The sequence below is a fragment of the Coturnix japonica genome, chromosome 2 (assembly GCF_054131305.1).
Source record: "Coturnix japonica strain WE chromosome 2, WE-NBRP24, whole genome shotgun sequence".
NCBI lineage: Eukaryota > Metazoa > Chordata > Aves > Galliformes > Phasianidae > Coturnix > Coturnix japonica.
The window spans coordinates 56,529,301-56,601,389 of NC_140664.1; the positions used below are offsets into that span (position 1 = coordinate 56,529,301).

Here is a 72,089-nt window from a genome sequence, read left to right on the forward strand (position 1 = left end):
ACACTAATATCAAGACTTACACCAGAAAAAAATGTGTTCTCTCTTAGGTATCAATCTTGAATCTTGCAAAAAATTCATTTTCTTACCAATACAAAGCTTGCCATCATTACAAGTAGCATTTTTTACCCAAAAAAGTGGTTTTCATTCTCAATGGAAATCGTTTTCTCTACAAATGGTCCCCTGTAGCAACATATGAAACACTCTTATTGGAATACCTCTTTCCCTCTTCAAAATAAGGACATTTCCAACAGAAATATCGATTTCTGACAAATCTTAGAAGAATGGCACACAAATATCAGTAACTATCCCAGAAATAAAAAGTTCTCTCCTAAGAATCATTCTTTATCCTTGCAAAAACATGGTTTTCTCACCAAAATTATGCTTTTTATCCCTTTAAAATAGCGCTGTTTCCCAGAAATACTGGTTTTCATCCCCAGAAGAAGACATTTTCTCTACAAAATGAAGCTTTGTAGCAAAATAGGACACATTGCTTCCAGAATACCTTTTCTCTTCTACAAATTGAGGACATTACTAACAGAAACACCTTTTCTCCTCTACAAAATAAGGACATTTCCAACAGATATATCCTTTTCTGACAGATTTTAGAAAAATTTCACAGGAATATCAATACTTATACCAGAAATAAAAAGGTCTCTCTTAGGTATCACTCTTTACCTTTGCAAAAATATGCTTTTCTTACACAAATAGAGTTTTTCATCTCTACAAACAGCATTTTCTAGACATAAAGGTGGTTTTCATCACCAAAAGAAATCGATTTCTCTTCAAAATTAGCGTTTGTAGCCAAATATGACACATTGTTTCCAGAATAACTCTTCCCATCTAAAAAAGAATGACATTTCCAACAGAAATATCCATTTCTGACAGATTTTAGAAGTAGGTCACATGAATATCAATACTTATCCCAGAAATGAAAAGTACACTCTTAGGTATCACTCTTCATCCTTGCAAAACTATGGTTTTCTTCCCAAACTAATGCTTTTCATCCCTACAAATAGCAATTTCTCCCTAAATTACTGGTTTTCATCCCCAAAAGAAGACACATTCTCTTTAAAATGATGCTTTGTAACAAATGATGACTCACTGATTCCAGAATATCTCTCTTCCCCTACAAAATAATGACATTAACATAAGAATTATCCATTTCAGACAAATTTCCGATGTATTTCACACTAATATCAAGACTTACACCAGAAAAAAATGTGTTCTGTCTTAGGTATCAATCTTGAATCTTGCAAAAAATTCATTTTCTTAGCAATACAAAGCTTGTCATCATTACAAGTAGCATTTTTTACCCAAAAAAGTGGTTTTCATTCTCAATGGAAATCGTTTTCTCTACAAATGGTCCCCTGTAGCAACATATGAAACACTCTTATTGGAATACCTCTTTCCCTCTTCAAAATAAGGCCATTTCCAACAGAAATATCGATTTCTGACAAATTTTAGAAGAATGGCACACAAATATCAGTAACTATTCCAGAAATAAAAAGTTCTCTCCTAAGAATCATTCTTTATCCTTGCAAAAACATGGTTTTCTCACCAAAATTATGCTTTTTATCCCTTTAAAATAGCGCTGTTTCCCAGAAATACTGGTTTTCATCCCCAGAAGAAGACATTTTCTCTACAAAATGAAGCTTTGTAGCAAAATAGGACACATTGCATCCAGAATACCTTTTCTCTTCTACCAATTGAGGACATTACTAACAGAAACACCTTTTCTCCTCTACAAAATAAGGACATTTCCAACAGATATATCCTTTTCTGACAGATTTTAGAAAATTTTTACAGGAATATCAATACTTATACCAGAAATAAAAAGGTCTCTCTTAGGTATCACTCTTTACCCTTGCAAAAATATGCTTTTCTTACCCAAATAATGTTTTTCATCTCTACAAACAGCATTTTCTAGACATAAAGGTGGTTTTCATCACCAAAAGAAATCGATTTCTCTTCAAAATTAGCGTTTGTAGCCAAATATGACACATTGTTTCCAGAATAACTCTTTTCATCTAAAAAAGAATGACATTTCCAACAGAAATATCCATTTCTGACAGATTTTAGAAGTAGGTCACATGAATATCAATACTTATCTTAGAAATGAAATGCGCGCCGTGGAGGCGTTAAGCCACCCCTAGACCCGCCCCCGGAGAAGGGACCTCATCCCGCGAAAGGGGAGGAACGAAAGGTACTGCCTGCCCCTACCCCTTTGGTTTCGCCTCCCGAGGAGGTGGAGGAGAAAGGGGAGGAACAAAAGGTACTGTCTGCCTTCACCCCGTCGGTTTCGTCTCCCGCGAAGGGGGAGGAGAAAGGGGAGGAACGGAAGGAATTGCCTGTCCCCACCCAGTCGGTCGTGGTTCCCCGGAGGAGGGGGGAGAAGTGGGAGGAGCGAGAGATATCGCGTAAGCCCACTGATTGGACTGACATTTGCGATACAATGCGAGAGGTGGGGCTCAAGGAGCGGGACTGGGCGGTGTTCCCAATTGTAGTCAAACAGGAGGGACCGGTTTGGGTACCTTTGGAAGCAAAAGCAGTTGCTCGGTTTATAGAGGCGATTGACAAAAAGGGATTGAGATCCCCGATGACAATGAGTGCCTTTGAGGCTCTCGTAGCCCCAGGTCCCCTACTCCCATATGATATTGAAAGCCTTATGAGAGTAGCCCTCGAACCAGTACAGTTTACTGTGTGGAAGGAGGAGTGGATAATACAACTCAAAGCTGTTTTAGCACAGGCTGCGCGCGATCCACAGCATTCAGCAAATGGGAAGGAGGGAGATCCAAAAACTGATTTAATGAGGCTTTCAGGTTCATCTGCGGATTTGGCTGGATCTGCAGAGAGGCAGCTTAGGGACCTCCGCCCAGGAGAGCTGCTTGCCACCACGGGGGCGGCTACCTCTGCTTTTATACACTTTATAAGAAAAGCAGAGCCTGTAGCCCCGTGGTCAGAGATTATGCAGGGTCCCTCAGAGTCATTCTCTGAGTTTGCCAATCGATTGATACGGGCAGTAGAAGGATCGGAACTGCCTAAGGAAGCGCTGACTTCTGTTCAACCGCGAAGTGACTCTTCAGAAAAAGGAAAAAGAACAGATAAAGAACTGCTGCTAGTACCAACGAGAAGGACATCTGTTGTATCACTTGCTGTGTGTCTTTGTGTAATTGCATTCATTACCGGGGGAGAGGGTACTCACTTAACATCACAACCAGAAAATATTTGGGTTACATGGTCTAATCGAACTGGGCAGAAAGATTTCTGCCTTAGCCTGCAGTCAGCCACATCACCGTTTAGAACATGCCTTATAGGTGTACCCAGGTGGGACCCAAAGGAGTTCAACGGATATGTGCATAAGAACAACTGCAAGAGAGATGCAGTGGACAAAGTTTTCTTTATGAAAGCATTTGAGTCTAAATTCACTGACTGGGCCAGAATGTCTGCATGTTTTATTAGATCCCTGAACACCTCCTTGCCCTGGGATCCACCAGAGTTGCAGCTTCTTGGATCCCAATCGGTTGGTAACGTAACATGGAATAAGAACTCTCAAAAGTGGGAACGCCCGGTTAGATGTTTGTATTTTTTGGGTTTTAGGACACCGGGTCAACTGTCCAATCGCAGGGTATGGGAAGGCCTACTCGGGAATGGGGCACCATTCTCGGGAACAACTGGGTCGGAACCCTTTACTTTACTTAACCCCATTCAATTTGACATATATAGCTTGTCAGGGGCATATTGTGGTTTCTCAGCTGAAAGGGTGGAGGGATTCTCCCATCCCTGCTCCGGGGATGGCTCCAAGAATGGATTTGCAGACCAATGCATAAAGCAGGGTGGGAGGTGGCTCTCTTACAATCAGAAGTATGTGGTACGTCATCCTAACGGGTCCACCTATAATCTCTCATGCTACTGGGGCCCTGAGCTCCGGGAGTAGCTTCAGCCCAGGCCCTAAGAGAAATTGAGAGATTGGCATGCTGGTCCGTGAAGCAAGCTAATGTCACCACAGCAGTCCTGTCGGAACTCCTGATGGACGTTAACAACATCAGACACGCTGTTCTTCAAAATAGAGCTGCAATTGACTTTCTGCTGCTTGCTCAAGGGCACGGGTGCAAGGACTTTGAAGGGATGTGTTGTTTCAATCTGAGCGACCACAGCGATTCGATACATAGGAAGTTGGAATGGATGCAAGAACACACGAAGAAGATCGCAATAGATGATGCATTCGGAAGCTGGTTGGAGGGACTGTTTGGTAATCTGGGCCCATGGCTTAAGCAGTTTCTCAAAGTATTAATCATAGGTATTTTATTCTTTTTAGCTTTAATGATTTGCTTACCTTGTTTGTTTCAGTGTGTCCAGGGTTGTTTACAGCGTATGATAGAAAGAATGTTTAACGAAAAAAATGGAGTACCAACGGGTATATGATAAACTTTGAGAAGAAGAAGGAACTGTATAAACCCAAGATGCCTTGGATATAATCATTAGAAAACTACTGATGTTATTAGATATTGCACTACCTACCTCTGTAGCTTGTCTACCTCACTTTTTAGATAACTTATTAAGTTTAAATTATAGAGACTAACATTTTTATATTAGGTTTAAGGATTAGCGTTCGGGATGTAACGGGGCATACTTTATCGAGCATGGAGAGGGGGAAATGATGTATTAGGCGGCACGAAATCAAGGGATGTAACGCGATAGGCCTCCCCGTGCTCGGTAATGTATATGTATGAGGCTGAAATTGGAGCCCTATATAAGGGTCTCACACGGTTCATTAAACGCCATTTTACAGCTCACCATATTGGTGTGATCAGCGTGTAACTTGGTCATGGGGCCGTCAGATGCACATTCTCAATGATGGACGTAGTTCTTTAGGTTACCTTACACAAGGCAACACTTCCCCTACAAAATAAGGATATTAACATAAGAATTATCCATTTCAGACAAATTTCCGATGTATTTCACACTAATATCAAGACTTACACAAGAAAAAAATGTGTTCTCTCTTAGGTATCACTCTTGAATCTTGCAAAAAATTCATTTTCTTACCAATACAAAGCTTGCCATCATTACAAGTAGCATTTTCTACCCAAAAAAGTGGTTTTCATCCCCAATAGAAATCGTTTTCTCTACAAATGGTCCCCTGTAGCAACATATGAAACACTCTTATTGGAATACCTCTTTCCCTCTTCAAAATAAGGCCATTTCCAACAGAAATATCGATTTCTGACAAATTTTAGAAGAATGGCACACAAATATCAGTACCTATCCCAGAAATAAAAAGTTCTCTCCTAAGAATCATTCTTTATCCTTGCAAAAACATGGTTTTCTCACCAAAATTTTGATTTTTATCCCTTTAAAATAGCGCTGTTTCCCAGAAATACTGGTTTTCATCCCCAGAAGAAGACATTTTCTCTACAAAATGAAGCTTTGTAGCAAAATAGGACACATTGCTTCCAGAATACCTTTTCTCTTCTACAAATTGAGGACATTACTAACAGAAACACCTTTTCTCCTCTACAAAATAAGGACATTTCCAACAGATACATCCTTTTCTGACAGATTTTAGAAAAATTTCACAGGAATATCAATACTTATACCAGAAATAAAAAGGTCTCTCTTAGGTATCACTCTTTACCCTTGCAAAAATATGGTTTTCTTCCCAAAATAATGTTTTTCATCTCTACAAACAGCATTTTCTAGACATAAGGGTGGTTTTCATCACCAAAAGAAATCGATTTCTCTTCAAAATTAGCGTTTGTAGCCAAATATGACACACTGTTTCCAGAATAACTCTTTTCATCTAAAAAGGAATGACATTTCCAACAGAAATATCCATTTCTGACAGATTTTAGAAGTAGGTCACATGAATATCAATACTTATCCCAGAAATGAAAAGTACACTCTTAGGTATCACTCTTCATCCTTGCAAAACTATGGTTTTCTTCCCAAACTAATGCTTTTCATCCCTACAAATAGCAATTTCTCCCTAAATTACTGGTTTTCATCCCCAAAAGAAGACACATTCTCTTTAAAATGATGCTTTGTAACAAATGATGACTCACTGATTCCAGAATATCTCTCTTCCCCTACAAAATAATGACATTAACATAAGAATTATCCATTTCAGACAAATTTCCGATGTATTTCACACTAATATCAAGACTTACACAAGAAAAAAATGTGTTCTCTCTTAGGTATCAATCTTGAATCTTGCAAAAAATTCATTTTCTTACCAATACAAAGCTTGCCATCATTACAAGTAGCATTTTCTACCCAAAAAAGTGGTTTTCATCCCCAATAGAAATCGTTTTCTCTACAAATGGTCCCCTGTAGCAACATATGAAACACTCTTATTGGAATACCTCTTTCCCTCTTCAAAATAAGGACATTTCCAACAGAAATATCGATTTCTGACAAATTTTAGAAGAATGGCACACAAATATCAGTACCTATCCCAGAAATAAAAAGTTCTCTCCTAAGAATCATTCTTTATCCTTGCAAAAACATGGTTTTCTCACCAAAATTATGCTTTTTATCCCTTTAAAATAGCGTTGTCTCCCAGAAATACTGGTTTTCATCCCCAGAAGAAGACATTTTCTCTACAAAATGAAGCTTTGTAGCAAAATAGGACACATTGCTTCCAGAATACCTTTTCTCTTCTACCAATTGAGGACATTACTAACAGAAACACCTTTTCTCCTCTACAAAATAAGGACATTTCCAACAGATATATCCTTTTCTGACAGATTTTAGAAAAATTTCACAGGAATATCAATACTTATACCAGAAATAAAAAGGTCTCTCTTAGGTATCACTCTTTACCCATGAAAAATACGGTTTTCTTACCCAAATAATGTTTTTCATCTCTACAAACAGCATTTTCTAGACATAAAGGTGGTTTTCATCACCAAAAGAAATCGATTTCTCTTCAAAATCGGCGTTTGTAGCCAAATATGACACACTGTTTCCCGAACACCTCTTTTCATCTAAAAAGGAATGACATTTCCAACAGAAATATCCATTTCTGACAGATTTTAGAAGTAGGTCACATGAATATCAATACTTATCCCAGAAATGAAAAGTACACTCTTAGGTATCACTCTTCATCCTTGCAAAACTATGGTTTTCTTCCCAAACTAATGCTTTTCATCCCTGCAAATAGCAATTTCTCCCTAAATTACTGGTTTTCATCCCCAAAAGAAGACACATTCTCTTTAAAATGATGCTTTGTAACAAATGATGACTCACTGATTCCAGAATATCTGTCTTCCCCTACAAAATAATGACATTAACATAAGAGTTATCCATTTCAGACAAATTTCCGATATATTTAACACTAATATCAAGACTTACACAGGAAAAAAATGTGTTCTGTCTTAGGTATCAATCTTGAATCTTGCAAAAAATTCATTTTCTTAGCAATACAAAGCTTGCCATCATTACAAGTAGCATTTTCTACCCAAAAAAGTGGTTTTCATCCCCAATAGAAATCGTTTTCTCTACAAATGGTCCCCTGTAGCAACATATGAAACACCCTTATTGGAATACCTCTTTCCCTCTTCAAAATAAGGACATTTCCAACAGAAATACCGATTTCTGACAAATTTTAGAAGAATGGCACACAAATATCAGTACCTATCCCAGAAATAAAAAGTTCTCTCCTAAGAATCATTCTTTATCCTTGCAAAAACATGGTTTTCTCACCAAAATTATGCTTTTTATCCCTTTGAAATAGCGTTGTTTCCCAGAAATACTGGTTTTCATCCCCAGAAGAAGACATTTTCTCTACAAAATGAAGCTTTGTAGCAAAATAGGACACATTGCTTCCAGAATACCTTTTCTCTTCTACAAACTGAGGACATTACTAACAGAAACACCTTTTCTCCTCTACAAAATAAGGACATTTCCAACAGATATATCCTTTTCTGACAGATTTTAGAAAAATTTCACAGGAATATCAATACTTATACCAGAAATAAAAAGGTCTCTCTTAGGTTTCACTCTTTACCCTTGCAAAAATACGGTTTTCTTACCCAAATAAAGTTTTTCATCTCTACAAACAGCATTTACTAGACATAAAGGTGGTTTTCATCACCAAAAGAAATCGATTTCTCTACAAAATATGCGTTTGTAGCCAAATATGACACATTGTTTCCAGAATAACTCTTTTCATCTAAAAAAGAATGACATTTCCAACAGAAATATCCATTTCTGACAGATTTTAGAAGTAGGTCACATGAACATCAATACTTATCCAGGAAATGAAAAGTACACTCTTAGGTATCACTCTTCACCCTTGCAAAACTATGGTTTTCTTCCCAAACTAATGCTTTTCATCCCTACAAATAGCAATTTCTCCCTAAATTACTGGTTTTCATCCCCAAAAGAAGACACATTCTCTTTAAAATGATGCTTTGTAACAAATGATGACTCACTGATTCCAGAATATCTCTCTTCCCCTACAAAATAATGACATTAACATAAGAATTGTTCATTTCAGACAAATTTCTAATGTATTTCACACTAATATCAAGACTTACACCAGAAAAAAATGTGTTCTCTCTTAGGTATCACTCTTGAATCTTGCAAAAAATTCATTTTCTTACCAATACAAAGCTTGTCATCATTACAAGTAGCATTTTCTACCCAATAAAGTGGTTTTCATCCCCAGTAGAAATTGTTTTCTCTATAAATGGTCCCATGTAGCAGCATATGAAACACTGTTATTGGAAGACCTCTTTCCCTCTTCAAAATAAGGACATTTCTAACAGAAATATCGATTTCTGACAAATTTTAGAAGAATGGCACACAAATATCAGTACCTATCCCAGAAATAAAAAGTTCTCTCCTAAGAATCATACTTTATCCTTGCAAAAACATGGTTTTCTCACCAAAATTATGCTTTTTATCCCTTTAAAATAGCGATGTTTCCCAGAAATACTGGTTTTCATCCCCAGAAGAAGACATTTTCTCTACAAAATGAAGCTTTGTAGCAAAATAGGACACATTGCTTCCAGAATACCTTTTCTCTTCTACCAATTGAGGACATTACTAACAGAAACACCTTTTCTCCTCTACAGAATAAGGACATTTCCAACAGATATATCCTTTTCTGAGAGATTTTAGAAAAATTTCACAGGAATATCAATACTTATACCAGAAATAAAAAGGTCTCTCTTAGGTATCACTCTTTACCCATGAAAAATACGGTTTTCTTACCCAAATAATGTTTTTCATCTCTACAAACAGCATTTTCTAGACATAAAAGTGGTTTTCATCACCAAAAGAAATTGATTTCTCTACAAAATTAGCGTTTGTAGCCAAATATGACACATTGTTTCCAGAATAACTCTTTTCATCTAAAAAAGAATGACATTTCCAACAGAAATATCCATTTCTGACAGATTTTAGAAGTAGGTCACATGAACATCAATACTTATCCAGGAAATGAAAAGTACACTCTTAGGTATCACTCTTCATCCTTGCAAAACTATGGTTTTCTTCCCAAACTAATGCTTTTCATCCCTACAAATAGCAATTTCTCCCTAAATTTCTGGTTTTCATCCTCAAAAGAAGACACATTCTCTTTAAAATTATGCTTTGTAACAAATTGTGACTCACTGATTCCAGAATATCTCTCTTCCCCTACAAAATAATGACATTAACATAAGAATTGTCCATTTCAGACAATTTTCCGATGTATTTCATACTAATATCAATACTTACACCAGAAAAATATGTGTTCTCTCTTCGGTATTGTATTGGCAGTAACGATGCTGGTACTAACAAGAATAGCAATTACAATGAAAATGGTAGAAATACAGAGGGTATAAGGAAAAGGGGACTCACCAGAGCTGAGGTGATCCTCCCTGGTGAGCGATCTCCAAGAGATGCTGCCTCAGTGAGGGTCAGCCCTTAAATGAGGTCTCAGAGGAGGTGGAGTCGAACTCCACCCCTCCAGGGAGCACAGCTACATAACTTTCACCTGTGCTCCCACAGCTGACCCCACACTTGCCTCAGCTGATCAATCAGTGGTTCACATTGTGATCTCCCATACACTCCACCCCTTCACAACGTGAACCAATTATTAGATGAGTTCCCCTTATTACAGAGACCCAATCACGACGCTGATACAATCTCCCGTCGCATTAGATGTTGATATTATTCAAATGATGATGATTGGATGGGTGTTTATGATCTTCCATGGGCCAGTGCTTGATAGATGTTACCGGAGACAAATCATCTTGAAGTGCAGGTCCGTCTGCGTTTCATCAGTCCAGAGTAATGGTCCTAGAGGCTTAGAATCAATCTTAAGGGGAGTAATATAGATGTTTCAAGGGTACCAGGAGGGGAAGATCCGCCCTCCACGGCAAGATACAGGCCGTATTCTTATCTTGGGTCAATACTTCTGCTTGTACTGGATTATGTCCCGGCCTCCGATACCATACCCTCTGGCCAGATATCTGTGGCTGTATAACTATATCTGGCACCAGAGGAGGCGTCTTGATCTGCCATAGGGACATAATAGGTGTTCCTTTAGCAATAAAGGCCGGAGTATTGACCACGATGTCAGTAGGCCATGTACCTATCACCGAGGGGGTGACTGAACCTCCCACCTCCAATAATCTCCCCCAAGGTGCAAGTAGGCCACACCATTTGGGTCCTACCTGCACCTTCCAAGGCCAATTTATCTTATGGATTCCTGGTTCTAAATTCTCAGGGGCAGGGAGCAGAAGATTATTTTCAGTACCAACCTGCGGTTTTACCTTATTATCGGTGCCTGTAATTTGGATCCTAAGAGGGGAGGCCCATATAGTTTGTAACATTTTCAGGGCACTGGGTCTGCCATCCCAAGGTCTTTCATTCAGGTCCCGCACGGTTTCATATAATCTTTTTGTCCACCCCTGCAGGGACTGAGAGTCTGTCTTCAGGGCAGCCTTAAGGATACCATTATAACGTTCAATAAGGCCTGCCCCTGTTGGGTTATATGGCAGGTGGAATCGCCATTCAATGTTGTTTTCTTCTGCCCAGCGCTGTATCATCGCTCCAGTGAAGTGAGTCCCTTGGTCACTCTCGATAACTTGAGGTGTCCCGTATGCAGACATCAGTTTAGTAAGTGCCTTAATTGTGTATGCTTGATTTGCCTTTGGTACAGGATAGGCTTGCAGCAGTCCACTTACAGTGTCAACGCAGGTCAGGGCATATCTCGCCCCCTCAGACCGAGGGAGGGGCCCAATGTAGTCGACCTGCCATCTCTGAAGAGGACTATATCCTCTAGCAATGTGGGATGTTGTTTCAGGCAACGGTCTCGGTCTCATCTTTGAGCAAGCATCGCAATCCTGACATGCTTGAACGATATCAGATAGTTGTACAGGCAGCCCCCATGCTTTAGCGGCCACCCACATTATCTTCTGTCCAGCATGCCGTAGCTTCTGATGTAACCAACGGGCAATATTTTCAGATTGTGAATTCTCAATCCATCGGATTTGGGCCAGTGTGTCAGCTTCATCATTTCCTGGTGACTGCAAGGGTTGATGACCAGAGACATGGTAGACACATACTGTCCTGTGTTTGACCGTATTCCAAATGTCTACCCACATGTCTTTACCCCAAATCGGTCGGGCGTGGATAGTCCATTCCTGGGTAGCCCATTGCGTAATCCACAGTGTGAGCCCCCGGTACACAGCCCAACTATCTGTACAGATGTTCAGGACGCCGTCACCAGGTTCTTTAGTTATAACCATCCACACGGCTCGCAATTCTGCCCATTGGCTGCTTTGACCATCCCCCTCATCAAACCAGATGGTCTCAGTAGAGGGGTGGTATGCTATTGCTCGCCACTTGCTCGGGTTGCCTCTGCTGGACCCATCCGTATACCAGGCATCTTCAGGAATAGGATATCTTCCTTCCTGAATGGGACTCTTCTCTGGTGGAGCAACCATCGGTTCTTTTGATGTATCACTGTGATACGTCACTGGGCCTAGGATCTTCTGTAGTTCTTCTTTAAGTGGAGATGAAGACAGACTGCTTCTCTGGCTTAGATAGGCGACCCATCGTGCCACCGTTTGTGCTTGGGCCACCCCCGTCTTAGGAAGGTGAGTCAAATCTCTCACCCACCCCTGGATTGGTAATGAAGTCTTAACTATGACCTCTGCTGTTTGCGTTATCGGCTCTACTGCTTGTAATGCCGAATAGGCAGCCAATAACTGTTTCTCAATCATGCTATATCGTTCTTCTGCTCTGTGCCAAACCTGAGACCAGAATCCAATGGGGGTTCGAACAGAACTCTGGCGTTGCCACAGGCCCCAGCCAAAACCATCTTGAGTAACATGAACATCTAGTTCAGCTGGGAGGGTCGGATCAAATATACCCAACGCCTGAGCTTGTTTAACTGTCAGTTTTGCCTGTTGGAAAGCATCCTGTTCTATCTTTCCCCAATTCCATGATTGACCCTTCTTTGTAAGCTTATATAATGGCCTTAATAGCTGAGCTAAATGAGGTATAATGGAGCGCCAATACCCCAATATACCCAAAAATTCTTGCAATTGTTTTGATGTTGTAGGGACTGGAAACGCTTGGACTTTATCTACTACTGCACTGGGTAGTACTTTGGTTTTCCCGGACCAAATTACTCCCAGGAATTTTACAGATAGCCCCGGACCTTGCACCTTCTGTGGGTTTATAGCCCACCCTCTTTTCTGCAGATAAGCTATCAACAAATCTGCTGCTTGTCTCACCGCCTCTAACGAATCGGATGTTAACAGGAGGTCATCAATATAATGATATAAATTGACATTATTTGGCTTTTCCCACTTAGCCAGATCACGTGCCACTAAATTATGACAAAAAGTGGGCGAATATACGTACCCTTGGGGTAGGACCTGGAAAGTCCATTGCCTCCCTTCCCATGTAAATGCAAACTGATCTTGCGATTCTTCACTGATTGGAATACTGAAGAATGCATTCGTCAAATCCAAGACACAGTGATATGTTTTGATTTCCCTGCTTAGTGTGTCCATTAGGGAGGCAATATTGGGTACAGCCGCATGAACAGGTGGTGTGACCTTATTTAATTCCCTATAGTCTACTGTCATCCTCCATGTTCCATCCGGTTTTCGCACTGGCCATATTGGGGAGTTATATGGGCTATGTGCAGGCCTTATAATACCCACTCTTTCTAATTCCTGCACCGTCCTTGTTATTTCATCCTGCCCACCCGGGAGTCTGTACTGTTTCACATTAGTAATCCGGCGTGGCTTCGGCAAATAAATAGGCTCATGTTTTGCATGGCCTCTCAATATTGTCTGGATTGCCCGGATACTAATGCATCTCTGCCGTAATCGGAACTCTCCCACTGTTGTATGGAGAGCCAGCCCCCACAGGATATCAATTCCTAATATATACTCTGGAATTGGGGCAATGGATACCTTGTACTCCCGTGGTGGAAGACGCCCGACCCCCAATTTTACCCAGGTTTGGGTGACCGGAATGGTTTGTCCCCCAAAACCTCCAAGCATCACTCTATTACCTTTAAATTTAGTTGGGTCATATTATAGATTGGGACATATTATAGATGTCTCTGCCCCGGTATCAACTAGGGCCATAACCTTCTGTATATTCTTTCGGGACCAGTATATCGTCAGTTCCACATAGGGCCTCCGGTCCCGTCTAGAGGCCCTAGGGGGACTGACATCCCTCGTCAAGCCATGAACTGAGCCAGATTCAAGTCTTTTACCTCCGATACCTCCGGTGTCGTAACCCGAGGCACCTGAGGTGGCTTCTTTTTCCTATTTGGAACTATAAAATCTTCTAAATTCCATGTTGTTGTTGGTCGCCGCTCTATAAATCTTATCCCTGGCCTTTTGGGTTTATTCTGAAATTTTTGTTCATCCTTCAGTTGCTTCCACAACTGAAGGAGAACCTGATTGGGCTGCCCATCAATTTTTGAAAACTGAACGCCTGCCCGGAGCAGATCATTAAACATTTGTTTCCGGGATACCCTAACAGGTCCTGCCCAAGAAGTTCGCGGGGCCGATCTTCTGGCTCGCGCTATTGGAAAAGCCTCGGCATCCTCAATCACCCTGATATTGCGCTTAGCTCGTAAACGCTCAGTTTCTCCGAGGTCTGCTACCAATTGGGCGGCTTGTTGGACTACTGCCTCTGCGGATACTACTGGATTAAGTATGGAAACCAAGGTTCCATAAATATGAGAGGGTGCTTGCTGTAAAATTAGGTCCCTCATTCCCGCAGAAAATTTAACCATATCAGGGCTATCGAATGTGTCTTCGTAGATAGCCTCTCTCATACCTAATTCGCGTATATAATTTTGAAGGTCTTCCATAGAAGACCACATCCCTGTGTTTACTGGCATGTCAGTTTTATTTGTCCACACCATGCGGCAAGCAGCCATTATCCATTCTACAATTGAATGGTTTTCTTCAGGGAACTGAGTCCCAGCATACAGTCTCTGCCGAAGGGCAGGATGTATTGTTATTGTGGCCAACTTAGATACTACGGGGCCACTAACCAGTACACTATCTGCCCCTGAATCCCATAACCGTAATAACCAAGCTGGAACACTTTCCCTTGGCCTTTGCCTAAATCGTTGCACTAGGTCCATGAGTTCAGTAGGCGTATATGGACGGGCTGTTACATGTAAAAAAGATTCGGCAGGGGGCCATTGATCAGGAGGCACCCCTCCTGGTCGATCTTGAATTTTCTTTGTTTTTTGAGTTATTACTGGACGGACTACAAGTGAGTCCATCTCAGGTGGTTTCTCTAGATCAGATTTAGTGATCTTATTTTGATTCATTTCTTCAGGATCCTGATCGTCATTAAATGAAATGTATCTGATTTGAGGGTTGGAGGAAGAAAATGACGGTTTTTTTCCCGTCAATAGATTGATCTCACCTTCCAATTTTTCAATACGGGCCTTTAACAATTCATTTTCATGTGCAATGTTGTTTGATTTTATCTCTGCCCGATTTAAGGCATTTAATAATGGCCAGGCTGCCATAGATGCAGCCATTCGCTTTTCTTTTGTAATTAAGATATCTTTTTGTAGTCCTAGAAAGTAATCAGTTAGACAATAGGCATCCATGTTATTTGGTACTCTTAAAGGGCCCCATTGTTCAATAATTGTTGCTAATTGGTAATGTGGGGACGGCTCAAAACCTGGAATTTGTCCAGGAAGGCATGTCCCTAAGGGGGTGGTCGTCTCCCCCTTGTACCAATTAAAGATTTTCCACACAAAGGACATTTTTTTTTTCCTTATATTTCTAGATGCCAAGTCAGTGGGTCCTGCCTGGCTCGCCAAATGTATTGGCAGTAACGATGCTGGTACTAACAAGAATAGCAATTACAATGAAAATGGTAGAAATACAGAAGGTATAAGGAAAAGGGAACTCACCAGAGCTGAGGCGATCCTCCCTGGTGAGCGATCTCCAAGAGATGCTGCCTCAGTGAGGGTCAGCCCTTAAATGAGGTCTCAGAGGAGGTGGAGTCGAACTCCACCCCCCCAGGGAGCACAGCTACATAACTTTCACCTGTGCTCCCACAGCTGACCCCACACTTGCCTCAGCTGATCAATCAGTGGTTCACATTGTGATCTCCCATACAGGTATCACTCGTGAATCTTGCAAAAAATTCATTTTCTTACCAATACAAAGCTTTTCATCATTACATGTAGCATTTTCTACCCAAAAAAGTGGTTTTCATCCCCAATAGAAATCGTTTTCTCAACAAATGGTCCCTTGTAGCAACATATGAAACACTGTTATTGGAATACCTCTTTCCCTCTTCAAAATAAGGACATTTCCAACAGAAATATCGATTTCTGACAAATTTTAGAAGAATGTCACACAAATATCAGTACCTATCCCAGAAATAAAAAGTTCTCTCCTAAGAATCATTCTTCATCCTTGCAAAAACATGGTTTTCTCACCAAAATTATGCTTTTTATCCCTTTAAAATAGCGTTGTCTCCCAGAAATACTGGTTTTCATCCCCAGAAGAAGACATTTTCTCTACAAAATGAAGCTTTGTAGCAAAATAGGACTCATTGCTTCCAGAATACCTTTTCTCTTCTACAAATTGAGGACATTACTAACAGAAACACCTTTTCTCCTCTACAAAATAAGGACATTTCCAACAGATATATCCTTTTCTGACAGATTTTAGAAAAATTTCACAGGAATATCAATACTTATACCAGAAATAAAAAGGTCTCTCATAGGTATCACTTTTTACCCATGCAAAAATATGCTTTTCTTACCCAAATAATGTTTTTCATCTCTACAAACAGCATTTTCTAAACATAAAGGTGGTTTTCATCAGCAAAAGAAATCGATTTCTCTACAAAATTAGCGTTTGTAGCCAAATATGACACATTGTTTCCAGAATAACTCTTTTCACCTAAAAATGAATGACATTTCCAACAGAAATATCCATTTCTGACAGATTTTAGAAGTAGGTCACATGAATATCAATACTTATCCCTGAAATGAAAAGTACACTCTTAGGTATCAGTCTTCATCCTTGCAAAACTATGGTTTTCTTCCCAAACTAATGCTTTTCATCCCTACAAATAGCAAATTCTCCCTAAATTTCTGGTTTTCATCCCCAAAAGAAGACACATTCTCTTTAAAATGATGCTTTGTAACAAATGATGACTCACTGATTCCAGAATATCTCTCTTCCCCTACAAAATAATGACATTAACATAAGAATTGTCCATTTCAGACAAATTTCCGATGTATTTCATACTAATATCAATACTTACACCAGAAAAAAATGTGTTCTCTCTTTGGTATCACTCTTGAATCTTGCAAAAAATTCATTTTCTTACCATTACAAAGCTTGTCATCATTACAAGTTGCATTTTCTACCCAAAACGTGGTTTTCATCCCCAATAGAAATCGTTTTCTCTACAAATGGTCCCGTGTAGCAACATATGAAACACTTATTGGAATACCTCTTTCCCTCTTCAAAATAAGGACATTTCCAACAGAAATATCGATTTCTGACAAATTTTAGAAGAATGGCACACAAATATCAGTACCTATCCCAGAAATAAAAAGTTCTCTCCTAAGAATCATTCTTTATCCTTGCAAAAACATGGTTTTCTCACCAAAATTATGCTTTTTATCCCTTTAAAATAGCGCTGTTTCCCAGAAATACTGGTTTTCATCCCCAGAAGAAGACATTTTCTCTACAAAATGAAGCTTTGTAGCAAAATAGGACACATTGCTTCCAGAATACCTTTTCTCTTCTACAAATTGAGGACATTACTAACAGAAACATCTTTTCTCCTCTACAAAATAAGGACATTTCCAACAGATATATCCTTTTCTGACAGATTTTAGAAAAATTTCACAGGAATATCAATACTTATACCAGAAATAAAAAGGTCTCTCTTAGGTATCACTCTTTACCCTTGCAAAAATATGCTTTTCTTACCCAAATAATATTTTTCATCTCTACAAACAGCATTTTCTAAACATAAAGGTGGTTTTCATCACCAAAAGAAATCGATTTCTCTTCAAAATTAGCGTTTGTAGCTAAATATGACACATTGTTTCCAGAATAACTCTTTTCATCTAATAAAGAATGACATTTCCAACAGAAATATCCATTTCTGACAGATTTTAGAAGTAGGTCACAAGAATATCAATACTTATCCCAGAACTGAAAAGTACACTCTTAGGTATCACTCTTCATCCTTGCAAAACTATGGTTTTCTTCCCAAACTAATGCTTTTCATCCCTACAAATAGCAATTTCTCCCTAAATTACTGGTTTTCATCCCCAAAAGAAGACACATTCTCTTTAAAATGATGCTTTGTAACAAATTATGACCCACTGATTCCAGAATATCTCTCTTCCCCTAGAAAATAATGACATTAACATAAGAATTATCCATTTCTGGCAAATTTCCGATGTATTTCACACTAATATCAATACTTACACCAGAAATAAATGTGTCCTAAATTAGGTATCACTCTTGAATCTTGCAAAAAATTCATTTTCTTACCAATACAAAGCTTGTCATCATTACAAGTAGCATTTTTTACCAGAAAAATAGGTTTTCATCCCCAATAGAAATCGTTTTCACTACAAATGTTCCCCTGTAGCAACATATGACACACTGTTATTGGAATACCTCTTTCCCTCTTCAAAATAAGGACATTTCCAACAGAAATATCGATTTCTGACAAATTTTAGAAGAATGTCACACAAATATCAGTACCTATCCCAGAAATAAAAAGTTCTCTCCTAAGAATCATTCTTCATCCTTGCAAAAACATGGTTTTCTCACCAAAATTATGCTTTTTATCCCTTTAAAATAGCGTTGTCTCCCAGAAATACTGGTTTTCATCCCCAGAAGAAGACATTTTCTCTACAAAATGAAGCTTTGTAGCAAAATAGGACTCATTGCTTCCAGAATACCTTTTCTCTTCTACAAATTGAGGACATTACTAACAGAAACACCTTTTCTCCTCTACAAAATAAGGACATTTCCAACAGATATATCCTTTTCTGACAGATTTTAGAAAAATTTCACAGGAATATCAATACTTATACCAGAAATAAAAAGGTCTCTCATAGGTATCACTTTTTACCCATGCAAAAATATGCTTTTCTTACCCAAATAATGTTTTTCATCTCTACAAACAGCATTTTCTAAACATAAAGGTGGTTTTCATCAGCAAAAGAAATCGATTTCTCTACAAAATTAGCGTTTGTAGCCAAATATGACACATTGTTTCCAGAATAACTCTTTTCACCTAAAAATGAATGACATTTCCAACAGAAATATCCATTTCTGACAGATTTTAGAAGTAGGTCACATGAATATCAATACTTATCCCTGAAATGAAAAGTACACTCTTAGGTATCAGTCTTCATCCTTGCAAAACTATGGTTTTCTTCCCAAACTAATGCTTTTCATCCCTACAAATAGCAAATTCTCCCTAAATTTCTGGTTTTCATCCCCAAAAGAAGACACATTCTCTTTAAAATGATGCTTTGTAACAAATGATGACTCACTGATTCCAGAATATCTCTCTTCCCCTACAAAATAATGACATTAACATAAGAATTGTCCATTTCAGACAAATTTCCGATGTATTTCATACTAATATCAATACTTACACCAGAAAAAAATGTGTTCTCTCTTTGGTATCACTCTTGAATCTTGCAAAAAATTCATTTTCTTACCATTACAAAGCTTGTCATCATTACAAGTTGCATTTTCTACCCAAAACGTGGTTTTCATCCCCAATAGAAATCGTTTTCTCTACAAATGGTCCCGTGTAGCAACATATGAAACACTTATTGGAATACCTCTTTCCCTCTTCAAAATAAGGACATTTCCAACAGAAATATCGATTTCTGACAAATTTTAGAAGAATGGCACACAAATATCAGTACCTATCCCAGAAATAAAAAGTTCTCTCCTAAGAATCATTCTTTATCCTTGCAAAAACATGGTTTTCTCACCAAAATTATGCTTTTTATCCCTTTAAAATAGCGCTGTTTCCCAGAAATACTGGTTTTCATCCCCAGAAGAAGACATTTTCTCTACAAAATGAAGCTTTGTAGCAAAATAGGACACATTGCTTCCAGAATACCTTTTCTCTTCTACAAATTGAGGACATTACTAACAGAAACATCTTTTCTCCTCTACAAAATAAGGACATTTCCAACAGATATATCCTTTTCTGACAGATTTTAGAAAAATTTCACAGGAATATCAATACTTATACCAGAAATAAAAAGGTCTCTCTTAGGTATCACTCTTTACCCTTGCAAAAATATGCTTTTCTTACCCAAATAATATTTTTCATCTCTACAAACAGCATTTTCTAAACATAAAGGTGGTTTTCATCACCAAAAGAAATCGATTTCTCTTCAAAATTAGCGTTTGTAGCTAAATATGACACATTGTTTCCAGAATAACTCTTTTCATCTAATAAAGAATGACATTTCCAACAGAAATATCCATTTCTGACAGATTTTAGAAGTAGGTCACAAGAATATCAATACTTATCCCAGAACTGAAAAGTACACTCTTAGGTATCACTCTTCATCCTTGCAAAACTATGGTTTTCTTCCCAAACTAATGCTTTTCATCCCTACAAATAGCAATTTCTCCCTAAATTACTGGTTTTCATCCCCAAAAGAAGACACATTCTCTTTAAAATGATGCTTTGTAACAAATTATGACCCACTGATTCCAGAATATCTCTCTTCCCCTAGAAAATAATGACATTAACATAAGAATTATCCATTTCTGGCAAATTTCCGATGTATTTCACACTAATATCAATACTTACACCAGAAATAAATGTGTCCTAAATTAGGTATCACTCTTGAATCTTGCAAAAAATTCATTTTCTTACCAATACAAAGCTTGTCATCATTACAAGTAGCATTTTTTACCAGAAAAATAGGTTTTCATCCCCAATAGAAATCGTTTTCACTACAAATGTTCCCCTGTAGCAACATATGACACACTGTTATTGGAATACCTCTTTCCCTCTTCAAAATAAGGACATTTCCAACAGAAATATCAATTTCTGACAAATCTTAGAAGAATGGCACACAAATATCAGTACCTATCCCAGAAATAAAAAGTTCTCTCCTAAGAATCATTCTTTATCCTTGCAAAAACATGGTTTTCTCACCAAAATTATGCTTTTTATCCCTTTAAAATAGCGTTGTTTCCCAGAAATACTGGTTTTCATCCCCAGAAGAAGACATTTTCTCTACAAAATGAAGCTTTGTAGCAAAATAGGACACATTGCTTCCAGAATACCTTTTCTCTTCTACCAATTGAGGACATTACTAACAGAAACACCTTTTCTCCTCTACAAAATAAGGACATTTCCAACAGATATATTCTTTTCTGACAGATTTTAGAAAAATTTCACAGGAATATCAATACTTATACCAGAAATAAAAAGGTCTCTCTTAGGTATCACTCTTTACCCTTGCAAAAATATGCTTTTCTTATCCAAATAATGTTTTTCATCTCTACAAACAGCATTTTCTAGACATAAAGGTGGTTTTCATCACCAAAAGAAATCGATTTCTCTTCAAAATCAGCGTTTGTAGCCAAATATGACACATTGTTTCCAGAATAACTCTTTTCATCTAAAAAAGAATGACATTTCCAACAGAAATATCCATTTCTGACAGATTTTAGAAGTAGGTCACATGAACATCAATACTTATCCCAGAAATGAAATGTACACTCTTAGGTATCACTCTTCATCCTTGCAAAACTATGGTTTTCTTCCCAAACTAATGCTTTTCATCCCTACAAATAGCAATTTCTCCCTAAATTACTGGTTTTCATCCCCAAAAGAAGACACATTCTCTTTAAAATGATGCTTTGTAACAAATGATGACTCACTGATTCCAAAATATCTATCTTGACCTACAAAATAATGACATTAACATAAGAATTATCCATTTCTGGCAAATTTCCAATGTATTTCACACTAATATCAAGACTTACACCAGAGAAAAATGTGTTCTCTCTTAGGTATCACTCTTGAATCTTGCAAAAAAATTCATTTTCTTACCAATACAAAGCTTTTCATCATTACAAGTAGCATTTTTTACCAGAAAAATAGGTTTTCATCCCCAATAGAAATCGTTTTCACTACAAATGTTCCCCTGTAGCAACATATGACACACTGTTATTGGAATACCTCTTTCCCTCTTCAAAATAAGGACATTTCCAACAGAAATATCAATTTCTGACAAATCTTAGAAGAATGGCACACAAATATCAGTACCTATCCCAGAAATAAAAAGTTCTCTCCTAAGAATCATTCTTTATCCTTGCAAAAACATGGTTTTCTCACCAAAATTATGCTTTTTATCCCTTTAAAATAGCGTTGTTTCCCAGAAATACTGGTTTTCATCCCCAGAAGAAGACATTTTCTCTACAAAATGAAGCTTTGTAGCAAAATAGGACACATTGCTTCCAGAATACCTTTTCTCTTCTACAAATTGAGGACATTACTAACAGAAACACCTTTTCTCCTCTACAAAATAAGGACATTTCCAACAGATATATCCTTTTCTGACAGATTTTAGAAAAATTTCACAGGAATATCAATACTTATACCAGAAATAAAAAGGTCTCTCTTAGGTATCACTCTTTACCCTTGCAAAAATATGCTTTTCTTACCCAAATAATGTTTTTCATCTCTACAAACAGCATTTTCTAGACATAAAGGTGGTTTTCATCAACAAAGAAATCGATTTCTCTTCAAAATCAGCGTTTGTAGCCAAATATGACACATTGTTTCCAGAATAACTCTTTTCATCTAAAAAAGAATGACATTTCCAACAGAAATATCCATTTCTGACAGATTTTAGAAGTAGGTCACATGAACATCAATACTTATCCCAGAAATGAAAAGTACACTCTTAGGTATCACTCTTCATCCTTGCAAAACTATGGTTTTCTTCCCAAACTAATGCTTTTCATCCCTACAAATAGCAATTTCTCCCTAAATTTCTGGTTTTCATCCCCAAAAGAAGACACATTCTCTTTAAAATGATGCTTTGTAACAAATGATGACTCACTGATTCCAGAATATCTCTCTTCCCCTAGAAAATAATGACATTAACATAAGAATTATCCATTTCTGGCAAATTTCCGATGTATTTCACACTAATATCAATACTTACACCAGAAATAAATGTGTCCTAAATTAGGTATCACTCTTGAATCTTGCAAAAAATTCATTTTCTTACCAATACAAAGCTTGTCATCATTACAAGTAGCATTTTTTACCAGAAAAATAGGTTTTCATCCCCAATAGAAATCGTTTTCTCTACAAATGGTCCCCTGCAGTAACATATGAAACACTCTTATTGGAATACCTTTTTCCCTCTTCAAAATAAGGACATTTCCAACAGAAATATCAATTTCTGACAAATCTTAGAAGAATGGCACACAAATATCAGTACCTATCCCAGAAATAAAAAGTTCTCTCCTAAGAATCATTCTTCATCCTTGCAAAAACATGGTTTTCTCACCGAAATTATGCTTTTTATCCCTTTAAAATAGCGTTGTTTCCCAGAAATACTGGTTTTCATCCCCAGAAGAAGACATTTTCTCTACAAAATGAAGCTTTGTAGCAAAATAGGACACATTGCTTCCAGAATACCTTTTCTCTTCTACAAATTGAGGACATTACTAACAGAAACACCTTTTCTCCTCTACAAAATAAGGACATTTCCAACAGATATATCCTTTTCTGACAGATTTTAGAAAAATTTCACAGGAATATCAATACTTATACCAGAAATAAAAAGGTCTCTCTTAGGTATCACTCTTTACCCTTGCAAAAATATGCTTTTCTTACCCAAATAATGTTTTTCATCTCTACAAACAGGATTTCCTAGATATAAAGGTGGTTTTCATCACCAAAAGAAATCGATTTCTCTTCAAAATTAGCGTTTGTAGCCAAATATGACACATTGTTTCCAGAATAACTCTTTTCATCTAAAAAAGAATGACATTTCCAACAGAAATATCCATTTCTGACAGATTTTAGAAGTAGGTCACATGAACATCAATACTTATCCCAGAAATGAAAAGTACACTCTTAGGTATGACTCTTCATCCTTGCAAAACTATGGTTTTCTTCCCAAACTAATGCTTTTCATCCCTACAAATAGCAATTTCTCCCTAAATTTCTGGTTTTCATCCCCAAAAGAAGACACATTCTCTTTAAAATGATGCTTTGTAACAAATGATGACTCACTGATTCCAGAATATCTCTCTTCCACTACAAAATAATGACATTAACATAAGAATTATCCATTTCTGGCAAATTTCCGATGTATTTCACACTAATATCAAGACTTACACCAGAAATAAATGTGTCCTAAATTAGGTATCACTCTTGAATCTTGCAAAAAATTAATTTTCTTACCAATACAAAGCTTGTCATCATTACAAGTAGCATTTTCTACCCAAAAAAGTGGTTTTCATCCCCAATAGAAATCGTTTTCTCTACAAATGGTCCCCTGCAGTAACATATGAAACACTCTTATTGGAATACCTTTTTCCCTCTTCAAAATAAGGACATTTCCAACAGAAATATCAATTTCTGACAAATCTTAGAAGAATGGCACACAAATATCAGTACCTATCCCAGAAATAAAAAGTTCTCTCCTAAGAATCATTCTTCATCCTTGCAAAAACATGGTTTTCTCACCGAAATTATGCTTTTTATCCCTTTAAAATAGCGTTGTTTCCCAGAAATACTGGTTTTCATCCCCAGAAGAAGACATTTTCTCTACAAAATGAAGCTTTGTAGCAAAACAGGACACATTGCTTCCAGAATACCTTTTCTCTTCTACAAATTGAGGACATTACTAACAGAAACACCTTTTCTCCTCTACAAAATAAGGACATTTCCAACAGATATATCCTTTTCTGACAGATTTTAAAAAAATTTCACAGGAATATCAATACTTATACCAGAAATAAAAAGGTCTCTCTTAGGTATCACTCTTTACCCTTGCAAAAATATGCTTTTCTTACCCAAATAATGTTTTTCATCTCTACAAACAGCATTTTCTAGACATAAAGGTTGTTTTCATCAACAAAAGAAATCGATTTCTCTTCAAAATCAGCGTTTGTAGCCAAATATGACACATTGTTTCCAGAATAACTCTTTTCATCTAAAAAAGAATGACTTTTCCAACAGAAATATCCATTTCTGACAGATTTTAGAAGTAGGTCACATGAACATCAATACTTATCCCAGAAATGAAATGTACACTCTTAGGTATCACTCTTCATCCTTGCAAAACTATGGTTTTCTTCCCAAACTAATGCTTTTCATCCCTACAAATAGCAATTTCTCCCTAAATTACTGGTTTTCATCCCCAAAAGAAGACACATTCTCTTTAAAATGATGCTTTGTAACAAATGATGACTCACTGATTCCAAAATATCTCTCTTGACCTACAAAATAATGACATTAACATAAGAATTATCCATTTCTGGCAAATTTCCAATGTATTTCACACTAATATCAAGACTTACACCAGAGAAAAATGTGTTCTCTCTTAGGTATCACTCTTGAATCTTGCAAAAAATTCATTTTCTTACCAATACAAAGCTTTTCATCATTACAAGTAGCATTTTTTACCAGAAAAATAGGTTTTCATCCCCAATAGAAATCGTTTTCACTACAAATGTTCCCCTGTAGCAACATATGACACACTGTTATTGGAATACCTCTTTCCCTCTTCAAAATAAGGACATTTCCAACAGAAATATCAATTTCTGACAAATCTTAGAAGAATGGCACACAAATATCAGTACCTATCCCAGAAATAAAAAGTTCTCTCCTAAGAATCATTCTTTATCCTTGCAAAAACATGGTTTTCTCACCAAAATTATGCTTTTTATCCCTTTAAAATAGCGTTGTTTCCCAGAAATACTGGTTTTCATCCCCAGAAGAAGACATTTTCTCTACAAAATGAAGCTTTGTAGCAAAATAGGACACATTGCTTCCAGAATACCTTTTCTCTTCTAACATTTGAGGACATTACTAACAGAAACACCTTTTCTCCTCTACAAAATAAGGACATTTCCAACAGATATATTCTTTTCTGACAGATTTTAGAAAAATTTCACAGGAATATCAATACTTATACCAGAAATAAAAAGGTCTCTCTTAGGTATCACTCTTTACCCTTGCAAAAATATGCTTTTCTTACCCAAATAATGTTTTTCATCTCTACAAACAGCATTTTCTAAACATAAAGGTGGTTTTCATCACCAAAAGAAATCGATTTCTCTTCAAAATTAGCGTTTGTAGCCAAATATGACACATTGTTTCCAGAATAACTCTTTTCATCTAAAAAAGAATGACATTTCCAACAGAAATATCCATTTCTGACAGATTTTAGAAGTAGGTCACATGAATATCAATACTTATCCCAGAAATGAAGAGTACACTCTTAGGTATCACTCTTCATCCTTGCAAAACTGTGGTTTTCTTCCCAAACTAATGCTTTTCATCCCTACAAATAGCAATTTCTCCCTAAATTACTGGTTTTCATCCCCAAAAGAAGACACATTCTCTTTAAAATGATGCTTTGTAACAAATTATGACTCACTGATTCCAGAATATCTCTCTTCCCCTACAAAATAATGACATTAACATAAGAATTATCCATTTCTGGCAAATTTCCGATGTATTTCACACTAATATCAAGAATTACACCAGAAAAAAATGTGTTCTCTCTTAGGTATCACTCTTGAATCTTGCAAAAAATTCATTTTCTTACCAATACAAAGCTTGTCATCATTACAAGTAGCATTTTCTACCCAAAAAAGTGGTTTTCATCCCCAATAGAAATCGTTTTCTCTACAAATGGTCCCATGTAGCAACATATGAAACACTGTTATTGGAATACCTCTTTCCCTCTTCAAAATAAGGACATTTCCAACAGAAATATCCTTTTCTGACAGATTTTAGAAAAATTTCACAGGAATATCAATACTTATACCAGAATTATAAGGTCTCTCTTAGGTATCACTCTTTACCCTTGCAAAAATATGGTTTCCTTACCCAAATAATTTTTTTCATCTCTACAAACAGCATTTTCTAAACATAAAGGTGGTTTTCATCACCAAAAGAAATCGATTTCTTTACAAAATTAGCGTTTGTAGCCAAATATGACACATTGTTTAAAGAATAACTCTTTTCATCTAAAAAAGAATGACATTCCCAACAGAAATATCCATTTCTGACAGATTTTAGAAGTAGGTCACATGAATATCAATACTTATCCCTGAAATGAAATGTACACTCTTAGGTATCTCTTTTCATCGTTGCAAAACTATGGTTTTCTTCCCAAACTAATGCTTTTCATCACTACAAATAGCAATTTCTCCCTAAATTGCTGGTTTTCATCCCCAAAAGAAGACACATTCTCTTTAAAATGATGCTTTGTAACAAATGATGACTCACTGATTCCAGAATATCTGTCTTCTCCTACAAAATAATGACATTAACATAAGAATTATCCATTTCTTGCAAATTTCCGATGTATTTCACACTAATATCAAGAATTACACCAGAAAAAAATGTGTTCTCTCTTAGGTATCACTCTTGAATCTTGCAAAAATCTCATTTTCTTACCAATACAAAGCTTTTCATCATTACAAGTAGCATTTTTTACCAGAAAAATTGGTTTTCATCCCCAATAGAAATCGTTTTCACTGCAAATGTTCCCCTGTAGCAACATATGACACACTGTTATTGGAATACCTCTTTCCCTCTTCAAAATAAGGACATTTCCAACAGAAATATCCATTTCTGACAGATTTTAGAAGTAGGTCACATGAATATCAATACTTATCCCTGAAATGAAAAGTACACTCTTAGGTATCACTCTTCATCCTTGCAAAACTGTGGTTTTCTTCCCAAACTAATGCTTTTCATCCCTACAAATAGCAATTTCTCCCTAAATTACTGGTTTTCATCCCCAAAAGAAGACACATTCTCTTTAAAATGATGCTTTGTAACAAATGATGACTCACTGATTCCAGAATATCTGTCTTCCCCTACAAAATAATGACTTTAGCATAAGAATTATCCATTTCAGACAAATTTCCGATGTATTTCACACTAATATCAAGACTTACACCAGAAAAAAACGTGTTCTCTCTTAGGTATCACTCTTGAATCTTGCAAAAAATTCATTTTCTTAGCAATACAAAGCTTGCCATCATTACAAGTAGCATTTTCTACCTAAAAAATTGGTTTTCATTCTCAATAGAAATCGTTTTCTCTACAAATGGTCCCCTGTAGCAACATATGAAACACTCTTACTGGAATACCTCTTTCCCTCTTCAAAATAAGACATTTCCAACAGAAATATCGATTTCTGACAAATTTTAGAAGAATGGCACACAAATATCAGTACCTATTCCAGAAATAAAAAGTTCTCTCCTAAGAATCATTGTTATCCTTGCAAAAACATGGTTTTCTCACCAAAATTATGCTTTTTATCCCTTTAAAATAGCGTTGTCTCCCAGAAATGCTGGTTTTCATCCCCAGAAGAAGACATTTTCTCTACAAAATGAAGCTTTGTAGCAAAATAGGACACATTGCTTCCAGAATACCTTTTCTCTTCTACCAATTGAGGACATTACTAACAGAAACACCTTTTCTCCTCTACAAAATAAGGACATTTCCAACAGATATATCCTTTTCTGACAGATTTTAGAAAAATTTCACAGGAATATCAATACTTATACCAGAAATAAAAAGGTCTCTCTTAGGTATCACTCTTTACCCTTGCAAAAATATGCTTTTCTTACCAAAATAATGTTTTTCATCTCTACAAACAGCATTTTCTAGACATAAAGGTGGTTTTCATCACCAAAAGAAATCGTTTTCTCTTCAAAATTAGCGTTTGTAGCCAAATATGACACATTGTTTCCAGAATAACTCTTTTCATCTAAAAAAGAATGACATTTCCAACAGATACATCCTTTTCTGACAGATTTTAGAAAAATTTCACATTAATATCAATACTTATACCAGAAATAAAAAGGTCTCTCTTAGCTATCACTCTTTACCCTTGCAACAATATGCTTTTCTTACCCAAATAATGTTTTTCATGTCTTTAAACAGCATTTTCTAGGCATAAAGGTGGTTTTCATCACCAAAAGAAATCGATTTCTCTTCAAAATTAGCGTTTGTAGCCAAATATGACACATTTTTTCCAGAATAACTCTTTTCATCCAAAAAAGAATGACATTTCCAACAGAAATATCCATTTCTGTCAGATTTTAGAAGTAGGTCACATGAATATCAATACTTATCCCAGAAATGAAATGTACACTGTTGTATTAGGCGTAGTACGACCCTCGGGATGTAACGTGATAGGCCTTCCCCTGCTGGGTCATGCATATGTATAAAAGATAAGGATGAAACTGGATACCTATATAAGGGACCCTCACATTCCAATAAACGCCATTTTACCGCTGACCATATTGGTGTAACAAGCAGCTGTGACTTGGTCGGGGCCGTCGATACACATTCACAAAGGGACTTGACTTTCCAGGTTACCAGATCGAGGTAACAATTGGTGCCCCGTGTGAGGCAAAGTCCTGGAGGTGAGTGTGCGACGGCTAAAACCGCGCTGACGGACGCGGTATCCACGGTTCGAGCCCGTGGAAGCACTCTCGGTGGGGTGCAAAGGGGAATGCAGCGCTGCGCCTATCCTACGGCCGATAGTTCGTAGAAGACCAGGAAGACTTCAGGTCTCTGGGTAAATGGATTCCGTCTTTAGAGTAGTATTGCAACTTTGTAAAACCTATTGTGGTAAGAATGCTCCTTCTAAGAAGGATATTGCCGCTGTTGCCTCTTGCTTGGAGTCGGCGCGGCTTTTACCCTCCCCTGGCGTTTTGCTCGATTCGGGGCGGTGGGACTCTTTCAGTGAGGCCCTGCTCCAGAGAGCCACCCACGAGCATAAAGCGGAAGAATTAAAAACCTGGGGTTTGGTCCTAGGTGCGCTTAAAGCGGCTAGGGAGGAGAAGCAAGTCCAGGCCATTGCGAAAGGGGTCTTTGGTCTGGATTCCGGGACGTCTGGGGTCTCGGGGGGTGCGGGGGATCTGCTTTCTTGCAGTGACTCCGGATCCAAGATGGCGTCGGCCACGCCGGCTGATTCCAAGATGGCCATGGCCGCGCTCGAAACAACTCCGGAAAAGAAGGCGGAAGCTGAGTCATCGAAGGAGGCGCCACCATCATATCCCCGCCTTTACCCCTCTTTGCAGAGCTTTCACTCACCCGAAGGGGGCGGTTCTTGTCCGGAGGGGGGAGGGTTTATGGAGGCGGCGCGCCGTGGAGGCGTGGGCTCGCCCTCATACCCGCCCCCCTCAGAGGAGGGATCGTGTTCCAAAAAGGGGGAGGAACGGAAGGCTTTGCCCAGCCCCACAGTATCGGGTTCGCCTCCATGGAGGGAGGAGTTGTGGGGGGAGCAAGAGTTATCACGCAGGCCCACTAATTGGGCTGACATCCAGGAATCAATGCGTGAGTCGGGACTCAAGGAGCGAGATCATGCAGTGTTCCCGATTGTCGTCAGACAGGAGGGACCGGTTTGGGTACCTTTGGAAGCAAAAGCAGTTACTCGGTTTGCAGAAGCGATTGAGAAAAAGGGGCTGAGATCTCCGATGACACTAAGTGCTTTTGAGGCACTCATTGCCCCAGGTCCCCTACTCCCGTATGACATTGAGAGTCTAATGAGAGTCGTTCTCGAGCCAGTTCAGTTTACTTTGTGGAGGGAGGAGTGGATGATACAACTTAAAGCTATTGTAGCTGAGGCTGGACGTGATGCTCAACACCCTGCTAGTGGGAGGGAGGGGGAACCGAGAACTGATATAATGAGGCTTTCGGGAGTAACTGCGGAAATGGCTGGGTCCCCAGAGAGACAGCTTAGGCTCCTGCGCCCAGGGGAATTGCTTTCCACTACAGGGGCGGCTGCTACTGCATTTAGAAACTTTATAAGAAAGGCAGAGCCTGCAGCCCCGTGGTCAGAGATTGCTCAGGGTCCCTCAGAGTCATTCTCTGATTTTGCTAATCGATTGATACGAGCAGTAGAAGGATCAGATCTACCTAAGGACGCGCAAGCTTCTGTTTTAAAGGATTGCCTGAAGCAGAAGGCTCACAAAAATGTTAGGGACATCATTCGAGCTGCCCCTGACGATCTTGAGACTCCGGGTGAAATTATTAAGTATGTTCTGGACAAACAACAGACAACACCGCTGTCTAATGAGGGTGTGCCTAACACTGAGATCGCTTTCTTGCTGGAGGAGGCTCTGGTCTCCCGATCTGCATCTGTGGCCATTCTTCATGTCCGCAGTCATTCGGAGGTTCCAGGGTTCTTTACAGCTGGAAATGCGGTGGCTGACCGGGTAGCAGGTGGACAGGTGCTTACACTTCAAAAGGCACGTGACTTACACTCCTCTCTGCACATTGGAGCACGAGCTTTGTCACGAGCATGTTCCATTCCTCTATCCGCAGCTCGAGAAGTGGTTCAAACATGCCCGCACTGTAATTCAGCACCTGCGTTGGGGGCGGGAGTTAACCCTCGGGGGCTCTCTCCTCTAGATATCTGGCAGACTGACTTCACTTTAGAACAACGTATGGCTCCAAAGCAATGGTTGGCGGTCACCGTGGACACATCATCGACGATCATCATTGCCACCCAACACACGCGTGCTAACTCTCCTGCTGCTCAGCAACATTGGGCCACTGCCATCGCGGTCCTGGGGGTGCCGCGACACATCAAAACAGACAATGGCTCGTGTTTCATCTCGCGGTCTACACAAGATTGGCTTGAACGGTGGGGAATATCTCACTCTACAGGCATCCCTGGGAATTCCCAGGGACAAGCAATTGTGGAGAGGGCCAACCGCCTCCTGAAGGATAAGATACGTGTCCTTGGGGAGGGGGAGGGTCACAGAGGTAGGATCCCAATAGCCCAACAGGCAGAAGTATTGGCCCGAGCACTTTATGCAATCAATCATTTTGAACGAGGAGAGAGTAAGCACACCCCAATACAGAAACACTGGCAACCAAGAATCATTGACGAGGGGCCACCAGTAAAGATAAGATGGGATGATGGTACCTGGGAATCAGGGTGGTCTGTTTTAGTTTGGGGCAGAGGTTATGCTGCAGTAAAGGACAGAGAATCGGGAAAAATTTTATGGGTTCCGTCGAGAAAAATAAAACCTGATACAGCGATCGCCCAAAAGGATGTTCTGGGAGAAACAGAAAACTAATCGAAAAACTGAGTACTTTCCTTCTAGGTACGGTTGGTGGGAGCCCGCCAGCTGCATCCGTGAAACGACCCCACAGGAAAAAGAAAAGGGACGAATGAAGAACAGCTGTCAGTACTCACGAGAAGGACATCTGTTACATTATTGACTGTGTGCCTTTGTGTGATTGTTATAAGGGGATGAGGTTCGTTTGTGGGGTTCTACAGCCAGATTTTTTTGCATTTATTTTAGCTCTAGGAGTAGTTGTAGTCTATGCTTTTAGAGAAATTGAGAGGCTGGTATGCTGGCATGCTGGTCTGTTAAGCTAATGCCACCACAGTGTTCCTATCATTTTAGTCTTTTAGTTTTAAGAATTTGTTTACCTTGTTTGTTTCAATGTATTCAGGGTTGTTTACAGCGCATGATAATGAGCTGCATAAGCCCAAGATGCCTTGAAAATACTAACTAAAGAACCACTAACATTATTATACACTGCACCACATACCTTTGCATGTTTACGTCACTTTTTAAATAACTCACCACAAAATTTATATATGAAAACTAACACTTTTATATGTTAGGGATAGTTTTAGCGGTCGCGTGTTACGGGTCTTGGTTTTATTGGGCATGGGGAAGGGGAGATGTTGTATTAGGCGAAGTACGACCCTCGGGATGTAACGTGATAGGCCTTCCCCTGCTGGGTCATGCAAATGTATAAAAGATAAGGATGAAACTGGATACATATATAAGGGACCCTCACATTCCAATAAATGCCATTTTACCGCTGACCATATTGGTGTAACAAGCAGCTGTGACTTGGTCGGGGCCGTCGATACACATTCACAAAGGGACTTGACTTTCCAGGTTACCAGATCGAGGTAACAGTACACTCTTAGGTATCACTCTTCATCCTTGCAAAACTATGGTTTTCTTCCCAAACTAATGCTTTTCATCCCTACAAATAGCAATTTCTCCCTAAATTACTGGTTTTCATCCCCAAAAGAAGACACATTCTCTTTAAAATGATGCTTTGTAACAAATTATGACCCACTGATTCCAGAATATCTCTCTTCCCCTACAAAATAAAGACATTAACATAAGAATTATCCATTTCTGGCAAATTTCCGATGTATTTCACACTAATATCAAGACTTACACCAGAGAAAAATGTGTTCTCTCTTAGGTATCACTCTTGAATCTTGCAAAAAATTCATTTTCTTACCAATACAAAGCTTTTCATCATTACAAGTAGCATTTTCTACCCAAAAAAGTGGTTTTCATCCCCAATAGAAATCGTTTTCTCTACAAATGGTCCCGTGTAGCAACATATGAAACACTGTTATTGGAATACCTCTTTCCCTCTTCAAAATAAGGACATTTCCAACAGAAATATCGATTTCTGACAAATTTTAGAAGAATGGCACACAAATATCAGTACCTATCCCAGAAATAAAAAGTTCTCTCCTAAGAATCATTCTTCATCCTTGCAAAAACATGGTTTTCTCACCGAAATTATGCTTTTTATCCCTTTAAAATAGCGTTGTTTCCCAGAAATACTGGTTTTCATCCCCAGAAGAAGACATTTTCTCTACAAAATGAAGCTTTGTAGCAAAATAGGACACATTGCTTCCAGAATACCTTTTCTCTTCTACAAATTGAGGACATTACTAACAGAAACACCTTTTCTCCTCTACAAAATAAGGACATTTCCAACAGATATATCCTTTTCTGACAGATTTTAGAAAAATTTCACAGGAATATCAATACTTATACCAGAAATAAAAAGGTCTCTCTTAGGTATCACTCTTTACCCTTGCAAAAATACGGTTTTCTTACCAAAATAATGTTTTTCATCTCTACAAACAGCATTTTCTAAACATAAAGGTGGTTTTCATCACCAAAAGAAATCGATTTCTCTTCAAAATTAGCGTTTGTAGCCAAATATGACACATTGTTTCCAGAATAACTCTTTTCATCTAAAAAAGAATGACATTTCCAACAGAAATATCCATTTCTGACAGATTTTTGAAGTAGGTCACATGAATATCAATACTTATCCCTGAAATGAAAAGTACACTCTTAGGTATCACTCTTCATCCTTGCAAAACTATGGTTTTCTTCCCAAACTAATGCTTTTCATCCCTACAAATAGCAATTTCTCCCTAAATTACTGGTTTTCATCCCCAAAAGAAGACACATTCTCTTTAAAATGATGCTTTGTAACAAATGATGACTCACTGATTCCAGAATATCTCTCTTCCCCTAGAAAATAATGACATTAACATAAGAATTATCCATTTCTGGTAAATTTCCGATGTATTTCACACTAATATCAAGACTTACACCAGAAAAAAATGTGTTCTCTCTTAGGTATCACTCTTGAATCTTGCAAAAAATTCATTTTGTTACCAATACAAAGCTTGTCATCATTACAAGTAGCATTTTCTACCCAATAAAGTGGTTTTCATCCCCATTAGAAATCGTTTTCTCCACAAATGGTCGCTTGTAGCAACATATGAAACACTCTTATTGGAATACCTCTTTCCCTCTTCAAAATAAGGACATTTCCAACAGAAATATCGATTTCTGACAAATTTTAGAAGAATGGCACACAAATATCAGTACCTATCCCAGAAATAAAAAGTTCTCTATTAAGAATAATTCTTTATCCTTGCAAAAACATGGTTTTCTCACCAAAATTATGCTTTTTATCCCTTTAAAATAGCGTTGTTTCCCAGAAATACTGGTTTTCATCCCCAGAAGAAGACATTTTCTCTACAAAATGAAGCTTTGTAGCAAAATAGGACACATTGCTTCCAGAATACCTTTTCTCTTCTACAAATTGAGGACATTACTAACAGAAACACCTTTTCTCCTCTACAAAATAAGGACATTTCCAACAGATATAACCTTTTCTGACAGAGTTTAGAAAAATTTCACAGGAATATCAATACTTATACCAGAAATAAAAAGGTCTCTCTTAGGTATCACTCTTTACCCTTGCAAAAATATGGTTTCCTTACCAAAATAATGTTTTTCATCTCTACAAACAGCATTTTCTAAACATAAAGGTGGTTTTCATCACCAAAAGAAATCGTTTTCTCTTCAAAATTAGCGTTTGTAGCCAAATATGACACATTGTTTCCAGAATAACTCTTTTCATCTAATAAAGAATGACATTTCCAACAGAAATATCCATTTCTGACAGATTTTAGAAGTAGGTCACAAGAATATCAATACTTATCCCAGAACTGAAAAGTACACTCTTAGGTATCACTCTTCATCCTTGCAAAACTATGGTTTTCTTCCCAAACTAATGCTTTTCATCCCTACAAATAGCAATTTTTCCCTAAATTACTGGTTTTCATCCCCAAAAGAAGACACATTCACTTTAAAATGATGCTTTGTAACAAATTATGACCCACTGATTCCAGAATATCTCTCTTCCCCTACAAAATAAAGACATTAACATAAGAATTATCCATTTCTGGCAAATTTCCGATGTATTTCACACTAATATCAAGACTTACACCAGAAAAAAATGTGTTCTCTCTTAGGTATCACTCTTGAATCTTGCAAAATATTCATTTTCTTACCAATACAAAGCTTGCCATCATTACAAGTAGCATTTTCTACCCAAAAAAGTGGTTTTCATCCCCAATAGAAATCGTTTTCTCTACAAATGGTCCCGTGTAGCAACATATGAAACACTCTTATTGGAATACCTCTTTCCCTCTTCAAAATAAGGCCATTTCCAACAGAAATATCAATTTCTGACAAATCTTAGAAGAATGGCACACAAATATCAGTACCTATCCCAGAAATAAAAAGTTCTCTCCTAAGAATCATTCTTTATCCTTGCAAAAACATGGTTTTCTCACCAAAATTATGCTTTTTATCCCTTTAAAATAGCGTTGTTTCCCAGAAATACTGGTTTTCATCCCCAGAAGAAGACATTTTCTCTACAAAATGAAGCTTTGTAGCAAAATAGGACACATTGCTTCCAGAATACCTTTTCTCTTCTACAAATTGAGGACATTACTAACAGAAACACCTTTTCTCCTCTACAAAATAAGGACATTTCCAACAGATATATCCTTTTCTGACAGATTTTAGAAAAATTTCACAGGAATATCAATACTTATACCAGAAATAAAAAGGTCTCTCTTAGGTATCACTCTTTACCCTTGCAAAAATATGCTTTTCTTACCCAAATAATGTTTTTCATCTCTACAAACAGCATTTTCTAGACATGAAGGTGGTTTTCATCACCAAAAGAAATCGATTTCTCTTCAAAATTAGCGTTTGTAGCCAAATATGTCACATTGTTTCCAGAATAACTCTTTTCATCTAAAAAAGAATGACATTTCCAACAGAAATATCCATTTCTGACACATTTTAGAAGTAGGTCACATGAATATCACTACTTATCCCAGAAATGAAAAGTACACTCTTAGGTATGACTCTTCATCCTTGCAAAACTATGGTTTTCTTCCCAAACTAATGCTTTTCATCCCTACAAATAGCAATTTCTCCCTAAATTACTGGTTTTCATCCCCAAAAGAAGACACATTCTCTTTAAAATGATGCTTTGTAACAAATGATGACTCACTGATTCCAGAATATCTCTCTTCCACTACAAAATAATGACATTAACATAAGAATTATCCATTTCTGGCAAATTTCCGATGTATTTCACACTAATATCAAGACTTACACCAGAAATAAATGTGTCCTAAATTAGGTATCACTCTTGAATCTTGCAAAAAATTCATTTTCTTACCAATACAAAGCTTGTCATCATTACAAGTAGCATTTTCTACCCAAAAAAGTGGTTTTCATCCCCAATAGAAATCGTTTTCTCTACAAATGGTCCCCTGCAGTAACATATGAAACACTCTTATTGGAATACCTTTTTCCCTCTTCAAAATAAGGACATTTCCAACAGAAGTATCAATTTCTGACAAATCTTAGAAGAATGGCACACAAATATCAGTACCTATCCCAGAAATAAAAAGTTCTCTCCTAAGAATCATTCTTCATCCTTGCAAAAACATGGTTTTCTCACCGAAATTATGCTTTTTATCCCTTTAAAATAGCGTTGTTTCCCAGAAATACTGGTTTTCATCCCCAGAAGAAGACATTTTCTCTACAAAATGAAGCTTTGTAGCAAAATAGGACACATTGCTTCCAGAATACCTTTTCTCTTCTACAAATTGAGGACATTACTAACAGAAACACCTTTTCTCCTCTACAAAATAAGGACATTTCCAACAGATATATCCTTTTCTGACAGATTTTAGAAAAATTTCACAGGAATATCAATACTTATACCAGAAATCAAAAGGTCTCTCTTAGGTATCACTCTTTACCCTTGCAAAAATATGCTTTTCTTACCCAAATAATGTTTTTCATCTCTACAAACAGCATTTTCTAGACATAAAGGTTGTTTTCATCAACAAAAGAAATCGATTTCTCTTCAAAATCAGCGTTTGTAGCCAAATATGACACATTGTTTCCAGAATAACTCTTTTCATCTAAAAAAGAATGACATTTCCAACAGAAATATCCATTTCTGACAGATTTTAGAAGTAGGTCACATGAACATCAATACTTATCCCAGAAATGAAAAGTACACTCTTAGGTATCACTCTTCATCCTTGCAAAACTATGGTTTTCTTCCCAAACTAATGCTTTTCATCCCTACAAATAGCAATTTCTCCCTAAATTACTGGTTTTCATCCCCAAAAGAAGACACATTCTCTTTAAAATGATGCTTTGTAACAAATTATGACTCACTGATTCCAAAATATCTCTCTTGACCTACAAAATAATGACATTAACATAAGAATTATCCATTTCTGGCAAATTTCCAATGTATTTCACACTAATATCAAGACTTACACCAGAGAAAAATGTGTTCTCTCTTAGGTATCACTCTTGAATCTTGCAAAAAAATTCATTTTCTTACCAATACAAAGCGTTTCATCATTACAAGTAGCATTTTTTACCAGAAAAATTGGTTTTCATCCCCAATAGAAATCGTTTTCACTACAAATGTTCCCCTGTAGCAACATATGAAACACTCTTATTGGAATACCTCTTTCCCTCTTCAAAATAAGGACATTTCCAACAGAAATATCAATTTCTGACAAATCTTAGAAGAATGGCACACAAATATCAGTACCTATCCCAGAAATAAAAAGTTCTCTCCTAAGAATCATTCTTCATCCTTGCAAAAACATGGTTTTCTCACCGAAATTATGCTTTTTATCCCTTTAAAATAGCGTTGTTTCCCAGAAATACTGGTTTTCATCCCCAGAAGAAGACATTTTCTCTACAAAATGAAGCTTTGTAGCAAAATAGGACACATTGCTTCCAGAATACCTTTTCTCATCTACAAATTGAGGACATTACTAACAGAAACACCTTTTCTCCTCTACAAAATAAGGACATTTCCAACAGATATATCCTTTTCTGACAGATTTTAGAAAAATTTCACAGGAATATCAATACTTATACCAGAAATAAAAAGGTCTCTCTTAGGTATCACTCTTTACCCTTGCAAAAATACGGTTTTCTTACCAAAATAATGTTTTTCATCTCTACAAACAACATTTTCTAAACATAAAGGTGGTTTTCATCACCAAAAGAAATCGATTTCTCTTCAAAATTAGCGTTTGTAGCCAAATATGACACATTGTTTCCAGAATAACTCTTTTCATCTAAAAAAGAATGACATTTCCAACAGAAATATCCATTTCTGACAGATTTTAGAAGTAGGTCACATGAATATCAATACTTATCCCTGAAATGAAAAGTACACTCTTAGGTATCACTCTTCATCCTTGCAAAACTATGGTTTTCTTCCCAAACTAATGCTTTTCATCCCTACAAATAGCAATTTCTCCCTAAATTACTGGTTTTCATCCCCAAAAGAAGACACATTCTCTTTAAAATGATGCTTTGTAACAAATGATGACTCACTGATTCCAGAATATCTCTCTTCCACTACAAAATAATGACATTAACATAAGAATTATCCATTTCTGGTTAATTTCCGATGTATTTCACAGTAATATAAAGAATTACACCAGAAAAAAATGTGTTCTCTCTTAGGTATCACTCTTGAATCTTGCAAAAAATTCATTTTCTTACCAATACAAAGCTTTTCATCATTACAAGTAGCATTTTCTACCCAAAAAAGTGGTTTTCATCCCCAATAGAAATCGTTTTCACTACAAATGTTCCCCTGTAGCAACATATGAAACACTCTTATTGGAATACCTCTTTCCCTCTTCAAAATAAGGACATTTCCAACAGAAATATCAATTTCTGACAAATCTTAGAAGAATGGCACACAAATATCAGTACCTATCCCAGAAATAAAAAGTTCTCTCCTAAGAATCATTCTTCATCCTTGTAAAAACATGGTTTTCTCACCGAAATTATGCTTTTTATCCCTTTAAAATAGCGTTGTTTCCCAGAAATACTGGTTTTCATCCCCAGAAGAAGACATTTTCTCTACAAAATGAAGCTTTGTAGCAAAATAGGACACATTGCATCCAGAATACCTTTTCTCATCTACAAATTGAGGACATTACTAACAGAAACACCTTTTCTCCTCTACAAAATAAGGACATTTCCAACAGATATATCCTTTTCTGACAGATTTTAGAAAAATTTCACAGGAATATCAATACTTATACCAGAAATAAAAAGGTCTCTCTTAGGTATCACTCTTTACCCTTGCAAAAATACGGTTTTCTTACCAAAATAATGTTTTTCATCTCTACAAACAGCATTTTCTAAACATAAAGGTGGTTTTCATCACCAAAAGAAATCGATTTCTCTTCAAAATTAGCGTTTGTAGCCAAATATGACACATTGTTTCCAGAATAACTCTTTTCATCTAAAAAAGAATGACATTTCCAACAGAAATATCCATTTCTGACAGATTTTAGAAGTAGGTCACATGAATATCAATACTTATCCCTGAAATGAAAAGTACACTCTTAGGTATCACTCTTCATCCTTGCAAAACTATGGTTTTCTTCCCAAACTAATGCTTTTCATCCCTACAAATAGCAATTTCTCCCTAAATTACTGGTTTTCATCCCCAAAAGAAGACACATTCTCTTTAAAATGATGCTTTGTAACAAATGATGACTCACTGATTCCAGAATATCTCTCTTCCACTACAAAATAATGACATTAACATAAGAATTATCCATTTCTGGTAAATTTCCGATGTATTTCACACTAATATAAAGAATTACACCAGAAATAAATGTGTCCTAAATTAGGTATCACTCTTGAATCTTGCAAAAAATTCATTTTCTTACCAATACAAAGCTTGTCATCATTACAAGTAGCATTTTCTACACAAAAAAGTGGTTTTCATCCCCAATAGAAATCGTTTTCTCTACAAATGGTCCCCTGCAGGAACATATGAAACACTCTTATTGGAATACCTTTTTCCCTCTTCAAAATAAGGACATTTCCAACAGAAATATCAATTTCTGACAAATTTTAGAAGAATGGCACACAAATATCAGTACCTATCCCAGAAATAAAAAGTTCTCTCCTAGGAATCATACTTCATCCTTGCAAAAACATGGTTTTCTCACCGAAATTATGCTTTTTATCCCTTTAAAATAGCGTTGTTTCCCAGAAATACTGGTTTTCATCCCCAGAAGAAGACATTTTCTCTACAAAATGAAGCTTTGTAGCAAAATAGGACACATTGCTTCCAGAATACCTTTTCTCATCTACAAATTGAGGACATTACTAACAGAAACACCTTTTCTCCTCTACAAAATAAGGACATTTCCAACAGATATATCCTTTTCTGACAGATTTTAGAAAAATTTCACAGGAATAACAATACTTATACCAGAAATAAAAAGGTCTCTCTTAGGTATCACTATTTACCCTTGCAAAAATACGGTTTTCTTACCAAAATAATGTTTTTCATCTCTACAAACAGCATTTTCTAAACATAAAGGTGGTTTTCATCACCAAAAGAAATCGATTTCTCTTCAAAATTAGCGTTTGTAGCCAAATATGACACATTGTTTCCAGAATAACTCTTTTCATCTAAAAAAGAATGACATTTCCAACAGAAATATCCATTTCTGACAGATTTTAGAAGTAGGTCACATGAATATCAATACTTATCCCTGAAATGAAAAGTACACTCTTAGGTATCACTCTTCATCCTTGCAAAACTATGGTTTTCTTCCCAAACTAATGCTTTTCATCCCTACAAATAGCAATTTCTCCCTAAATTTCTGGTTTTCATCCCCAAAAGAAGACACATTCTCTTTAAAATGATGCTTTGTAACAAATGATGACTCACTGATTCCAGAATATCTCTCTTCCACTACAAAATAATGACATTAACATAAGAATTATCCATTTCTGGTAAATTTCCGATGTATTTCACACTAATATAAAGAATTACACCAGAAATAAATGTGTCCTAAATTAGGTATCACTCTTGAATCTTGCAAAAAATTCATTTTCTTACCAATACAAAGCTTGTCATCATTACAAGTAGCATTTTCTACCCAAAAAAGTGGTTTTCATCCCCAATAGAAATCGTTTTCTCTACAAATGGTCCCGTGTAGCAACATATGAAACACTCTTATTGGAATACCTTTTTCCCTCTTCAAAATAAGGACATTTCCAACAGAAATATCAATTTCTGACAAATTTTAGAAGAATGGCACACAAATATCAGTACCTATCCCAGAAATAAAAAGTTCTCTCCTAGGAATCATACTTCATCCTTGCAAAAACATGGTTTTCTCACCGAAATTATGCTTTTTATCCCTTTAAAATAGCGTTGTTTCCCAGAAATACTGGTTTTCATCCCCAGAAGAAGACATTTTCTCTACAAAATGAAGCTTTGTAGCAAAATAGGACACATTGCTTCCAGAATACCTTTTCTCTTCTACAAATTGAGGACATTACTAACAGAAACACCTTTTCTCCTCTACAAAATAAGGACATTTCCAACAGATATATCCTTTTCTGACAGATTTTAGAAAAATTTCACAGGAATATCAATACTTATACCAGAAATAAAAAGGTCTCTCTTAGGTATCACTCTTTACCCTTGCAAAAATATGGTTTCCTTACCAAAATAATGTTTTTCATCTCTACAAACAGCATTTTCTAAACATAAAGGTGGTTTTCATCACCAAAAGAAATCGATTTCTCTACAAAATTAGCGTTTGTAGCCAAATATGACACATTGTTTAAAGAATAACTCTTTTCATCTAAAAAAGAATGACATTTCCAACAGAAATATCCATTTCTGACAGATTTTAGAAGTAGGTCACATGAATATCAATACTTATCCCTGAAATGAAATGTACACTCTTAGGTATCTCTTTTCATCCTTGCAAAACTATGGTTTTCTTCCCAAACTAATGCTTTTCATCACTACAAATAGCAATTTCTCCCTAAATTACTGGTTTTCATCCCCAAAAGAAGACACATTCTCTTTAAAATGATGCTTTGTAACAAATGATGACTCACTGATTCCAGAATATCTGTCTTCTCCTACAAAATAATGATATTAACATAAGAATTATCCATTTCTGGCAAATTTCCGATGTATTTCACACTAATATCAAGAATTACACCAGAAAAAAATGTGTTCTCTCTTAGGTATCACTCTTGAATCTTGCAAAAATCTCATTTTCTTACCAATACAAAGCTTTTCATCATTGCAAGTAGCATTTTTTACCAGAAAAATTGGTTTTCATCCCCAATAGAAATCGTTTTCGCTGCAAATGTTCCCCTGTAGCAACATATGACACACTGTTATTGGAATACCTCTTTCCCTCTTCAAAATAAGGACATTTCCAACAGAAATATCCATTTCTGACAGATTTTAGAAGTAGGTCACATGAATATCAATACTTATCCCTGAAATGAAAAGTACACTCTTAGGTATCACTCTTCATCCTTGCAAAACTGTGGTTTTCTTCCCAAACTAATGCTTTTCATCCCTACAAATAGCAATTTCTCCCTAAATTACTGGTTTTCATCCCCAAAAGAAGACACATTCTCTTTAAAATGATGCTTTGTAACAAATGATGACTCACTGATTCCAGAATCTCTCTTCCCCTACAAAATAATGACATTAACATAAGAATTATCCATTTCAGACAAATTTCCGATGTATTTCACACTAATATCAGGACTTACACAAGAAAATATTTTGTTCTGTCGTAGGTATCAATCTTGAATCTTGCAAAGAATTCATTTTCTTAGCAATACAAAGCTTGCCATCATTACAAGTAGCATTTTCTACCCAAAAAATTGGTTTTCATTCTCAATAGAAATCGTTTTCTCTACAAATGGTCCCCTGTAGCAACATATGAAACACTCTTACTGGAATACCTCTTTCCCTCTTCAAAATAAGGACATTTCCAACAGAAATATCGATTTCTGACAAATTTTAGAAGAATGGCACACAAATATCAGTACCTATCCCAGAAATAAAAAGTTCTCTCCTAAGAATCATTCTTCATCCTTGCAAAAACATGGTTTTCTCACCGAAATTATGCTTTTTATCCCTTTAAAATAGCGTTGTTTCCCAGAAATACTGGTTTTCATCCCCAGAAGAAGACATTTTCTCTACAAAATGAAGCTTTGTAGCAAAATAGGACACATTGCTTCCAGAATACCTTTTCTCTTCTACAAATTGAGGACATTACTAACAGAAACACCTTTTCTCCTCTACAAAATAAGGACATTTCCAACAGATATATCCTTTTCTGACAGATTTTAGAAAAATTTCACAGGAATATCAATACTTATACCAGAAATCAAAAGGTCTCTCTTAGGTAACACTCTTTACCCTTGCAAAAATATGCTTTTCTTACCCAAATAATGTTTTTCATCTCTACAAACAGCATTTTCTAGACATAAATGTGGTTTTCATCACCAAAAGAAATCGTTTTCTCTTCAAAATTAGCGTTTGTAGCCAAATATGACACATTGTTTCCAGAATAACTCTTTTCATCTAAAAAAGAATGACATTTCCAACAGATACATCCTTTTCTGACAGATTTTAGAAAAATTTCACATTAATATCAATACTTATACCAGAAATAAAAAGGTCTCTCTTAGCTATCACTCTTTACCCTTGCAACAATATGCTTTTCTTACCCAAATAATGTTTTTCATGTCTTTAAACAGCATTTTCTAGACATAAAGGTGGTTTTCATCACCAAAAGAAATTGATTTCTCTTCAAAATTAGCGTTTGTAGCCAAATATGACACATTTTTTCCAGAATAACTCTTTTCATCCAAAAAAGAATGACATTTCCAACAGAAATATCCATTTCTGTCAGATTTTAGAAGTAGGTCACATGAATATCAATACTTATCCCAGAAATGAAATGTACACTGTTGTATTAGGCGAAGTACGACCCTCGGGATGTAACGTGATAGGCCTTCCCCTGCTGGGTCATGCATATGTATAAAAGATAAGGATGAAACTGGATACCTATATAAGGGACCCTCACATTCCAATAAACGCCATTTTACCGCTGACCATATTGGTGTAACAAGCAGCTGTGACTTGGTCGGGGCCGTCGATACACATTCACAAAGGGACTTGACTTTCCAGGTTACCAGATCGAGGTAACAATTGGTGCCCCGTGTGAGGCAAAGTCCTGGAGGTGAGTGTGCGACGGCTAAAACCGCGCTGACGGACGCGGTATCCACGGTTCGAGCCCGTGGAAGCACTCTCGGTGGGGTGCAAAGGGGAATGCAGCGCTGCGCCTATCCTACGGCCGATAGTTCGTAGAAGACCAGGAAGACTTCAGGTCTCTGGGTAAATGGATTCCGTCTTTAGAGTAGTATTGCAACTTTGTAAAACCTATTGTGGTAAGAATGCTCCTTCTAAGAAGGATATTGCCGCTGTTGCCTCTTGCTTGGAGTCGGCGCGGCTTTTACCCTCCCCTGGCGTTTTGCTCGATTCGGGGCGGTGGGACTCTTTCAGTGAGGCCCTGCTCCAGAGAGCCACCCACGAGCATAAAGCGGAAGAATTAAAAACCTGGGGTTTGGTCCTAGGTGCGCTTAAAGCGGCTAGGGAGGAGAAGCAAGTCCAGGCCATCGCGAAAGGGGTCTTTGGTCTGGATTCCGGGACGTCTGGGGTCTCGGGGGGTGCGGGGGATCTGCTTTCTTGCAGTGACTCCGGATCCAAGATGGCGTCGGCCACGCCGGCTGATTCCAAGATGGCCATGGCCGCGCTCGAAACAACTCCGGAAAAGAAGGCGGAAGCTGAGTCATCGAAGGAGGCGCCACCATCATATCCCCGCCTTTACCCCTCTTTGCAGAGCTTTCACTCACCCGAAGGGGGCGGTTCTTGTCCGGAGGGGGGAGGGTTTATGGAGGCGGCGCGCCGTGGAGGCGTGGGCTCGCCCTCATACCCGCCCCCCTCAGAGGAGGGATCGTGTTCCAAAAAGGGGGAGGAACGGAAGGCTTTGCCCAGCCCCACAGTATCGGGTTCGCCTCCATGGAGGGAGGAGTTGTGGGGGGAGCAAGAGTTATCACGCAGGCCCACTAATTGGGCTGACATCCAGGAATCAATGCGTGAGTCGGGACTCAAGGAGCGAGATCATGCAGTGTTCCCGATTGTCGTCAGACAGGAGGGACCGGTTTGGGTACCTTTGGAAGCAAAAGCAGTTACTCGGTTTGCAGAAGCGATTGAGAAAAAGGGGCTGAGATCTCCGATGACACTAAGTGCTTTTGAGGCACTCATTGCCCCAGGTCCCCTACTCCCGTATGACATTGAGAGTCTAATGAGAGTCGTTCTCGAGCCAGTTCAGTTTACTTTGTGGAGGGAGGAGTGGATGATACAACTTAAAGCTATTGTAGCTGAGGCTGGACGTGATGCTCAACACCCTGCTAGTGGGAGGGAGGGGGAACCGAGAACTGATATAATGAGGCTTTCGGGAGTAACTGCGGAAATGGCTGGGTCCCCAGAGAGACAGCTTAGGCTCCTGCGCCCAGGGGAATTGCTTTCCACTACAGGGGCGGCTGCTACTGCCTTTAGAAACTTTATAAGAAAGGCAGAGCCTGCAGCCCCGTGGTCAGAGATTGCTCAGGGTCCCTCAGAGTCATTCTCTGATTTTGCTAATCGATTGATACGAGCAGTAGAAGGATCAGATCTACCTAAGGACGCGCAAGCTTCTGTTTTAAAGGATTGCCTGAAGCAGAAGGCTCACAAAAATGTTAGGGACATCATTCGAGCTGCCCCTGACGATCTTGAGACTCCGGGTGAAATTATTAAGTATGTTCTGGACAAACAACAGACAACACCGCTGTCTAATGAGGGTGTGCCTAACACTGAGATCGCTTTCTTGCTGGAGGAGGCTCTGGTCTCCCGATCTGCATCTGTGGCCATTCTTCATGTCCGCAGTCATTCGGAGGTTCCAGGGTTCTTTACAGCTGGAAATGCGGTGGCTGACCGGGTAGCAGGTGGACAGGTGCTTACACTTCAAAAGGCACGTGACTTACACTCCTCTCTGCACATTGGAGCACGAGCTTTGTCACGAGCATGTTCCATTCCTCTATCCGCAGCTCGAGAAGTGGTTCAAACATGCCCGCACTGTAATTCAGCACCTGCGTTGGGGGCGGGAGTTAACCCTCGGGGGCTCTCTCCTCTAGATATCTGGCAGACTGACTTCACTTTAGAACAACGTATGGCTCCAAAGCAATGGTTGGCGGTCACCGTGGACACATCATCGACGATCATCATTGCCACCCAACACACGCGTGCTAACTCTCCTGCTGCTCAGCAACATTGGGCCACTGCCATCGCGGTCCTGGGGGTGCCGCGACACATCAAAACAGACAATGGCTCGTGTTTCATCTCGCGGTCTACACAAGATTGGCTTGAACGGTGGGGAATATCTCACTCTACAGGCATCCCTGGGAATTCCCAGGGACAAGCAATTGTGGAGAGGGCCAACCGCCTCCTGAAGGATAAGATACGTGTCCTTGGGGAGGGGGAGGGTCACAGAGGTAGGATCCCAATAGCCCAACAGGCAGAAGTATTGGCCCGAGCACTTTATGCAATCAATCATTTTGAACGAGGAGAGAGTAAGCACACCCCAATACAGAAACACTGGCAACCAAGAATCATTGACGAGGGGCCACCAGTAAAGATAAGATGGGATGATGGTACCTGGGAATCAGGGTGGTCTGTTTTAGTTTGGGGCAGAGGTTATGCTGCAGTAAAGGACAGAGAATCGGGAAAAATTTTATGGGTTCCGTCGAGAAAAATAAAACCTGATACAGCGATCGCCCAAAAGGATGTTCTGGGAGAAACAGAAAACTAATCGAAAAACTGAGTACTTTCCTTCTAGGTACGGTTGGTGGGAGCCCGCCAGCTGCATCCGTGAAACGACCCCACAGGAAAAAGAAAAGGGACGAATGAAGAACAGCTGTCAGTACTCACGAGAAGGACATCTGTTACATTATTGACTGTGTGCCTTTGTGTGATTGTTATAAGGGGATGAGGTTCGTTTGTGGGGTTCTACAGCCAGATTTTTTTGCATTTATTTTAGCTCTAGGAGTAGTTGTAGTCTATGCTTTTAGAGAAATTGAGAGGCTGGTATGCTGGCATGCTGGTCTGTTAAGCTAATGCCACCACAGTGTTCCTATCATTTTAGTCTTTTAGTTTTAAGAATTTGTTTACCTTGTTTGTTTCAATGTATTCAGGGTTGTTTACAGCGCATGATAATGAGCTGCATAAGCCCAAGATGCCTTGAAAATACTAACTAAAGAACCACTAACATTATTATACACTGCACCACATACCTTTGCATGTTTACGTCACTTTTTAAATAACTCACCACAAAATTTATATATGAAAACTAACACTTTTATATGTTAGGGATAGTTTTAGCGGTCGCGTGTTACGGGTCTTGGTTTTATTGGGCATGGGGAAGGGGAGATGTTGTATTAGGCGAAGTACGACCCTCGGGATGTAACGTGATAGGCCTTCCCCTGCTGGGTCATGCATATGTATAAAAGATAAGGATGAAACTGGATACCTATATAAGGGACCCTCACATTCCAATAAATGCCATTTTACCGCTGACCATATTGGTGTAACAAGCAGCTGTGACTTGGTCGGGGCCGTCGATACACATTCACAAAGGGACTTGACTTTCCAGGTTACCAGATCGAGGTAACAGTACACTCTTAGGTATCACTCTTCATCCTTGCAAAACTATGGTTTTCTTCCCAAACTAATGCTTTTCATCCCTACAAATAGCAATTTCTCCCTAAATTACTGGTTTTCATCCCCAAAAGAAGACACATTCTCTTTAAAATGATGCTTTGTAACAAATTATGACCCACTGATTCCAGAATATCTCTCTTCCCCTACAAAATAAAGACATTAACATAAGAATTATCCATTTCTGGCAAATTTCCGATGTATTTCACACTAATATCAAGACTTACACCAGAAAAAAATGTGTTCTCTCTTAGGTATCACTCTTGAATCTTGCAAAAAATTCATTTTCTTACCAATACAAAGCTTTTCATCATTACAAGTAGCATTTTCTACCCAAAAAAGTGGTTTTCATCCCCAATAGAAATCGTTTTCTCTACAAATGGTCCCGTGTAGCAACATATGAAACACTCTTATTGGAATACCTCTTTCCCTCTTCAAAATAAGGACATTTCCAACAGAAATATCGATTTCTGACAAATTTTAGAAGAATGGCACACAAATATCAGTACCTATCCCAGAAATAAAAAGTTCTCTCCTAAGAATCATTCTTCATCCTTGCAAAAACATGGTTTTCTCACCGAAATTATGCTTTTTATCCCTTTAAAATAGCGTTGTTTCCCAGAAATACTGGTTTTCATCCCCAGAAGAAGACATTTTCTCTACAAAATGAAGCTTTGTAGCAAAATAGGACACATTGCTTCCAGAATACCTTTTCTCTTCTACAAATTGAGGACATTACTAACAGAAACACCTTTTCTCCTCTACAAAATAAGGACATTTCCAACAGATATATCCTTTTCTGACAGATTTTAGAAAAATTTCACAGGAATATCAATACTTATACCAGAAATCAAAAGGTCTCTCTTAGGTATCACTCTTTACCCTTGCTTAAATACGGTTTTCTTACCAAAATAATGTTTTTCATCTCTACAAACAGCATTTTCTAAACATAAAGGTGGTTTTCATCACCAAAAGAAATCGATTTCTCTTCAAAATTAGCGTTTGTAGCCAAATATGACACATTGTTTCCAGAATAACTCTTTTCATCTAAAAAAGAATGACATTTCCAACAGAAATATCCATTTCTGACAGATTTTAGAAGTAGGTCACATGAATATCAATACTTATCCCAGAAATGAAAAGTACACTCTTAGGTATCACTCTTCATCCTTGCAAAACTATGGTTTTCTTCCCAAACTAATGCTTTTCATCCCTACAAATAGCAATTTCTCCCTAAATTTCTGGTTTTCATCCCCAAAAGAAGACACATTCTCTTTAAAATGATGCTTTGTAACAAATGATGACTCACTGATTCCAGAATATCTCTCTTCCACTACAAAATAATGACATTAACATAAGAATTATCCATTTCTGGCAAATTTCCGATGTATTTCACACTAATATCAAGACTTACACCAGAAATAAATGTGTCCTAAATTAGGTATCACTCTTGAATCTTGCAAAAAATTAATTTTCTTACCAATACAAAGCTTGTCATCATTACAAGTAGCATTTTCTACCCAAAAAAGTGGTTTTCATCCCCAATAGAAATCGTTTTCTCTACAAATGGTCCCCTGCAGTAACATATGAAACACTCTTATTGGAATACCTCTTTCCCTCTTCAAAATAAGGACATTTCCAACAGAAATATCAATTTCTGACAAATCTTAGAAGAATGGCACACAAATATCAGTACCTATCCCAGAAATAAAAAGTTCTCCCCTAAGAATCATTCTTCATCCTTGCAAAAACATGGTTTTCTCACCGAAATTATGCTTTTTATCCCTTTAAAATAGCGTTGTTTCCCAGAAATACTGGTTTTCATCCCCAGAAGAAGACATTTTCTCTACAAAATGAAGCTTTGTAGCAAAATAGGACACATTGCTTCCAGAATACCTTTTCTCTTCTACCAATTGAGGACATTACTAACAGAAACACCTTTTCTCCTCTACAAAATAAGGACATTTCCAACAGATATATCCTTTTCTGACAGATTTTAGAAAAATTTCACAGGAATATCAATACTTATACCAGAAATAAAAAGGTCTCTCTTAGGTATCACTCTTTACCCTTGCAAAAATATGCTTTTCTTACCCAAATAATGTTTTTCATCTCTACAAACAGCATTTTCTAGACATAAAGGTTGTTTTCATCACCAAAAGAAATCGATTTCTCTTCAAAATCAGCGTTTGTAGCCAAATATGACACATTGTTTCCAGAATAACTCTTTTCATCTAAAAAAGAATGACATTTCCAACAGAAATATCCATTTCTGACAGATTTTAGAAGTAGGTCACATGAACATCAATACTTATCCCAGAAATGAAATGTACACTCTTAGGTATCACTCTTCATCCTTGCAAAACTATGGTTTTCTTCCAAAACTAATGCTTTTCATCCCTACAAATAGCAATTTCTCCCTAAATTACTGGTTTTCATCCCCAAAAGAAGACACATTCTCTTTAAAATGATGCTTTCTAACAAATTATGACTCACTGATTCCAAAATATCTCTCTTGACCTACAAAATAATGACATTAACATAAGAATTATCCATTTCTGGCAAATTTCCAATGTATTTCACACTAATATCAAGACTTACACCAGAGAAAAATGTGTTCTCTCTTAGGTATCACTCTTGAATCTTGCAAAAAATTCATTTTCTTACCAACACAAAGCTTTTCATCATTACAAGTAGCATTTTTTACCAGAAAAATTGGTTTTCATCCCCAATAGAAATCGTTTTCACTACAAATGTTCCCCTGTAGCAACATATGACACACTGTTATTGGAATACCTCTTTCCCTCTTCAAAATAAGGACATTTCCAACAGAAATATCGATTTCTGACAAATCTTAGAAGAATGGCACACAAATATCAGTACCTATCCCAGAAATAAAAAGTTCTCTCCTAAGAATCATTCTTCATCCTTGCAAAAACATGGTTTTCTCACCGAAATTATGCTTTTTATCCCTTTAAAATAGCGTTGTTTCCCAGAAATACTGGTTTTCATCCCCAGAAGAAGACATTTTCTCTACAAAATGAAGCTTTGTAGCAAAATAGGACACATTGCTTCCAGAATACCTTTTCTCTTCTACAAATTGAGGACATTACTAACAGAAACACCTTTTCTCCTCTACAAAATAAGGACATTTCCAACAGATATATCCTTTTCTGACAGATTTTAGAAAAATTTCACAGGAATATCAATACATATACCAGAAATAAAAAGGTCTCTCTTAGGTATCACTCTTTACCCTTGCAAAAATACGGTTTTCTTACCAAAATAATGTTTTTCATCTCTACAAACAGCATTTTCTAAACATAAAGGTGGTTTTCATCACCAAAAGAAATCGATTTCTCTTCAAAATTAGCGTTTGTAGCCAAATATGACACATTGTTTCCAGAATAACTCTTTTCATCTAAAAAAGAATGACATTTCCAACAGAAATATTCATTTCTGACAGATTTTAGAAGTAGGTCACATGAACATCAATACTTATCCCAGAACTGAAAAGTACACTCTTAGGTATCACTCTTCATCCTTGCAAAACTATGGTTTTCTTCCCAAACTAATGCTTTTCATCCCTACAAATAGCAATTTCTCCCTAAATTACTGGTTTTCATCCCCAAAAGAAGACACATTCTCTTTAAAATGATGCTTTGTAACAAATTATGACTCACTGATTCCAAAATATCTCTCTTGACCTACAAAATAATGACATTAACATAAGAATTATCCATTTCTGGCAAATTTCCGATGTATTTCACACTAATATCAAGACTTACACCAGAAAAAAATGTGTTCTCTCTTAGGTATCACTCTTGAATCTTGCAAAAAATTCATTTTCTTACCAATACAAAGCTTTTCATCATTACAAGTAGCATTTTTTACCAGAAAAATTGGTTTTCATCCCCAATAGAAATCGTTTTCACTACAAATGTTCCCCTGTAGCAACATATGACACACTGTTATTGGAATACCTCTTTCCCTCTTCAAAATAAGGACATTTCCAACAGAAATATCGATTTCTGACAAATCTTAGAAGAATGGCACACAAATATCAGTACCTATCCCAGAAATAAAAAGTTCTCTCCTAAGAATCATTCTTCATCCTTGCAAAAACATGGTTTTCTCACCGAAATTATGCTTTTTATCCCTTTAAAATAGCGTTGTTTCCCAGAAATACTGGTTTTCATCCCCAGAAGAAGACATTTTCTCTACAAAATGAAGCTTTGTAGCAAAATAGGACACATTGCTTCCAGAATACCTTTTCTCTTCTACAAATTGAGGACATTACTAACAGAAACACCTTTTCTCCTCTACAAAATAAGGACATTTCCAACAGATATATCCTTTTCTGACAGATTTTAGAAAAATTTCACAGGAATATCAATACATATACCAGAAATAAAAAGGTCTCTCTTAGGTATCACTCTTTACCCTTGCAAAAATACGGTTTTCTTACCAAAATAATGTTTTTCATCTCTACAAACAGCATTTTCTAAACATAAAGGTGGTTTTCATCACCAAAAGAAATCGATTTCTCTTCAAAATTAGCGTTTGTAGCCAAATATGACACATTGTTTCCAGAATAACTCTTTTCATCTAAAAAAGAATGACATTTCCAACAGAAATATTCATTTCTGACAGATTTTAGAAGTAGGTCACATGAACATCAATACTTATCCCAGAACTGAAAAGTACACTCTTAGGTATCACTCTTCATCCTTGCAAAACTATGGTTTTCTTCCCAAACTAATGCTTTTCATCCCTACAAATAGCAATTTCTCCCTAAATTACTGGTTTTCATCCCCAAAAGAAGACACATTCTCTTTAAAATGATGCTTTGTAACAAATTATGACTCACTGATTCCAAAATATCTCTCTTGACCTACAAAATAATGACATTAACATAAGAATTATCCATTTCTGGCAAATTTCCGATGTATTTCACACTAATATCAAGACTTACACCAGAAAAAAATGTGTTCTCTCTTAGGTATCACTCTTGAATCTTGCAAAAAATTCATTTTCTTACCAATACAAAGCTTTTCATCATTACAAGTAGCATTTTCTACCCAAAAAAGTGGTTTTCATCCCCAATAGAAATCGTTTTCTCTACAAATGGTCCCGTGTAGCAACATATGAAACAGTCTTATTGGAATACCTCTTTCCCTCTTCAAAATAAGGACATTTCCAACAGAAATATCGATTTCTGACAAATTTTAGAAGAATGGCACACAAATATCAGTACCTATCCCAGAAATAAAAAGTTCTCTCCTAAGAATCATTCTTCATCCTTGCAAAAACATGGTTTTCTCACCGAAATTATGCTTTTTATCCCTTTAAAATAGCGTTGTTTCCCAGAAATACTGGTTTTCATCCCCAGAAGAAGACATTTTCTCTACAAAATGAAGCTTTGTAGCAAAATAGGACACATTGCTTCCAGAATACCTTTTCTCTTCTACAAATTGAGGACATTACTAACAGAAACACCTTTTCTCCTCTACAAAATAAGGACATTTCCAACAGATATATCCTTTTCTGACAGATTTTAGAAAAATTTCACAGGAATATCAATACTTATACCAGAAATCAAAAGGTCTCTCTTAGGTATCACTCTTTACCCTTGCTTAAATACGGTTTTCTTACCAAAATAATGTTTTTCATCTCTACAAACAGCATTTTCTAAACATAAAGGTGGTTTTCATCACCAAAAGAAATCGATTTCTCTTCAAAATTAGCGTTTGTAGCCAAATATGACACATTGTTTCCAGAATAACTCTTTTCATCTAAAAAAGAATGACATTTCCAACAGAAATATCCATTTCTGACAGATTTTAGAAGTAGGTCACATGAATATCAATACTTATCCCAGAAATGAAAAGTACACTCTTAGGTATCACTCTTCATCCTTGCAAAACTATGGTTTTCTTCCCAAACTAATGCTTTTCATCCCTACAAATAGCAATTTCTCCCTAAATTTCTGGTTTTCATCCCCAAAAGAAGACACATTCTCTTTAAAATGATGCTTTGTAACAAATGATGACTCACTGATTCCAGAATATCTCTCTTCCACTACAAAATAATGACATTAACATAAGAATTATCCATTTCTGGCAAATTTCCGATGTATTTCACACTAATATCAAGACTTACACCAGAAATAAATGTGTCCTAAATTAGGTATCACTCTTGAATCTTGCAAAAAATTAATTTTCTTACCAATACAAAGCTTGTCATCATTACAAGTAGCATTTTCTACCCAAAAAAGTGGTTTTCATCCCCAATAGAAATCGTTTTCTCTACAAATGGTCCCCTGCAGTAACATATGAAACACTCTTATTGGAATACCTCTTTCCCTCTTCAAAATAAGGACATTTCCAACAGAAATATCAATTTCTGACAAATCTTAGAAGAATGGCACACAAATATCAGTACCTATCCCAGAAATAAAAAGTTCTCTCCTAAGAATCATTCTTCATCCTTGCAAAAACATGGTTTTCTCACCGAAATTATGCTTTTTATCCCTTTAAAATAGCGTTGTTTCCCAGAAATACTGGTTTTCATCCCCAGAAGAAGACATTTTCTCTACAAAATGAAGCTTTGTAGCAAAATAGGACACATTGCTTCCAGAATACCTTTTCTCTTCTACCAATTGAGGACATTACTAACAGAAACACCTTTTCTCCTCTACAAAATAAGGACATTTCCAACAGATATATCCTTTTCTGACAGATTTTAGAAAAATTTCACAGGAATATCAATACTTATACCAGAAATAAAAAGGTCTCTCTTAGGTATCACTCTTTACCCTTGCAAAAATATGCTTTTCTTACCCAAATAATGTTTTTCATCTCTACAAACAGCATTTTCTAGACATAAAGGTTGTTTTCATCACCAAAAGAAATCGATTTCTCTTCAAAATCAGCGTTTGTAGCCAAATATGACACATTGTTTCCAGAATAAATCTTTTCATCTAAAAAAGAATGACATTTCCAACAGAAATATCCATTTCTGACAGATTTTAGAAGTAGGTCACATGAACATCAATACTTATCCCAGAAATGAAATGTACACTCTTAGGTATCACTCTTCATCCTTGCAAAACTATGGTTTTCTTCCAAAACTAATGCTTTTCATCCCTACAAATAGCAATTTCTCCCTAAATTACTGGTTTTCATCCCCAAAAGAAGACACATTCTCTTTAAAATGATGCTTTCTAACAAATTATGACTCACTGATTCCAAAATATCTCTCTTGACCTACAAAATAATGACATTAACATAAGAATTATCCATTTCTGGCAAATTTCCAATGTATTTCACACTAATATCAAGACTTACACCAGAGAAAAATGTGTTCTCTCTTAGGTATCACTCTTGAATCTTGCAAAAAATTCATTTTCTTACCAACACAAAGCTTTTCATCATTACAAGTAGCATTTTTTACCAGAAAAATTGGTTTTCATCCCCAATAGAAATCGTTTTCACTACAAATGTTCCCCTGTAGCAACATATGACACACTGTTATTGGAATACCTCTTTCCCTCTTCAAAATAAGGACATTTCCAACAGAAATATCGATTTCTGACAAATCTTAGAAGAATGGCACACAAATATCAGTACCTATCCCAGAAATAAAAAGTTCTCTCCTAAGAATCATTCTTCATCCTTGCAAAACCATGGTTTTCTCACCGAAATTATGCTTTTTATCCCTTTAAAATAGCGTTGTTTCCCAGAAATACTGGTTTTCATCCCCAGAAGAAGACATTTTCTCTACAAAATGAAGCTTTGTAGCAAAATAGGACACATTGCTTCCAGAATACCTTTTCTCTTCTACAAATTGAGGACATTACTAACAGAAACACCTTTTCTCCTCTACAAAATAAGGACATTTCCAACAGATATATCCTTTTCTGACAGATTTTAGAAAAATTTCACAGGAATATCAATACATATACCAGAAATAAAAAGGTCTCTCTTAGGTATCACTCTTTACCCTTGCAAAAATACGGTTTTCTTACCAAAATAATGTTTTTCATCTCTACAAACAGCATTTTCTAAACATAAAGGTGGTTTTCATCACCAAAAGAAATCGATTTCTCTTCAAAATTAGCGTTTGTAGCCAAATATGACACATTGTTTCCAGAATAACTCTTTTCATCTAAAAAAGAATGACATTTCCAACAGAAATATTCATTTCTGACAGATTTTAGAAGTAGGTCACATGAACATCAATACTTATCCCAGAACTGAAAAGTACACTCTTAGGTATCACTCTTCATCCTTGCAAAACTATGGTTTTCTTCCCAAACTAATGCTTTTCATCCCTACAAATAGCAATTTCTCCCTAAATTACTGGTTTTCATCCCCAAAAGAAGACACATTCTCTTTAAAATGATGCTTTGTAACAAATTATGACTCACTGATTCCAAAATATCTCTCTTGACCTACAAAATAATGACATTAACATAAGAATTATCCATTTCTGGCAAATTTCCGATGTATTTCACACTAATATCAAGACTTACACCAGAGAAAAATGTGTTCTCTCTTAGGTATCACTCTTGAATCTTGCAAAAAAAATTCATTTTCTTACCAATACAAAGCTTTTCATCATTACAAGTAGCATTTTTTACCAGAAAAATTGTTTTTCATCCCCAATAGAAATCGTTTTCACTACAAATGTTCCCCTGTAGCAACATATGACACACTGTTAATGGAATACCTCTTTCCCTCTTCAAAATAAGGACATTTCCAACAGAAATATCAATTTCTGACAAATCTTAGAAGAATGGCACACAAATATCAGTACCTATCCCAGAAATAAAAAGTTCTCTCCTAAGAATCATTCTTTATCCTTGCAAAAACATGGTTTTCTCACCAAAATTATGCTTTTTATCCCTTTAAAATAGCGTTGTTTCCCAGAAATACTGGTTTTCATCCCCAGAAGAAGACATTTTCTCTACAAAATGAAGCTTTGTAGCAAAATAGGACACATTGCTTCCAGAATACCTTTTCTCTTCTACCAATTGAGGACATTACTAACAGAAACACCTTTTCTCCTCTACAAAATAAGGACATTTCCAACAGATATATCCTTTTCTGACAGATTTTAGAAAAATTTCACAGGAATATCAATACTTATACCAGAAATAAAAAGGTCTCTCTTAGGTATCACTATTTACCCTTGCAAAAATACGGCTTTCTTACCCAAATAATGTTTTTCATCTCTACAAACAGCATTTTCTAAACATAAAGGTGGTTTTCATCACCAAAAGAAATCGATTTCTCTTCAAAATTAGCGTTTGTAGCCAAATATGACACATTGTTTCCAGAATAACTCTTTTCATCTAAAAAAGAATGACATTTCCAACAGAAATATCCATTTCTGACAGATTTTAGAAGTAGGTCACATGAATATCAATACTTATCCCAGAAATGAAGAGTACACTCTTAGGTATCACTCTTCATCCTTGCAAAACTGTGGTTTTCTTCCCAAACTAATGCTTTTCATCCCTACAAATAGCAATTTCTCCCTAAATTACTGGTTTTCATCCCCAAAAGAAGACACATTCTCTTTAAAATGATGCTTTGTAACAAATTATGACTCACTGATTCCAGAATATCTCTCTTCCCCTACAAAATAATGACATTAACATAAGAATTATCCATTTCTGGCAAATTTCCGATGTATTTCACACTAATATCAAGAATTACACCAGAAAAAAATGTGTTCTCTCTTAGGTATCACTCTTGAATCTTGCAAAAAATTCATTTTCTTACCAATACAAAGCTTGTCATCATTACAAGTAGCATTTTCTACCCAAAAAAGTGGTTTTCATCCCCAATAGAAATCGTTTTCTCTACAAATGGTCCCATGTAGCAACATATGAAACACTGTTATTGGAATACCTCTTTCCCTCTTCAAAATAAGGACATTTCCAACAGAAATATCCTTTTCTGACAGAGTTTAGAAAAATTTCACAGGAATATCAATACTTATACCAGAAATAAAAAGGTCTCTCTTAGGTATCACTCTTTACCCTTGCAAAAATATGGTTTCCTTACCCAAATAATGTTTTTCATCTCTACAAACAGCATTTTCTAAACATAAAGGTGGTTTTCATCACCAAAAGAAATCGATTTCTTTACAAAATTAGCGTTTGTAGCCAAATATGACACATTGTTTAAAGAATAACTCTTTTCATCTAAAAAAGAATGACATTCCCAACAGAAATATCCATTTCTGACAGATTTTAGAAGTACGTCACATGAATATCAATACTTATCCCTGAAATGAAATGTACACTCTTAGGTATCTCTTTTCATCGTTGCAAAACTATGGTTTTCTTCCCAAACTAATGCTTTTCATCACTACAAATAGCAATTTCTCCCTAAATTGCTGGTTTTCATCCCCAAAAGAAGACACATTCTCTTTAAAATGATGCTTTGTAACAAATGATGACTCACTGATTCCAGAATATCTGTCTTCTCCTACAAAATAATGACATTAACATAAGAATTATCCATTTCAGACAAATTTCCGATGTATTTCACACTAATATCAAGAATTACACCAGAAAAAAATGTGTTCTCTCTTAGGTATCACTCTTGAATCTTGCAAAAATCTCATTTTCTTACCAATACAAAGCTTTTCATCATTACAAGTAGCATTTTTTACCAGAAAAATTGGTTTTCATCCCCAATAGAAATCGTTTTCACTGCAAATGTTCCCCTGTAGCAACATATGACACACTGTTATTGGAATACCTCTTTCCCTCTTCAAAATAAGGACATTTCCAACAGAAATATCCATTTCTGACAGATTTTAGAAGTAGGTCACATGAATATCAATACTTATCCCTGAAATGAAAAGTACACTCTTAGGTATCACTCTTCATCCTTGCAAAACTGTGGTTTTCTTCCCAAACTAATGCTTTTCATCCCTACAAATAGCAATTTCTCCCTAAATTACTGGTTTTCATCCCCAAAAGAAGACATTTTCTCTTTAAAATGATGCTTTGTAACAAATGATGACTCACTGATTCCAGAATCTCTCTTCCCCTACAAAATAATGACATTAACATAAGAATTATCCATTTCAGACAAATTTCCGATGTATTTCACACTAATATCAGGACTTACACAAGAAAATATTTTGTTCTGTAGTAGGTATCAATCTTGAATCTTGCAAAAAATTCATTTTCTTAGCAATACAAAGCTTGCCATCATTACAAGTAGTATTTTCTACCTAAAAAATTGGTTTTCATTCTCAATAGAAATCGTTTTCTCTACAAATGGTCCCCTGTAGCAACATATGAAACACTCTTACTGGAATACCTCTTTCCCTCTTCAAAATAAGGACATTTCCAACAGAAATATCGATTTCTGACAAATTTTAGAAGAATGGCACACAAATATCAGTACCTATTCCAGAAATAAAAAGTTCTCTCCTAAGAATCATTGTTATCCTTGCAAAAACATGGTTTTCTCACCAAAATTATGCTTTTTATCCCTTTAAAATAGCGTTGTCTCCCAGAAATGCTGGTTTTCATCCCCAGAAGAAGACATTTTCTCTACAAATTTAAGCTTTTTAGCAAAATAGGACACATTGCTTCCAGAATACCTTTTCTCTTCTACCAACTGAGGACATTACTAACAGAAACACCTTTTCTCCTCTACAAAATAAGGACATTTCCAACAGATATATCCTTTTCTGACAGATTTTAGAAAAATTTCACAGGAATATCAATACTTATACCAGAAATAAAAAGGTCTCTCTTAGGTATCACTCTTTACCCTTGCAAAAATATGCTTTTCTTACCAAAATAAAGTTTTTCATCTCTACAAACAGCATTTTCTAGACATAAAGGTGGTTTTCATCACCAAAAGAAATCGTTTTCTCTTCAAAATTAGCGTTTGTAGCCAAATATGACACATTGTTTCCAGAATAACTCTTTTCATCTAAAAAAGAATGACATTTCCAACAGATACATCCTTTTCTGACAGATTTTAGAAAAATTTCACATTAATATCAATACTTATACCAGAAATAAAAAGGTCTCTCTTAGCTATCACTCTTTACCCTTGCAACAATATGCTTTTCTTACCCAAATAATGTTTTTCATGTCTTTAAACAGCATTTTCTAGGCATAAAGGTGGTTTTCATCACCAAAAGAAATCGATTTCTCTTCAAAATTAGCGTTTGTAGCCAAATATGACACATTTTTTCCAGAATAACTCTTTTCATCCAAAAAAGAATGACATTTCCAACAGAAATATCCATTTCTGTCAGATTTTAGAAGTAGGTCACATGAATATCAATACTTATCCCAGAAATGAAATGTACACTGTTGTATTAGGCGAAGTACGACCCTCGGGATGTAACGTGATAGGCCTTCCCCTGCTGGGTCATGCACATGTATAAAAGATAAGGATGAAACTGGATACCTATATAAGGGACCCTCACATTCCAATAAACGCCATTTTACCGCTGACCATATTGGTGTAACAAGCAGCTGTGACTTGGTCGGGGCCGTCGATACACATTCACAAAGGGACTTGACTTTCCAGGTTACCAGATCGAGGTAACAATTGGTGCCCCGTGTGAGGCAAAGTCCTGGAGGTGAGTGTGCGACGGCTAAAACCGCGCTGACGGACGCGGTATCCACGGTTCGAGCCCGTGGAAGCACTCTCGGTGGGGTGCAAAGGGGAATGCAGCGCTGCGCCTATCCTACGGCCGATAGTTCGTAGAAGACCAGGAAGACTTCAGGTCTCTGGGTAAATGGATTCCGTCTTTAGAGTAGTATTGCAACTTTGTAAAACCTATTGTGGTAAGAATGCTCCTTCTAAGAAGGATATTGCCGCTGTTGCCTCTTGCTTGGAGTCGGCGTGGCTTTTACCCTCCCCTGGCGTTTTGCTCGATTCGGGGCGGTGGGACTCTTTCAGTGAGGCCCTGCTCCAGAGAGCCACCCACGAGCATAAAGCGGAAGAATTAAAAACCTGGGGTTTGGTCCTAGGTGCGCTTAAAGCGGCTAGGGAGGAGAAGCAAGTCCAGGCCATCGCGAAAGGGGTCTTTGGTCTGGATTCCGGGACGTCCGGGGTCTCGGGGGGTGCGGGGGATCTGCTTTCTTGCAGTGACTCCGGATCCAAGATGGCGTCGGCCACGCCGGCTGATTCCAAGATGGCCATGGCCGCGCTCGAAACAACTCCGGAAAAGAAGGCGGAAGCTGAGTCATCGAAGGAGGCGCCACCATCATATCCCCGCCTTTACCCCTCTTTGCAGAGCTTTCACTCACCCGAAGGGGGCGGTTCTTGTCCGGAGGGGGGAGGGTTTATGGAGGCGGCGCGCCGTGGAGGCGTGGGCTCGCCCTCATACCCGCCCCCCTCAGAGGAGGGATCGTGTTCCAAAAAGGGGGAGGAACGGAAGGCTTTGCCCAGCCCCACAGTATCGGGTTCGCCTCCATGGAGGGAGGAGTTGTGGGGGGAGCAAGAGTTATCACGCAGGCCCACTAATTGGGCTGACATCCAGGAATCAATGCGTGAGTCGGGACTCAAGGAGCGAGATCATGCAGTGTTCCCGATTGTCGTCAGACAGGAGGGACCGGTTTGGGTACCTTTGGAAGCAAAAGCAGTTACTCGGTTTGCAGAAGCGATTGAGAAAAAGGGGCTGAGATCTCCGATGACACTAAGTGCTTTTGAGGCACTCATTGCCCCAGGTCCCCTACTCCCGTATGACATTGAGAGTCTAATGAGAGTCGTTCTCGAGCCAGTTCAGTTTACTTTGTGGAGGGAGGAGTGGATGATACAACTTAAAGCTATTGTAGCTGAGGCTGGACGTGATGCTCAACACCCTGCTAGTGGGAGGGAGGGGGAACCGAGAACTGATATAATGAGGCTTTCGGGAGTAACTGCGGAAATGGCTGGGTCCCCAGAGAGACAGCTTAGGCTCCTGCGCCCAGGGGAATTGCTTTCCACTACAGGGGCGGCTGCTACTGCCTTTAGAAACTTTATAAGAAAGGCAGAGCCTGCAGCCCCGTGGTCAGAGATTGCTCAGGGTCCCTCAGAGTCATTCTCTGATTTTGCTAATCGATTGATACGAGCAGTAGAAGGATCAGATCTACCTAAGGACGCGCAAGCTTCTGTTTTAAAGGATTGCCTGAAGCAGAAGGCTCACAAAAATGTTAGGGACATCATTCGAGCTGCCCCTGACGATCTTGAGACTCCGGGTGAAATTATTAAGTATGTTCTGGACAAACAACAGACAACACCGCTGTCTAATGAGGGTGTGCCTAACACTGAGATCGCTTTCTTGCTGGAGGAGGCTCTGGTCTCCCGATCTGCATCTGTGGCCATTCTTCATGTCCGCAGTCATTCGGAGGTTCCAGGGTTCTTTACAGCTGGAAATGCGGTGGCTGACCGGGTAGCAGGTGGACAGGTGCTTACACTTCAAAAGGCACGTGACTTACACTCCTCTCTGCACATTGGAGCACGAGCTTTGTCACGAGCATGTTCCATTCCTCTATCCGCAGCTCGAGAAGTGGTTCAAACATGCCCGCACTGTAATTCAGCACCTGCGTTGGGGGCGGGAGTTAACCCTCGGGGGCTCTCTCCTCTAGATATCTGGCAGACTGACTTCACTTTAGAACAACGTATGGCTCCAAAGCAATGGTTGGCGGTCACCGTGGACACATCATCGACGATCATCATTGCCACCCAACACACGCGTGCTAACTCTCCTGCTGCTCAGCAACATTGGGCCACTGCCATCGCGGTCCTGGGGGTGCCGCGACACATCAAAACAGACAATGGCTCGTGTTTCATCTCGCGGTCTACACAAGATTGGCTTGAACGGTGGGGAATATCTCACTCTACAGGCATCCCTGGGAATTCCCAGGGACAAGCAATTGTGGAGAGGGCCAACCGCCTCCTGAAGGATAAGATACGTGTCCTTGGGGAGGGGGAGGGTCACAGAGGTAGGATCCCAATAGCCCAACAGGCAGAAGTATTGGCCCGAGCACTTTATGCAATCAATCATTTTGAACGAGGAGAGAGTAAGCACACCCCAATACAGAAACACTGGCAACCAAGAATCATTGACGAGGGGCCACCAGTAAAGATAAGATGGGATGATGGTACCTGGGAATCAGGGTGGTCTGTTTTAGTTTGGGGCAGAGGTTATGCTGCAGTAAAGGACAGAGAATCGGGAAAAATTTTATGGGTTCCGTCGAGAAAAATAAAACCTGATACAGCGATCGCCCAAAAGGATGTTCTGGGAGAAACAGAAAACTAATCGAAAAACTGAGTACTTTCCTTCTAGGTACGGTTGGTGGGAGCCCGCCAGCTGCATCCGTGAAACGACCCCACAGGAAAAAGAAAAGGGACGAATGAAGAACAGCTGTCAGTACTCACGAGAAGGACATCTGTTACATTATTGACTGTGTGCCTTTGTGTGATTGTTATAAGGGGATGAGGTTCGTTTGTGGGGTTCTACAGCCAGATTTTTTTGCATTTATTTTAGCTCTAGGAGTAGTTGTAGTCTATGCTTTTAGAGAAATTGAGAGGCTGGTATGCTGGCATGCTGGTCTGTTAAGCTAATGCCACCACAGTGTTCCTATCATTTTAGTCTTTTAGTTTTAAGAATTTGTTTACCTTGTTTGTTTCAATGTATTCAGGGTTGTTTACAGCGCATGATAATGAGCTGCATAAGCCCAAGATGCCTTGAAAATACTAACTAAAGAACCACTAACATTATTATACACTGCACCACATACCTTTGCATGTTTACGTCACTTTTTAAATAACTCACCACAAAATTTATATATGAAAACTAACACTTTTATATGTTAGGGATAGTTTTAGCGGTCGCGTGTTACGGGTCTTGGTTTTATTGGGCATGGGGAAGGGGAGATGTTGTATTAGGCGAAGTACGACCCTCGGGATGTAACGTGATAGGCCTTCCCCTGCTGGGTCATGCAAATGTATAAAAGATAAGGATGAAACTGGATACCTATATAAGGGACCCTCACATTCCAATAAATGCCATTTTACCGCTGACCATATTGGTGTAACAAGCAGCTGTGACTTGGTCGGGGCCGTCGATACACATTCAGAAAGGGACTTGACTTTCCAGGTTACCAGATCGAGGTAACAGTACACTCTTAGGTATCACTCTTCATCCTTGCAAAACTATGGTTTTCTTCCCAAACTAATGCTTTTCATCCCTACAAATAGCAATTTCTCCCTAAATTACTGGTTTTCATCCCCAAAAGAAGACACATTCTCTTTAAAATGATGCTTTGTAACAAATTATGACCCACTGATTCCAGAATATCTCTCTTCCCCTACAAAATAAAGACATTAACATAAGAATTATCCATTTCTGGCAAATTTCCGATGTATTTCACACTAATATCAAGACTTACACCAGAGAAAAATGTGTTCTCTCTTAGGTATCACTCTTGAATCTTGCAAAAAATTCATTTTCTTACCAATACAAAGCTTTTCATCATTACAAGTAGCATTTTCTACCCAAAAAAGTGGTTTTCATCCCCAATAGAAATCGTTTTCTCTACAAATGGTCCCGTGTAGCAACATATGAAACACTGTTATTGGAATACCTCTTTCCCTCTTCAAAATAAGGACATTTCCAACAGAAATATCGATTTCTGACAAATTTTAGAAGAATGGCACACAAATATCAGTACCTATCCCAGAAATAAAAAGTTCTCTCCTAAGAATCATTCTTTATCCTTGCAAAAACATGGTTTTCTCACCAAAATTATGCTTTTTATCCCTTTAAAATAGCGCTGTTTCCCAGAAATTCTGGTTTTCATCCCCAGAAGAAGACATTTTCTCTACAAAATGAAGCTTTGTAGCAAAATAGGACACATTGCTTCCAGAATACCTTTTCTCTTCTACCAATTGAGGACATTACTAACAGAAACACCTTTTCTCCTCTACAAAATAAGGACATTTCCAACAGATATATCCTTTTCTGACAGATTTTAGAAAAATTTCACAGGAATATCAATACTTATACCAGAAATAAAAAGGTCTCTCTTAGGTATCACTCTTTACCCTTGCAAAAATATGGTTTTCTTACCAAAATAATGTTTTTCATCTCTACAAACAGCATTTTCTAGACATATAGGTGGTTTTCATCAGCAAAAGAAATCGATTTCTCTTCAAAATTAGCGTTTGTAGCCAAATATGACACATTGTTTCCAGAATAACTCTTTTCATCTAAAAAAGAATGACATTTCCAACAGAAATATACATTTCTGACAGATTTTAGAAGTACGTCACATGAATATCAATACTTATCCCAGAAATGAAAAGCACACTCTTAGGTATCACTCTTCATCCTTGCAAAACTATGGTTTTCTTCCCAAACTAATGCTTTTCATCCCTACAAATAGCAATTTCTCCCTAAATTACTGGTTTTCATCCCCAAAAGAAGACACATTCTCTTTAAAATGATGCTTTGTAACAAATGATGACTCACTGATTCCAGAATATCTCTCTTCCCCTACAAAATAATGACATTAGCATAAGAATTATCCATTTCAGACAAATTTCCGATGTATTTCACACTAATATCAAGACTTACACAAGAAAAAAATGTGTTCTCTCTTAGGTATCACTCTTGAATCTTGCAAAAAATTCATTTTCTTACCAACACAAAGCTCGTCATCATTACAAGTAGCATTTTCTACCCAAAAAAGTGGTTTTAATCCCCAATAGAAATTGTTTTCTCTACAAATGGTCCCCTGTATCCACATATGTAACACTCTTGTTGGAATACCTCTTTCCCTCTTCAAAATAAGGACATTTCCAACAGAAATATCGATTTCTGACAAATTTTAGAAGAATGGCACACAAATATCAGTACCTATCCCAGAAATAAAAAGTTCTCTCCTAAGAATCATTCTTTATCCTTGCAAAAACATGGTTTTCTCACCAAAATTATGCTTTTTATCCCTTTAAAATAGCGTTGTTTCCCAGAAATACTGGTTTTCATCCCCAGAAGAAGACATTTTCTCTACAAAATGAAGCTTTGTAGCAAAATAGGACACATTGCATCCAGAATACCTTTTCTCTTCTACAAATTGAGGACATTACTAACAGAAACACCTTTTCTCCTCTACAAAATAAGGACATTTCCAACAGATATATCCTTTTCTGACATATTTTAGAAAAATTTCACAGGAATATCAATACTTATACCAGAAATAAAAAGGTCTCTATTAGGTATCACTCTTTACCCTTGCAAAAATATGCTTTTCTTACCAAAATAATGTTTTTCATCTCCACAAACAGCATTTTCTAGACATAAATGTGGTTTTCATCACCAAAAGAAATCGATTTCTCTTCAAAATTAGCGTTTGTAGCCAAATATGACACATTGTTTCCAGAATAACTCTTTTCATCTATAAAAGAATGACATTTCCAACAGAAATATCCATTTCTGTCAGATTTTAGAAGTAGGTCACGTGAATATCAATACTTATCCCAGAAATGAAAAGTACACTCTTAGGTATCACTCTTCATCCTTGCAAAACTATGGTTTTCTTCCCAAACTAATGCTTTTCATCCCTACAAATAGCAATTTCTCCCTAAATTACTGGGTTTCATCCCCAAAAGAAGACACATTCTCTTTAAAATGATGCTTTGTAACAAATGATGACTCACTGATTCCAGAATATCTGTCTTCTCCTACAAAATAATGACATTAACATAAGAATTATCCATTTCTTGCAACTTTCCGATGTATTTCACACTAATATCAAGACTTACACCAGAAAAAAATGTGTTCTCTCTTAGGTATCACTCTTGAATCTTGCAAAATATTCATTTTCTTACCAATACAAAGCTTGTCATCATTACAAGTAGCATTTTCTACCCAAAAAAGTGGTTTTCATCCCCAATAGAAATCGTTTTCTCTACAAATGGTCCCCTGTAGCAACATATGAAACACTGTTATTGGAATACCTCTTTCCCTCTTCAAAATAAGGCCATTTCCAACAGAAATATCGATTTCTGACAAATTTTAGAAGAATGGCACACAAATATCAGTACCTATCCCAGAAATAAAAAGTTCTCTCCTAATAATCATTCTTTATCCTTGCAAAAACATGGTTTTCTCACCAAAATTATGCTTTTTATCCCTTTAAAATAGCGTTATCTCCCAGAAATACTGGTTTTCATCCCCAGAAGAAGACATTTTCTCTACAAAATGAAGCTTTGTAGCAAAATAGGACACATTGCTTCCAGAATACATTTTCTCTTCTACAAATTGAGGACATTACTAACAGAAACACCTTTTCTCCTCTACAAAATAAGGGCATTTCCAACAGATATATCCTTTTCTGACAGATTTTAGAAAAATTGCACAGGAATATCAATACTTATACCAGAAATAAAAAGGTCTCTCTTAGGTATCACTCTTTACCCTTGCAAAAATATGCTTTTCTTACACAAATAATGTTTTTCATCTCTACAAACAGCATTTTCTAGACAAAATGGTGTTTACATCACCAAAAGTAATCGTTTTCTCTTCAAGATTAGCTTTTATAGCCAAATATGACACATTGTTTCCAGAATAACTCTTTTCATCTAAAAAAGAATGACATTTCCAACAGATATATCCTTTTCTGACAGATTTTAGAAAAATTTCACAGGAATATCAATACTTATACCAGAAATAAAGAGGTCTCTCTTAGGTATCACTCTTTACCCTTGCAAAAATTTGCTTTTCTTACCCAAATAGTGTTTTTCATCTCTACAAACAGCATTTTCTAGCCATAAAGGTGGTTTTCATCACCAAAAGCAATCGTTTTCTCTTCAAAATTAGCGTTTGTAGCCAAATATGACACATTGTTTCCAGAATAACTCTTTTCATCTAAAAAAGAATGACATTTCCAACAGAAATATCCATTTCTGACAGATTTTAGAAGTAGGTCACATGAATATCAATACTTATCTTAGAAATGAAAAGTACACTCTTAGGTATCACTCTTCATCCTTGCAAAACTATGGTTTTCTTCCCAAACTAAAGCTTTTCATCCCTACAAATAGCAATTTCTCCCTAAATTACTGGTTTTCATCCCCAAAAGAAGACACATTCTCTTTAAAATGATGCTTTGTAACAAATTATGACTCACTGATTCCAGAATATCTGTCTTCCCCTACAAAATAATGACATTAGCATAAGAATTATCCATTTCAGACATATTTCCGATGTATTTCACACTAATGTCAAGTCTTACAGAAGAAAAAAATGTGTTCTGTCTTAGAACAGTAATGTCCTCAACTGGTAGAAGAGAAAAGGTATTCTGGAAGCAATGTGTCCTATTTTGCTACAAAGCTTCATTTTGTAGAGAAAATGTCTTCTTCTGGGGATGAAAACCAGTATTTCTCGGAAACAGCGCTATTTTAGAGGGATAAAAAGCATAATTTTGGTGAGAAAACCATGTTTTTGCAAGGATAAAGAATGATTATTAGGAGAGAACTTTTTATTTCTGGGATAGGTACTGATATTTGTGTGCCATTCTTCTAAAATTTGTCAGAAATCGATATTTCTGTTGGAAATGTCCTTATTTTGAAGAGGGAAAGAGGTATTCCAATAAGAGTGTTTCATATGTTGCTACAGGGGACCATTTGTAGAGAAAACGATTTCTATTGGGGATGAAAACCATATTTTTGGGTGGAAAATGCTACTTGTAATGATGTCAAGCTTTGTATTGCTAAGAAAATGAATTTTTTGCAAGATTCAAGAGTGATACCTAAGAGAGAACACATTTTTTTCTGGTGTAAGTCTTGATATTAGTGTGAAATACATCGGAAATTTGTCTGAAATGGATAATTCTTATGCTAATGTCATTATTTTGTAGGGGAAGAGAGATATTCTGGAATCAGTGAGTCATCATTTGTTACAAAGCATCATTTTAAAGAGAATGTGTCTTCTTTTGGGGATGAAAACCAGTAATTTAGGGAGAAATTGCTATTTGTAGGGATGAAAAGCATTAGTTTGGGAAGAAAACCATAGTTTTGCAAGGATGAAGAGTGATACCTAAGAGTGTACTTTTCATTTCTAAGATAAGTATTGATATTCATGTGACGTACTTCTAAAATCTGTCAGAAATGGATATTTCTGTTGGAAATGTCATTCTTTTTTAGATGAAAAGAGTTATTCTGGAAACAATGTGTCATATTTGGCTACAAACGCTAATTTTGAAGAGAAATCGATTTCTTTTGCTGATGAAAACCACCTTTATGTCTAGAAAATGCCGTTTGTAGAGATGAAAAACATTATTTGAGTAAGAAAAGCATATTTTTGCAAGGGTAAACAGTGATACCTAAGAGAGACCTTTTTATTTCTGGTATAAGTATTGATATTCCTGTGAAATTTTTCTAAACTCTGTCAGAAAAGGATATATCTGTTGGAAATGTCATTCTTTTTTAGATGAAAAGAGTTATTCTGGAAACAATGTGTCATATTTGGATACAAACGCTAATTTTGAAGAGAAAACGATTGCTTTTGCTGATGAAAACCACCTTTATGTCTAGAAAATGCTGTTTGTAGAGATGAAAAACATTATTTGTGTAAGAAAAGCATATTTTTTCAAGGGAAAAGACTGATACCTAAGAGAGACCTTTTTATTTCTGGTATAAGTATTGATATTCATGTGACCTACTTCTAAAATCTGTCAGAAAAGGATATATCTGTTGGAAATGTCATTCTTTTTTAGATGAAAAGAGTTATTCTGGAAACAATGTGTCATATTTGGCTACAAACGCAAATTTTGAAGAGAAAACGATTGCTTTTGCTGATGAAAACCACCTTTATGTCTAGAAAATGCTGTTTGTAGAGATGAAAAACATTATTTGTGTAAGAAAAGCATATTTTTGCAAGGGTAAAGAGTGATACCTAAGAGAGACCTTTTAATTTCTGGGATAAGTATTGATATTCCTGTGAAATTTTTCTAAAATCTGTCAGAAAAGTATATATCTGTTGGAAATGTCATTCTTTTTTAGATGAAAAGAGTTATTCTGGAAACAATGTGTCATATTTGGCTACAAACGCTAATTTTGAAGAGAAAACGATTTCTTTTCGTGATGTAAACCACCTTTATGTCTAGAAAATGCTGTTTGTAGAGATGAAAAACATTATTTTTGTAAGAAAAGCATATTTTTGCAAGGGTAAAGAGTGATACCTAAGAGAGACCTTTTTATTTCTGGTATAAGTATTGATATTCCTGTGAAATTTTTCTAAAATCTGTCAGAAAAGGATATATCTGTTGGAAATGTCCTTATTTTGTAGAGGAGAAAAGGTGTTTCTGTTAGTAATGTCCTCAATTGGTAGAAGAGAAAAGGTATTCTGGAAGCAATGTGTCCTATTTTGCTACAAAGCTTCATTTTGTAGAGAAAATGTCTTCTTCTGGGGATGAAAACCAGTATTTCTGGGAAACAGCGCTATTTTAAAGGGATAAAAAGCATAATTTTGGTGAGAAAACCATGTCTTTGCAAGGATAAAGAATGATTCTTAGGAGAGAACTTTTTATTTCGGGAATAGGTACTGATATTTGTGTGCCATTCTTCTAAAATTTGTCAGAAATCGATATTTCTGTTGGAAATGTCCTTATTTTGAAGAGGGAAAGAGGTATTCCAATAAGAGTGTTTCATATGTTGCTACAGGGAACCATTTGTAGAGAAAACGATTTCAATTGAGTATGAAAACCACTTTTTTGGGTAGAAAATGCTACTTGTAATGATGGCAAGCTTTGTATTGGTAAGAAAATGAATTTTTTGCAAGATTCAAGATAGATTCCTAAGACAGAACACATTTTTTTCTAGTGTAAGTCTTGATATTAGTGTGAAATACATCGGAAATTTGTCTGAAATGGATAATTCTTATGTTAATGTCATTATTTTGTAGGGGAAGAGAGATATTCTGGAATCAGTGAGTCATCATTTGTTACAAAGCATCACTTTAAAGAGAATGTGTCTTCTTTTGGGGATGAAAACCAGTAATTTAGGGAGAAATTGCTATTTGTAGGGATGAAAAGCATTAGTTTGGGAAGAAAACCATAGTTTTGCAAGGATGAAGAGTGATACCTAAGAGTGTACTTTTCATTTCTTGGATAAATATTGATATTCATGTGACCTACTTCTAAAATCTGACAGAAATGGATATTTCTGTTGGAAATGTAATTCTTTTTTAGATGAAAAGAGTTATTCTGGAAACAGTGTGTCATATTTGGCTACAAACGCTGATTTTGAAGAGAAATCGATTTCTTTTGCTGATGAAAACCACCTTTATGTCTAGAAAATGCTGTTTGTAGAGATGAAAAACATTATTTGGGTAAGAAAAGCATATTTTTGCAAGGGTAAAGAGTGATACCTAAGAGAGACCTTTTTATTTCTGGTATAAGTATTGATATTCCTGTGAAATTTTTCTAAACTCTGTCAGAAAAGGATATATCTGTTGGAAATGTCATTCTTTTTTAGATGAAAAGAGTTATTCTGGAAACAATGTGTCATATTTGGCTACAAACGCAAATTTTGAAGAGAAAACGATTGCTTTTGCTGATGAAAACCACCTTTATGTCTAGAAAATGCTGTTTGTATAGATGAAAAACTTTATTTGTGTCAGAAAAGCATATTTTTGCAAGGGTAAAGAGTGATACCTAAGAGAGACCTTTTTATTTCTGTTATAAGTATTGATATTCCTGTGAAATTTTTCTAAAATCTGACAGAAAAGTATATATCTGTTGGAAATGTCATTCTTTTTTAGATGAAAAGAGTTATTCTGGAAACAATGTGTCATATTTGGCTACAAACGCTAATTTTGAAGAGAAAACGATTGCTTTTGCTGATGAAAACCACCTTTATGTCTAGAAAATGCTGTTTGTAGAGATGAAAAACATTATTTGTGTAAGAAAAGCATATTTTTGCAAGGGTAAAGAGTGATACCTAAGAGAG

The 72,089-nt window shown here is 37.1% G+C and overlaps 3 protein-coding genes across 3 annotated transcripts; all 3 read left to right on the plus strand.

Moving 5' to 3' along the window:
* The first annotated feature begins 29,642 nt into the window (after positions 1–29,642).
* On the plus strand, positions 29,643–32,522 carry LOC146761817 (uncharacterized). Its single transcript, XM_085539838.1, has one exon. The coding sequence runs from the start codon at positions 29,706–29,708 to the stop codon at positions 31,842–31,844; it is 2,139 nt and encodes a 712-aa protein (XP_085395964.1). The 5' UTR covers positions 29,643–29,705; the 3' UTR covers positions 31,845–32,522.
* A 12,487-nt stretch (positions 32,523–45,009) lies between these two features.
* On the plus strand, positions 45,010–47,958 carry LOC146761818 (uncharacterized). The gene has a single exon (XM_085539839.1). It carries the CDS (start codon positions 45,053–45,055, stop codon positions 47,189–47,191), a length of 2,139 nt encoding a protein of 712 aa, XP_085395965.1. The 5' UTR covers positions 45,010–45,052; the 3' UTR covers positions 47,192–47,958.
* Positions 47,959–61,104: 13,146 nt separating this feature from the next.
* Positions 61,105–64,074, plus strand: LOC146761819 (uncharacterized). Its single transcript, XM_085537605.1, has one exon. It carries the CDS (start codon positions 61,258–61,260, stop codon positions 63,394–63,396), a length of 2,139 nt encoding a protein of 712 aa, XP_085393731.1. The 5' UTR covers positions 61,105–61,257; the 3' UTR covers positions 63,397–64,074.
* Positions 64,075–72,089: the final 8,015 nt, after the last annotated feature.

Bases quoted from the DNA above. Each gene is read 5' to 3' on its own strand.
- LOC146761819 (XM_085537605.1), top strand. From the start codon at position 61,258: ATGGCGTCGGCCACGCCGGCTGATTCCAAGATGGCCATGGCCGCGCTC.
- LOC146761817 (XM_085539838.1), top strand. From the start codon at position 29,706: ATGGCGTCGGCCACGCCGGCTGATTCCAAGATGGCCATGGCCGCGCTC.
- LOC146761818 (XM_085539839.1), top strand. From the start codon at position 45,053: ATGGCGTCGGCCACGCCGGCTGATTCCAAGATGGCCATGGCCGCGCTC.